Raw genomic sequence first — 72,089 nt, 5'->3', positions numbered from 1 at the left:
AGCGTGCGCGCAGAGCCGGGAACCTGCCAGCGGGGCGAGGCGCCGGGAAGCCGCGCAGAGCCGTGAAGCTGCCGCGGGGCGAGGTGCCGAGAAGCAGCCTCGGGGCGAGCGCCACCGGGAAGCCGCAGGGATAAGAGAAACAGAAGTTTAGAAGTAAAATGAGAGAAATAGGAATGTTGGCAGACAGAAGTAAAATGGGAGAAATAGGGATGCCCGGAGATAGAGAAATAGAGAAATAGAAAGGCCTCCCCACAATACTGCAATGAGAAGGCTTGGATTCGGTCTGCCTGATTAGTGAGGCGATGAGCACCTGCGGGCGGCTAGCAGCTTATGCGCCGCAGGTCACCGAAGACAGGCACGTTATCAACACCAATAAGTCACCCCACAACATGGCAATGAGAGAGCTTGGATTCGGTCTGCCTGATTAGGGCGGTAAGCACCAACAGGCGGCTCGACCAGAGTATGAGCTGCAGGTCACCGAAGATAGGCACGAATCAACACCAATAAGCCTCCCCACAATATGGCGCTGAGAAGGCTTGGATTCGGTTTGCCTGATAGGTTTTGTAAGCACCTGCAGGCAGTTCTAGCAGAGTAGAGCAGGCGCTGCAGGGCACCGAACACAGGCATGCATCAGTGCCTAAAAACCTCCTCATAACATGGCGAAGAGAGGACCCAGATTCGGTTTGCCTGATTGATAGGACTTGTAAGAACCTGTGGCAACTCTAGCAAGTAGAGCAGAGTGTGTGCCGCGGGACACCGAAGACAGGCGCGTATCAACGCCAAAAAATAAAAAGAAAGGGGGATCTGTGGGGAGCAACCCGGACTAGACTGAGTTACTGGAATTAAGACTTATTCTATGCATCTGCTCTCCCACAATATGGCGCTGGGAGAGGAGAAAACAGCTTCTACACAGCTGCCTCCAGTTCAACCAATAAACTGTAGGACCTACTCCTGATTGGAGGAGAGCAGCATACTTGGCGTGTGGGCAGCCGAGTTGGGATTGGCAGAGGAGGACTATAAAGGAGGAGAGAGACGGCATGCACCAGGAACATCTAAGGGGAACACCTGTGCAGCCCCCGAGAGAGCCGGCCGGCGGTGTGCCGCTCCCCTGCGGAAGTGGGGAATGTGGCCAGGGGGAACCGCCCTTCCACGGAGGTGGAAGGGACAGTAGCCAACCCGGGAAGAACCAGCAGCAAACCCGGGGAGGGCCGAGCAGACGAAAGAACAGCGCAGGGTCCAGTGTCGTTCCTCCACGAAGAGGGGGAGCGACACAGTACCAATAATGATCTTGCTGAAAAGGAATGAAATAAATCCAATTTACAATAGCTTAAAAATTAGATATCTAGAAATACAATTAGCCAAAGAAATGAAAGATGTTTATCATGAAAATCATTAAATGCTGATAAAATAAATCATCAAAGACACACAAAAAGACAAGATGTTCCTTGTCCATGGATTGGAATAATTAATACCTTTTAAATGTCCATATTATTTAAAGCAATCTACAGTTTCAATGTAATCCATATCAAAATATCAATGAAATCTCTACATAAAAGCATCCTAAAATTCACATGGAACACAGAAGAGCCAGAATAGCCAAATAATTCGGGGGGGGGTGGGGCAGAGACCAAGCTGGAGGCATCACAGTACCTGATCTCAATGCATATTCCAAGCTACACTCATTAAACATCAGGTCAGGGGCATAAAAGCCATCACATAGAGAACCTAGACATGAATGCACGTACATATGGCTAATCAACAAAGTTGCCAAGGACATACATTGGAGAAAAAATAGACTTTTCAATAAATGGTACTGGAAAAACTGGATGTGTGTGTGTGTGTGTGTGTGTGTGTCTATGTGTTTATCCATATATATATGCAGAAGAATTAAATAAGAACCTTACCTCACCATATACAACTCATGATGATCAAAACCTAAATTTAAGACCTGTAACTCTAAAGTTTCTAGAATAAAACATATTGAGAAACCCTTCAACACATTGGTATAGGCATGTTGGAGGGTGAGGAGTGAGTTAGGATTGCCAAAAAATGCAGACAATTAGAGAAAAGCTACACAAATGGGATTATATCAAACTCAGAAGCTTCTGCCCAGCAAAGGAATCAAGAGTGAAGAGACATCGAAAAAGAGGGAGAAATAGTAGCAAGCTACTTATCTGACAAAGGGTTAAATTGCAGAAGATATCAGGAACAAAAAAGTCAGCAACAGCAAAACAGAGCAACCTATCCAGCTAAGAAATGGACAGTTTTCAAAATCAGAAATACAAATGGACACAGAAATACAAACGATTATTGGAAGCTATTATGGAAAACTATACACCAACAAATTGTAAAACTTAAAGTAGACAAATTTTGGAAATATATAACTTCTCAAAATTGAACAATGGAGCAGACCAGTAATGGGTAATTAGGTTGGGTCAGTACAGAACAGTCTCCCAACAAAGAAAAGCACAATGCCAGATGGCTTCATTGCTGACCTCTGCAATTGTTTAAGGAAGAACCAACCTCAGTTCTTCTCAGACTATTCCATTATAGTGGATGGGGTGGAACCCTACCAAACTCACTTTTGATTCTGAAACCAGACAAGGACACAACAGCAAGAACAACAAAAGGAAACTACAGACCAATATGCTAATGAGCACAGAGGCAGAAACCCAACAGAACACTAGCAAATCAAACTCAACAACACGTCAGAAAGTTCACGCACAGGACAGTTGTGAGCAGTGCTCTCCCCAGGTTGTAATTATGCAGGAGGAAATCAAGGACAATGAAGAGATGGGTGACATGTTCCACCGGGGACTCCGTGTTCTGAGATCCCCAGTGGGATCTGTCACCACCGTAGATGCTAATGTGACAGCCTGCAGAGGGATGAGCTCAGACATCCTTTCTTTAAAAGACTGCAGGTTCTTCTCAGGCGCACAGAATCCCTACACACGTCTGAGTGGGTAAGTGGTTTTTTGCCCCATAATTTGGGATCGGGGGCAGATGGGGCTTCTGTGCAGGGGACTGTGGGGGGAAACTGGGCCATGCTGAGGAGTGTGGAAGCTTCGGAGGAGACATCAGCCCCACCTGCCCTGCTCTGAGCAGAGGAGATCCCTCTGTAATGCAATAGGGAAGTTTGCTTCTTATTTAGTCCTTTAATTAAGAGTCCAAATTCATCAAAATTTTCAAAGAAAGTGATATTAGATTTTAACTTTGTTCTCATCAAAATGACTTTCATTAACTTGCTGTCGATACTCAAGTTGTATATTATTATGTTATCTACAGATTGTAATCTAAAATATTAGTTATTCATACAACTACTCATTGCCAGGGAACAGATGTTTTAAGTTTAGCTTATTAGTACAAATACTTCACATTGCCTCTCTCTTCTCATAAGTTGAATGGAACTATTACTGACTTATGTAACTTGTATAGGAAGTTAAACTCCTATAGTAGTTAAAATATAATTTCATATTCTTAAGAAAAATGTATTTGTTCAAAATATCATTTTTGGGGTGGGATCTCGCATTACCGAGTTATCTACCAGCAGTTCCCCTGAAAGCCTTTGTATTCTCAGGTTGAGTTCTAGAAACTACAAAGGAATAGTGCCAGCTTGTAAGAAAGTGCTGTGTCAGCCTGCAGTTCTCCAATGAGAGGACAAGCACAGAAAGCTGCAATGACGTTGCTATTAAAAAAATAAGGGGAGAGGCTGACAGTTTCCCCTCCAAAGCTCCAGAAACCGAGCTGTCTAAATTCCAACAGGTGCAGTGAGAGATTATTTCTGCTTATTCATCTTTTCTCTATGTACTAGTAATTTAAAATTAACTTATTTTTTAAAATGCCTCTTTTCCCACATCCTTAGCAGTCAGAGACTGAACTTACTCTGTGAGGGGGAACATGCACGTGAGTTGAACCTCACCCTGCCCGCGTCTGGCTGAAGTTCCAAATGTTTGCCAAGTGACATCTCTTCCTGCATGTGAACCTGTGTCTTCCACTTGTCACTCAGACAAGGAGAGTATGGTGATGAAGGAAAGACGATGCCGTTCAGCCAGAAACCCGCACGTGACCTCGTTGCATCTCGGGTGGCCCAGGGAGCAGGGTCTCCCACAGGAATCTCCTTTCCAGGTAAGGACAGCACAGCGTCTGAGAGGAAGCTCCATGGGGGTCCTGTCCCTCTACCTTAATGCAGGTCCCTTTTCCTGACTTCTCTCAAGACAGGTTTTAAAATGTGGATATTGTGAACATTCTATCCACCAGAGTGACCACTGAGCTGTGCTTCACAATCTGTTCAATTCTGAAACAATGGCCGGTTCCCACCCCTACAGTTCTCAGAGTTAGCTGCCATTCATTTGCTCAAAGGTTCTCCACCTGTTCCATCCTCACATCCTTGGTGCTGTATTTCACAGCATCTCTGCACACAGTCCTGACGTCTGAGTGGGGATGATGTCGCCTTCCTGGATGTGCCAGCCACTTCCATCCCACCCCAAGCTCTTCAGCTTCCCAGCTGGAGCTGTGCCACAAGTCAGCTGCTGCTGTTTAACCTCAGCCCCACATCCATGTGCATGAAGCCTGCTCACTCTCACCTACCAGCCAGTTCCCTCTCGTCCATCTATTCAGTAACATAAGGAAGGTGATGAGAGTGAGGCTTGGGATCTCATGATGGCCAGGTTGAGTTCTTGGATGACAAGCCAAAGTATGCCCTTTCATGGACGTTCAGCTGCACAGGTACTGCTTAGCACTGGGCATAAATCATGTAATTTGCACATCGTCTCAACCCTGTGAACGCTGACACACAGGCTGCAGATAGCAGAGGCATCCTCCCTACCTTCCATCACCCTGTTCCCACACATCCACAAGGCCACAGGCACCTGGGCCTGCCCTGGGGTCTGCTGAGGGGCTTCCTCCTCCAGTTGCACCATCCACTTCTCTACTGACCCCCAGGTGGTGTGCATTGACCTGGACATTGGTCCCTGCTTTGGGGCCCATTGTATGTTCTCACATTTCACAAGGCAGCCCATGATGTAGGTGATCAAAGACTACAGAAGTTCTGGAGTGATTGCTTTTGGGAACACAAGAGTCTTAACTGCATCCTCTTCCTTCCAAGACCACCCACCCCTGACTTTCAGCTCTCGGGAGTGAATATTCCATTTCTTTGAAAATCCTTTTGCCCTGTGTCTTTCTTTTTCTCATCTGTCACATGGACTTACGTTTCCCTTCCCCAAGGTGGCTTCTGCAGACAGCCTGTTTCAGAAGTCTTTGTGGGACGTTCGTCATAGGTACAAAATGCCAAGTCCCTTGAAGGCACCTAACTCTCCACAGTGCATTATGTGACTTTGGTGTGTGGCACTGTAGGACACCCAAGGACCTTCTCAGGCTCAGCACACCTGGGAACCTTATTTGAGGAGGGTCTCCTTGCTCACCCTGCTGATGGATGAGAGCCCTGCCCTGTCCTCTGATCTCCTAGACTGCACTGTGCTGGTCAGGTGTGCGTGTGACAAGGAGCAGCTGGGAGAGGACCTGCTAAGAGCATTGTTTCAGTTCATTTGTTTAAAGGGTCCATGTTCAGCAGAGTGGTCTCTAGTAGAAATGATCTATTAGCACAGAAAGAGTGATATACCCTTACAATGCTCACACACTGGATGCTGTTTTAGTAGAATTAAGCAACGTGTATCTGAGGGGTTTCTCTGGTGCTGTCTTGTGTGATCCAATCTTTGGACACAGAAGACTGGAGAACTATTTTGTGTCTCTCTTGTCAATACCTGGAGGAAAGTTAAGTTGCTCTTTGTGATTAACAAAATTGTCACTATCCTTAATCCATATTCTGGAAATCAAGATAATTTTTCCCTGCTTCTACTGTGGCATTTCACCACTAAAAAAATAAGTTTCCAGTGTTTTCAAAGTAATATTTCACCCAAGCAAAGATTTCCTGAATATTATTACAAATTCATGTCACTGGTACACTGCAGCTTTACCTAAACCACTTACATCTGCAGCAGTAGCTTCCTAAGTGACACTGAACATAATACAAGCAGCCTTGATTCACAGAGATTAAAACACACTACTTGGAGGGTTTTACCACGCTGTGTGTTTGCCAGGTTCAGGCTTCAAGAATCAGTTAAACTTAACACACACAAGGTCTCTATTTCACAAAAATTAAATGACTTAAGGTAATTTTAGAACTATCCTGAATATTAGTTATTAAATGATAATGTGAATCTATTTCAAGTAATTACTTTTAAAACAAGTGTTTAAGTTTTTATCAGTTTGAAAGGCAGAGAGCAGACACAGAGAGCAATCTTCCATCTACTGGTTCATTGCCCAAATGCCCACAATGGAGGAGGCTGGGCCAAGCCAAAGCCAGGAGCTCAGAACTCACCATATGGGTTTTCCATGAGGGTGGCAGGGATCCAACTGCTTAAGCCTTCACCTGCTGCCTCCCAGGGTGTGCATTGGCAGGGGTCTAGAATCAGAAGCAGGGCTGGAACTCAAACCCAGGCCCTCTGACCTGGGATGTGGGCATTCCAAGTGGTCTCTTACAAATTGCATCAAATGCCTCTCTCTGACTTTAAAAACAATACTGACAGACGACGTGTTGGAGAGGAAGTGAAAAGCTCACATGGTGCTGGTGGAAATGTGAAGTTGTATAGCCACTCTGGCAAACAGCATGGCACTTTCGTTTAAAGATTAGCATGATATTTTTTCACCTTGCATAAAACATACACACAAAAATGGCAGTACACAGACATAACAGAATATCAGCACGGCAACTGCCAGAGATCCATGAAGCTTGAAGGCGGTGGGCCCTGGATTAATAATTTACCATCAGTCTTCCTGAAGGACCATGGAGGCAATCTGAAACGAGCTCAACAAATCCTGCTACCCACCTGATCATTACTTTGGAAAAATGTTAACTTTTTCTCATGCTGTTCATTTTCACCTTAAAAAAATCCACACTTGTCAGACTTTAACAAAGTAGGCACCTGAGTTCTGAAGAGTTTTGTGGCATCTCATGTTCAGGAAATCAGCATTCTGCCTCTCTTTCGTGCCTTACATGATGGAACCACATGGTCCAAGGAGCCATGACATAATTGTGCCACATACCTCTACTGTCAAATGATAATTCTTTTTAAATATATCTTTGGAAATATTTTGCAGTGTTACAGAACTTCTTTTTATGGGGTTCAATAAAATCTCATACACATATTCCAGAGGAAACTGTCACCAGTATGTCATCATCTCATTTTCTAGTGTAATTTTTACTCCTGGAAATCTTGAGTCTAGAAAACATCTTTGCTTATTTGAAGGGGAGATGAAACCTTGGGATCTCATGGAGACCTATCTTAAAGGGTTTTTTTTTTATATTCAGACACAAGTCCTTCAATTAAAACCTTAAATTGGAATGAGATTGAATTGATTTTAATTGTGGTTCTACTTACCACCCTGACTCCACATTATTAGAAAAAGACATTGGAATGTGTTCCTGCTACCTGTAACATGTTGCAGTTTTTAATGCACAGGAAAGTGTGTGCTTCTGTGGGAGCTGGCCACGGTACCCATGACCCAGCCATAGCTGGGATGTGGAGGGATGAAGGAGATGGTAGGGGTGGCTCCAGGAAGGTCTGAGGTGGACTTGACTAATGAAGGGAGAACAGGAAGTACTGGGATTGATGCATAGGTTTCAATAATGACAGCAGTGTTAGTTGAGATTCGTGAAGGTACTAATATTTGTGACAAATAATATTTCTTGCTGTTTTCCTCAGAAATTTACTGTATTATTCTTTTCCCTACCAGATGAATAAAAACAAAAAGGACCACGCCAGTGACATAAGATACACCCTTTTCTCTGAAGTTGGCATTGGGGTCTCCGCCAACACCATGCTTCTTCTCTTCCACATCCTCACGTTTTTTCTCCAGCACAGACCCAAGCCCTTGGACCTGACCATTGGCCTCTTGGCCCTCATCCACCTAGTGATGCTGCTAATCATGGGCTTCCTCATCACAGACATTTTTGGGTCTCGGGGTTTCTGGAATGACGTCATGTGTAAATCAGTTTTCTACTTGTACCGAATCCTGCGGGGTCTCTCCCTGTGCACCACCTGCCTGCTGAGTGTCCTCCAGGCCATCACGCTCAGCCCCAGGAGCTCCTGTCTGGCAAAGTTCAAGCAGATGCCCTCGCATCACAGCCTGTGTTCTCTCCTCTTCCTGTGGGTTGTCTATGTCTTCATTAGCAGTCCCCTCATAATCACCACCATTGCCACTCCCAACCTGACCTCAGACAGTCTAATCTATGCCACTGAATTCTGCTCCATTAGGCCCATGAGTTATTTATTTAGGCATATGTTTTCTATGCTGGCGACCTTCTGAGAAGTCTTCGTGACAGGGCTCATGGCCGTCTCAAGTGGGTACATGGTGACTCTCCTATGCAGGCACAAGAGGCAGTCCCAACACCTTCACAGCACTAGGATTTCTGCAAGAGCCACCCCAGAGCAAAGGGCCACCTGTACCATTCTCCTGCTCCTGTGCTTCTTCATATTCATGTCTATTTTGGACTACATTGTCTACTCCTCAAGAGCGATATGGAACAATGACCCAACTCTCCATTGTGTCCACATGCTGGTAATCAACGGCTATGCTACAGTCAGCCCACTGGTGCTCATCAGCACTGAAAAACGAATAATCACCTTTCTGAAATCTGTGCGTGGTTATTGTGTGATTATTCAGTGGTGGATAAATTCTCTCAGGATGCACCAACACATTGGTTTCAAAATCGTTAATCGGAGGATACAGCGTGTGCTTTCTGGATTCAATGACATTAGGAAGCTAACCTTTTCTCATTAAGCCCACTTACTTTGATAGATGTGCATGGCCAATGAGTAATAGGTAATTGTGCCACGTGCCTCTCTGACATACCTAATATTTCTGAGTATCTCCTAAAGAGAGACTGATGAAGTGGATCTCACGTGTCATGGCTTGGGGTAGCTCACAGACTTACAGGTACATGGACATTTGCAGCACTTTTAATAACTCAATATTCTTGGTGATCTGTGTTTCACCTAACCAGCTATATAACTGTTTATTACTCTAAATTACTATATATTGCAGCAATTCTAATCCTATGTATATTCTTAAAAGTACTGAATGTAGGGACTCAGTTATCTGTATACCAAAACCCATGGAAACCTGATTTATAACAGTCAAAAGAGGTGGACACCACAGAGCAGCAGGTTAAACTGCCCACAGCCCATATCAGAGGCCCTTGTGTGTGCTTCCAATCCAGCTTCCTGCTCACAACTCAGAAGGCAGTGGATGATGACCCAGGTGCTTGGTTTCCTGTCACCCATGTGGGAATCTGATTGAGCTCCTGGCTCCTGGCTTTGGCCTGGCCCAGCCGTGGCTGTTAGGCCATTTGAAGAGTGTTTCAACAGTTGGAAGATTCTCATTCTCTCTCTCTCATATTCTCTCTCTCATATTCTCTCTCCTTCCCCCTCTCCCTCCCTCCCTCCCTCGCTCTCTCCTTCCCTTCCCCCCTCCTTCTTTCTCCCCCCATCTCTCTGATACCTCCTCTCTGTGTAATTCTGTCATTCAAATAAATAAAAAATGAACTTTTTTTACAGTGGTAACAAGCCCACGTCCATAACCATATGACTATCAGAACAAAATGAGGTGCAGTGCATACAATGGAGTACTGTTCAGCTCTATCCAGGGAAGAAACTCTGCTACATGGTGCTATTAGATGAATTTCCCTAAGATTATGCTAAGTGAAATAAGTCCATAACAAAAGAACAAATATTCTATGAGTCTACTTATACAGGGAGGAATTTCGAGTAACCTGATTTACAGAGACAGAACCTACAGAGGATGAGGGAAGAGGGGATGGTTTAGTGGATACAGGAGGAACAAGTCCCAGAGATGGTGCAGGTGAAGCTCCTTGGAAGAGGGAATGAACTTAATGCCACTCAACTGTACATTTAAAAACAGTTAAAATGGGCCAGCGCCGTGGCTCAATGGACTAATCCTCTGCCTTGCGGCACCGGCACACTGGGTTCTAGTCCCGGTCAGGGTGCCAGATTCTGTCCCGGTTGCCCCTCTTCCAGGCCAGCTCTCTGCTGTGGCCAGGGAAGGCAGTGGAGGATGGCCCAAGTTCTTGGTCCCTGCACCCTACGGGAGACCAGGAGAAGCACCTGGCTCCTGCCTTCGGATCAGCGCCGTGCACCGGCCGGAGCGCGCCAGCCACGGCCACCATTGGAGGGCGAACCAACGGCAAAAGGAAGACCTTTCTCTCTGTCTTTCTCTCTCACTGTCCACTCTGCCTGTCAAAAAAAATGTTTAAAATGGTCAAATTTTGTTGTGCATATTTATAATAAAACATTTCCAAGTACCTTCTTGCCAACCATAAAATTATTCTTCTTTTTGAATTTATAGAGAAGAGTACTGTCAAGGGTGTAGAAGTGTGAACATGTAATTTTCAAGGAGTTCTAGAATGTTACCACACATATGTGCAGAACAGTGATTTGAAGATTATTTTCTAAGGGGTAGGATTTTATTCTCAATTTCCTCAATGAAAGAAGAGGAGCTGTTGGGGCATACACTGACAGTGAGTTTGACAAGAGTGCCCAGAACACACGGTATGGGAATAAGCCCCTTCACCAAATCTGCTGGAGAAGAGAATATTTACACAAACAGAATAAACTGCACCCTTATCTTATCCACAACAGCAACTGGGGCTAGGCATCTGGTGTAGTGGTTAGTGTTCCAGCGCTCTGTACCTCAGTGCCTGGTTTGATGTCTTTCTCTGCTCCTGATTCCAACATCTGGCTAAATTACACCCTCAGGTATGGTAGGTAAGGGTTCCAGTAACTGGGTCTCTGCCATCCAAGTTGGATACCTGGAAGTAGTTCCTAACTGTTGGATTTGACCTTGTCTAGCAGTGGCTTTTGCAGGCATTGAGACAGTGAGCCAGCGAATAGAAGATTCATTCTCTCTCACTCTTGCTCTCTCTATTTCATATGCTCACATATAAATTTATGTATGATATTAATAAATAATGGTATTATTTTAAAAATAAAATAATAGGCTGACACCACGGTTCACTAGGCTAATCCTTTGTCTGCAGTGCCAGCACCCCAGGTTCTAGTCCCAGTCAGGGCACCGGATTCTGTGCCAGTTGCTGCTCTTCCAGTCCAGCTCTCTGCTGTGGCCCAGGAAGGCAGTGTAGGATGGCACAAGTGCTTAGGCATTGCACCTGCATGGGAGACCAGGAGAAGCACCTAACTTCTGGCTTTGAACCAGCGCAGTGCAATGGCTAAAACAGCCATTTGGGGGAGTGAACCAATGGAAGGAAGAACTTTCTCTCTCTTTCTCTTTCACTGTCTAACTCTGCTTGTCAAAAAATAATAATAATAATAAAATAAAATATTAAAATAATAAAATAAAATATATGTATTTGTGTGTGTATGTGTATTGCTATTCAATATACTTCCTGACGTTTTAGCCAGAGACATCAGGCAAAAAAAGAAATTAAAGGGATACAAATCGGGAAGGAAGAACTCAAACTATTCCTCTTTGCAGACACATGATTCTTTATTTAGGAGATCCAAAGAACTCTACTAAGAGACTACTGGAACTCATAGAAGAGTTTGGCACAGTAGCAGGATATAAAATCAATGCAGAAAAATCAACAGCCTTTGTCAGGAAAGGGAAGAGGCAACCGACAGAATGGGAAAAAATATCTGCAAACTATGCAACAGATAAAGGGTTAATTGTGGGGAGCAACTCGGACTAGACTAAGTTACTGGAATTAAGACTTATTCTATGCATCTGCTCTCCCACAATATGGCGCTGGGAGAGGAGGAAACAACTTCTACGCAGCTGCCTCTCGCCAATTTGATTGACTGAGCTGCAGGAGCTGATCTTGCTCCTGATTGGAGGAGAGCAGCATACTCGGCATGTGGGTAGCAAAGTTGGGATTGGTGGAAGAGGACTATAAAGGAGGAGAGAGACAACATGCACCAGGAACACCTGAGGAACATCTGAGCAGCCCCCGAGAGAGCCAGCCGGCTGTGTGCCACTCCCCCGCGGAAGTGGGGAAAGTGGCTAGGGGGAACCGCCCTTCCACGGAGGTGGAAGGGTTGGTAGCCAACCCGGGAAGAACCAGCAGCAAACCCGGGAAGGGCCGAGCAGACAAAAGAACAATGCAGGGTCCTGTGTTGTTCCTCCACGAAGACGGGGAGCGACAGTTAATAACCAGAATCTACAAAGAGATCAAGAAACTCCACAACAACAAAACAAAAAAACCAATTAAGAGATGGGCCAAGGACATCAACAGACATTTTTCACAAGAGGAAATCCAAATGGCCAACAGGCACATGAAAAAATGTTCAAGATCACTAACCATCAGGGAAATGCAAATCAAAACCACAATGAGGTTTCACCTCACCCCAGTTAGAAAGGCTCACATTCAGAAATCTACCAACAAGAGATTCTGGCGAGGATGTGGGGAAAAAGGGACACTAAGTGAAGTGAAATGGACACTATGAGAAACGGTGACTTGATCAGCATAGCCCTGACTGTTAATGAACAACTTAATAAATTATCCCTCTTAGTAGTTTTTTTGTCTGTTCTACTTAATATGACTGGTTTAATTCTGTAATTATCACACAGTTATTCTTAAGTGTTGAAATTTAACTGAAATGTGATCCCTGTTAAACATAAGAGTGGGAATAAGAGAAGGAAGAGATGTATAATTTGGGACATGCACAAGCTAACTTGCCCCAATTGGTAGAGTTAGAAACATACCAGGGTGTCCCGTCCCGCGGGACAGCAACTGGGGCCGAGCACCTAGAAGGAGAAATGAAAGGGACAGGAGACACAAGGATGGCAGCAAGACAGGTGCCGATCAAGCTGCGACTTTATTTTTCAACCACACACTTATATATCATCGAGGCAGGGTATCGGGAGGGGGAAGGAGGGTGGGCTTATCTTGTAGCTGCAATGCTAGTGCAAGTAGGGGAAAGGTTACAAGGCCTTAAGGCACAAGGTCACACAAGGTTGCGTTATCAGTACTATCAGGTCTGGCCTGTCCAGTCCTGTCTCTCAACTAAGAGGTCACATGCTGCGTGGTCCCCGACATATCCCCCTTTCTTATCAATTAAACAGAAATGGCTACCGGTTAGGCCAAGCATGATGAGCGAGCAGTGCCTGTCTTAGGAATCGACCCGGGGCTCCATCACCTCTTACCCGTCATTGGATATCCTTGCCAGTCCCCAAGGACTCCTGTCTTAGGTGGGTGAGGTTCCGGGAAGGTGCCCGTCATTGGCTTACTGCTCATTTTATTGATAGGCCTGGGGCCCTTCCTGGGCTCCCTACTGGGGCAGCAGTAGACCGAAGGGGAGAGTCAGTTGTTGGAGGGACTGTGACCTCACTGGCCAGACTTCACCGGCCAGAGAGAGAGATAACGTTTTCCATGGGATCTTCCATGGCCAGACTTTGGTAATGTATTTGAATTGGTCTGGCTGCTAAATTATCTACTTGTTGTCTGATAAAGGTCATCAGCCTATTGAGGAGACAAGGACCTATAGATAGCACAACAAGCAACCCAACAATGGGGCCTAAAAGCGGTAGCAAATAGGGAAGCAGTCCATTCCATCCAGTCCAAAAGGGATTTTCAGCCATGGCACGTCGACGACGCTCCAGATCTTCTTGAAGTGTCTTGATTTTATCACGAACAATGCCGGACTTGTTAGCATAAAAACAGCATTTTTCCTGTAAAGCCAAGCAAATACCTCCCCATTCAGCAGTAAGCAAGTCTAAGCCTCTACGATTTTGTAGAACCACTTCCGCTAGGGAATCAATTTGATCTTGAAGGTCCTGAATGGTGGTGGATAGGGTCTGCACATCATTAATAAGTTGTTGGGACAATTCTCTATATTTGTGGACCGCAATTCCTAGTCCTGTGGATCCTGTAACCATAGCTGAGGAAATTCCCAATGTGGCTAATAAAGGAATAAATTGAATAGCTCGTTTTTGTCTCCCTGCAATATAATCAAGGGAGAGGATAGGAACAGGGGTATCTCCATTGATAATCTCTATATCAGGAAAAAGTATAGCATGCATGCAATTACCGGTCCAATTTGTTGGTAAAATGGTATAAGCTAAATTATCCCTACATACAAAAACGGTGGAATTAGGGGCATAAAGAGGGTAGTTTACTGTTACATTACTTGTACAGAAAGGAGCAAGGCCTACATCGATATCGAAGGGATTGTTGTTGGGAGGTTTATAAAGGCAAGTGATATTTTCCGTTGGGACAGGAAGAACAGGAAAGGGCTGCATAGGGGGGTGGCCCAAGAAGCTATTGAACTCAAGGGTATTATTAAGCGGTAGAAAAATGGCAAGAGGAAGGGGGGGTCCCTGGCGTAAACAGAGCCAGCAGTCTCTTGCAAGGTTTGGGGCAGAGAGATTAAGCAGTTTATGGGTGTTGGTAAGGATATCGATGGTATTGACATCCAAGTCTTTATTTCCTCTGGAATGAACTTTAGCCAGGGGGTGGTATTGGAGGGAAGGGTAAAGGTTTTCAAATACAGTTTCGAGTACCTTTTGTGTTTTTAATTTAGTAAGGGTATCCTGAGGGCCTCCACCGTCAGACACTCCCACAGGGGCTATAGGGTACCAGCAGGCTACTTGTCCCTTAGTGGGGCAGGAGGGGGAGCTGAAGCGTGAAGAGGACAACTCTCCTCCGAACGTTCCCTCATAATCTCCTGATATAACGGCAAACAATAAACGCTGATTTCCCTTATTACAGGTTTGATACTGTGTATAACAGGAGGAGTGCACGGAGTAATGGATAGTTTTATTGCACTCTGATGGGCACTGATCCCCAGTGCGGTAAGAGTCTAGCTTAGGTTTGGGAACACAGAACCATCGGGAACCCGGGACGGTCAGATAAGCAGTTTTATCTCCGCAGTCTTGTGTAAAATGCGGCTTTTGAGCACGGCCACGGCCACGGGTTCGTGGGAAGGATACTATTATGCCCCCTGAGCAGGTACAAGGGTGATGCTGTTGAAGGTATTTTTGAATGCCCTGAGGGTTGTCAAGCCCTGCAAAGACTTGTGGAGCCCAATGGATGGTGTAGATTGCCATCATCAGGAGAGCAAGGCTGAGGGCCATTGTATTAGGGCCCTTTGGAGGGGTTAATCAGTGAGCCCTCAGGAAATGTAGCAGGGGAGGAGAGAATAGAGAGAAGATAAGATACACAAATAGCAACAATGGCAACAATTCCAGCAATAATAAGGAGTCCTGTAATGAGTCCCAGTAGCGTCCAGCCGGGTCTTTTCATTCCTGTGGGTATAAAGAAAAGGCGTTCTCAGGGCCAAGTACAGGCTCTGGAACAACATCATTATTTGTAGGAATTGGCGGATTAACTTGTTTAATTAATCTTTCAGGTAGCCATCTTGGTGCCGATTGTTTTTGGTCCAGGATGCAGGCTGAGCCACGTCCCCAAATGAGTACTGGATCTGGGCCGTGCCAGCTACTGGTGAGGGGGTCTCGCCACATTACCATAGGCGGAGCCGTATCAGGGGAAGGGTGCCAATGACGGTCCGCAGCTGAATGATTATTATTATCCAAGGTCAGGAAGTTTAGCACAAAGAGCGCATGATTCAATCGGTCGCGGGGAGAGGCAAAAGACAAGGAAGTGGCTTCAAGCCGAGTGAGCCAAGTTTTTAGTGTTTGATGGGCTCTTTCAACAATTCCCTGTCCCTGTGGATTGTAGGGAATTCCTGTAATGTGGTTAATATGGAGCGCCTCACAAAATTGTTTAAACTTAGTGCTGACATAAGCAGGACCATTGTCTGTCTTAATCTTAACAGGTTTTCCCAGTACAGAAAGAGCTGTGATAAGGTGCGAGATAACATCCTTAGCAGCTTCTCCTGTGTGGGGGGAGGCAAAGACAAAGCCACTATAGGTGTCTATAGAGACATGGAGATACTTTAGTTTGCCAAATTTTGGGAAGTGTGTGACATCCATTTGCCACAGTTGATTAGGGAGAAGACCACGCGGATTGACTCCCAAATGCGGTACAGGTTGGCTTGTAACACATGAGGGGCATTTTTTGACTATTTCACGAGCCTGTTCTCGTGAAATTTTACAAAACAAACGGAGAGATTGAGCATTTAAGTGATGTAACCTATGCAAGTTTTGAGCTTCCTGTACTGATCCCACAATTATGGGGAAGGTAAGCCTTGTAGCAGCATCTGTCTGGGCATTACCTTCTGAGTTCTGAGCTTTCTGCACTGATCCCACAGTTGTGGGGAAGGTAAGCCTTGTAGCAGCATCTCTCTGGGCATTACCTTCTGAGTTCTGAGCTTCCTGCACTGATCCCACAGTTGTGGGGAAGGTAAGCCTTGTAGCAGCATCTGCCTGGGCATTACCTTCTGAGAGTGACCCTGGTAGGCTTGTGTGTGCCCTAATATGTCCCAAATAGAAGGGCTGTTGTCTTTCTCGTATTAGCTTTTGAATTTGTATAAACAAGGGCATAGCGTTGGAAGTTGTTTTAAGAAAAGGAGAAGTCTCAAGCAACGGAATGGAGTGAGCTACATATGCACTATCGGTATAAATATTTACAGCCTGACTGGAAAACTGTGTAAAGACTTGAAGTATGGCATACAGCTCAACCAACTGAGCCGACTGATAAGATGTTTTAAATACGTGGGAACGGTTATCTGCCACGAAGGCAGCCATTCCATTGGAGGACCCATCTGTAAACACCGTAACAGCCTTTGGAATGGGGTTACTTTTTGTATTTTTTGGGAAAATAAAGGAATAGGATTGGGCAAACTGTAACACAGGGTCATCAGGGAGGTGATTGTCAATGACTCCCATAAATCCTGACATGGCTATTCCCCAGTCATCAGAAGTTTGAAGAAGGAACTGGGTCTGTTCTCGGGTATATGGCACTACTACAACATCGGGGTCTTTTCCAAAATATTGGCGGGAAAGGAAACGAGCCTTGATGATTATTGAAGCAACCTGAGACAAATATACTGCAATTACCTTAGATGAGGAAATGGGGAGATGAACCCAGAAAAGAGGTTGACCCTTTTTTTTGGGCATGAGGGATTTTTGCCAAAAAACTCCAGTGGGCGTATGTGGTGTGGCTAAAACTACAAAAAGCAGGGGGAGAGTATAAGAAATCTGTGAAACAAACTGTTGGCTGATGGCTTGCGCTACTTGGTTTAATGCGTCTCCCGCAGCAGGGGTGAGCTCGCGGGGGGAAGAGGGATCTGGGTCTCCTCGCAGAATGTCATTGAGGGGCAAAAGGACATTATTAGATATTTTTAAATAGGGCCTGAGCCATTGAATATCTCCTAGAAGTTTTTGAAAATCATTAAGGGTATGGAGGCAATCCAAGCGGAACTGGATGCGGGGCACAAAAACCAAATCCTGTTGTAATTTTAAACCTAAATAGGTAAAGGGGTCTTGTAACTGGACCTTATCAGGAGCAATTTGTAAACCAAGGGCAAGAAAGGCTTTAGAAAGTGCTGTAAAGCAATCTTGTAGGTCTGACTTGTTTTGAGCCGCCAGTAAAATGTCATCCATATAATGTAGAATATAAATGTGCGGCCAGTGTAAACGAACCGGGTCCACTGCCTGTGCTACAAACTTTTGACAAAGGGTGGGGCTATTGGCCATTCCCTGGGGCAAGACTTTCCAATGAAATCTTTGCATCGGTCCCTGGAAATTAACACGGGGGAGGCTAAAGGCAAAATAAGGACGATCATCAGGGTGTAGAGGAATAGTGAAAAAACAGTCTTTGAGATCTATAATTATTTTGTAATAACCATTTGGGATGGCCACGGGGGTTGGGATGCCAGGTTGGAGGGCACCCATGGGTGCCATGACCTTATTAACGGCGCGCAAATCCTGTAAAAGGCGCCATTTACCAGATTTTTTCTTTATGACAAAAATGGGCGTATTCCAGGGAGAATTGGAAGGCTCTAGGTGTCCAGCCGCGAGCTGCTCCTGTACAAGCGCTGTAGCGGCATTTAGCTTTTCTTGAGTAAGCGGCCACTGATCCACCCAAACAGGAGTTTGAGTATTCCATGTGATTTTATCTGCATGGGGTACAGGAAGGCCAGTGGCCGTTACTAAAAATCCGAATATCCGAGCCCATGTCTATCTGTTTTAGAGGGGGCTGTAATAGGTTGAGTTATGCCCTGTCTCATTTTTCCAAGTCCTGTGCCAGGCACATAATCCATGCGCAGCATTTGTTGTGTGACCACAGCATTAGGGCTGCACAGGATAACTTCCATTTGGGAGAGAATGTCACGTCCCCACAGGTTAACAGGAAGGCCTGGTAATACAAAAGGAGTCACAGTGCCCTGATTGCCTTCCTTATCTTTCCAGCGTAATACCCTTGAGCTGACTTGGGGGTTATTGGACTGGCCTATACCTCGCAAATCGGTGAGAGATGCGGTCAGTGGCCAATGGGCGGGCCAATGATCTTGAGATATGACCGTGGCATCTGCCCCTGTGTCCAAAATGCCCTTGAAATCCTTTCCTTCAATAGTAAGGGTTAACACAGGCCTATTTTTTGTAATTGGCTGGACCCAATAAGCATCCGAGGAGCCCAAAGGGGTAATGCCTCGGGGCCTGGAAGAAATTGAGGATGTACTTCCAGTAATTAAAGGCAGAAGAACCAGTTGTGCTAGACGGGTGCCCTGTGGAACGGCAGCTACTCCATTGATAGCGGCTGCTAGGATTTTTATTTCCCCGGTAAAGTCACCGTCAATAATACCGGGAAAAACTTGAATGCCTTTAAGGGTGGCTGATGCTCGGCCAGGAATAAAAGCACAGGTACCCGAAGGCAAGGGGCCCCACACCCCTGTAGGGATAATTTGTGGGCCCTGGGTGGAATCTAATATTGTATCGGAGGCGGCACAGAGGTCCAGTCCTGCGCTACCGGGGGTTGCTCGTTGGAGAGAAGCAATTGTTGAGGTATTTGCTGAGCCTGAGGCTGGGAAGGGACAAACCGTACTGCCCCAGGGTTTGTCCTTTGAGAAACTGGGGCCAGGGGCTGGCCCCTCTGGGAGTTTCCCGGCACACTAGGAGGGAGGGGTTGGCCTGAAGAATTAGTCTTTGACCTGCATTCATTTGCCCAGTGATAACCCCTATGACATCGGGGGCATGGGGTGGAGGGGAGCGGCCTACCTGGAGGAGATGGAGCCGCGCCTTGGGCCATGGGCCTGTTTGATAAGGCAGTTGGACATTCGCGGGCAAAATGTCCAGGCTGTTTACAGGCGTAGCAAGTGGAGGTCCCCTTGGAGGGATTTTGCGTCAGTTTGAGTGCGGCCCCAATTGCCAAGCCCATGGCATGGGCCGATCCCACACCAGCGCAGAGCCTCACATAGTCTGAAAGATCACCCTTATGTTTATGAGGCCGAAGAATATCTTTACAAGCTGGGTTGGCATTTTCAAAGGCGAGGTGCGTAACAAATGCACTTCCATTTTCTCCTGGGCCAACTAGTCTCTCAGCTGCAACATTAAGGCGCGAGACAAAATCACTATAAGGCTCGTCGGGCCCCTGCTGAATCTTAGCCAAAGAGGTAGTGACTGCTCCCCTTTGAGGGAGCTTTCTCCAAGCCCCTAGTCCGGCAGTTTTAATTTGCGCCAGAAGTCCATCAGGGAACTGGGCTTGTGAATTGTTGGAATTATACGGGGCATCTCCCAAAAGTTTTTTGAGGGTCCAATTTTTAGATGAAGCTTTAGCAAAATTTTGTTGGGCTATTTCTTTACAAATTTGAACATAATCAGCCCTCCACAGGACATAGTCACCTCCGCTGAGAGCAGCTCTGGCGAGGAAGTCCCAATCATTAGGTGTAAGCCACCGGGCACTCTGGCTTTCCAATAAGGCCTGAGTATACGGGGCAGTGGGACCATACTGGGTGCAAGCAGTTTTAAGTTTTTCAATAAATCTGAGACTAAGTTTTTTATAGGGTGGCGGCTGTCCATTACCAGGTCCTTGATTGGGGACCTGATCTTCCTCCTCCGACCCAGGTTCCTCACTATCTTCCTCAGAGTGGTGGGGCGAATTCTCCTCAGCCTCATTTTCCCCATCAGCAGCAGGCTCAGAATGACCTCCGGCTTGCCTCCTGGTTACAGGGAAAGCTAGAAGGGGTTGGGTTTTGGACCTGACTTTACCTTGTTTAGGTTTTGGAAGGGGCTGCTCTAAGGCAAGGTGGCGGAGCTCCTCGTCAAGGGATTTTATTTCCTTAAGGAGCTGGATGTGCTCTCGTCTCTGTTGAAGTGACTGTCGCAAGGCCGACAAGTCAGGCACAGGAGGGTTAAAGTCATAGAGAGCGGGGGCACAAATGGGAAGGTGCGGGTGAGTATTGTATGGCGGGGGATTTTTAACATTTTGGGGCCAATTGGAATTATGATAGTGCACGACCTCTTCCTCTGGGGCAGCTTCCTCATCTGAATCTAATTTGTCTCGGATGGCAGGATATAGTCGGCTCGCTTCGTTGGTAGGGGCTAAAGTGGACTCTTTAATTTTATTGTTGGGGTCATCATCAGTGGAGGGTATATCTAGAATGACAGATGGGCATTTAGATGCAGGTCGGGAGGATTGCTGTAACGTCTCCTCACCATCCCTTACTAGGGCATCAATAGTCTTATCTAGGTGACGGGTTTTTAGAATGTCATTAATCAGGTTCCAATATGAAAAAATCGTAATAGGCACTTTTGCAGGGCCAAAGATCTCATGAAAATCCTTTAAACAACTTCCAACTCTTTCCCACTTGATCTCGTCAATTGTTCCTTCCTTGGGGAACCAGGGACACAATCTTTCTACATACTCAAAAAATGCCTTTAGATCCTTATTTTTAACCCGAACTCCTCGTGTCTTGAGGGCCTCCCTGAGACCTGAAATGAACATTTCCCGTGACGATAATGCCTGTCCCATGGCTGTCACTTACCTTGCGCCGTCTTCACTCCGCAGCGTCGACCGATGCTAATGATCTCGGGTGGGCAGTTCCGAGCCGGTCGCACAATCACTTGGATCCAAGTTTTCCTCCTGGAAGGCGGCGTTCCTCCAATCTTACAGGCACTCGAACCCCAAGGGCCACACTCGAGCCCCACGTTGGGCGCCAGTTGTCCCGTCCCGCGGGACAGCAACTGGGGCCGAGCACCTAGAAGGAGAAATGAAAGGGACAGGAGACACAAGGATGGCAGCAAGACAGGTGCCGATCAAGCTGCGACTTTATTTTTCAACCACACACTTATATATCATCGAGGCAGGGTATCGGGAGGGGGAAGGAGGGTGGGCTTATCTTGTAGCTGCAATGCTAGTGCAAGTAGGGGAAAGGTTACAAGGCCTTAAGGCACAAGGTCACACAAGGTTGCGTTATCAGTACTATCAGGTCTGGCCTGTCCAGCCCTGTCTCTCAACTAAGAGGTCACATGCTGCGTGGTCCCCGACACCAGGGGATTCCAATTCAATCCCATCAAGGTGGCATGTACCAATGCCATCTCACTAGTCCAAGTGATCAATTTCAGTTCACAATTGATCATAATGAAAGGACTAAGAGTCAAAGGGAGCACATAAACAAGTCTAGTACCTGCTAACACTAACCGATAGAATAAATAAAGGGGAGAGTGATCCAACATGGGAAGCGAGATACTCAGCAGACTCATAGAATGGCAGATGTCCTAAATAGCACTCTGGCCTCAGAATCAGCCCTAAAGGCATTCAGATCTGGCTGCAAAGCCAATGAGAGTATTTCAGGCATGGAAAGCCAAGACACTCAGGCAAAAAAAAAAAAAAAAACCTAAATGAAAGATCTCTGTGAGATCCCAGTGGAAAGAACAGGTCTTCAAAGAAGGAGGTACCTTTCTCTGAAGGGAGGAGAGAACCTCCACTTTGACTATGACCTTGTCTAAACAAGATAAGAGTCAGAGAACTCAAGGGGCTTCCATAGCCTTGTCAACTCATGACTGGAGCATAGGGAGATTACTGAGGCCATAGACAGGAGTGTCAATTGGTAAAGTCAACAACAGGAGTCACTGTGCACTTACTCCTCATGTAGGATCTCTGTCCTTAATGTGCTGTACATTGAGATTTAATGCTATAACGAGTACTCAAACAATATATTTCACTTTGTGTTTCTATGGGGGTGCAAACGGTTGAAATCTTTACTTAATGCATACTAAACTGATCTTCTGTATAAAAAAAAAAAGAAAGAAATTATCAATTCCCAACTTGACTCTCACTGGGATTAAACATGACAACAGGTCTGATCTGATTTCATCATCATTTAAAAAAATCATCTATTATTTTTCACTTTATGTTTCTGTGTGGGAGCAAACTGTTGAAATCCTTACTTAATGTATACTAAGGTGATCTTCTGTATATTAAGATAATCGAAAATGAATCTTGTGTGAATGGAAGGGGAGAGGGAGTGGGAAAGGGGAGGGTTGTGGGTGGGAGGGACGGTATGGGGGTGAAGCCATTGTAATCCATAAGTCATACTTTGGAAATTTATATTCATTAAATAAAAGTTAAAAAAAAGAGTCAAAGGGATCACATAAGTAGGACCAGTGTCTGCTAATAATAAATGATAGAATTAAAAAGGAGAGAATGATCCAACATGGGAAGTGGGATACACAGCAAACTCATAGAATGGCAAAAGCCCTAAAGAGCACTCTGGGGGCACTGGATTCTGTCCCGGTTGCCCCTCTTCCAGGCCAGCTCTCTGCTATGGCCCAGGAATGCAGTGGAGGATGGCCCAAGTGCTTAGGCCTTGCACCTGCATGGGAGACCAGGAGAAGCCTTTAAGGCATTCATCTCTGTCTATAAAGCCCATGAGAATTTCTGAGGCATGGAAAGCCAGTAGAAAGAAGAGGCCATCAAAGAAGGCGGTACCTTTCTCTGATGGGATGAGAGAATTTCCACTTCGATTATGGCCTTGTCTAAATAAGGTCAGAGTTTGTGAACTCAAGAGGCTTCCTAGCTCTCTGCTGTGGCCAGGGAGTGCAGTGGAGGATGGCCCAACTGCTTGGGCCCTGCACCCCATGGGAGACCAGGAGAAGTACCTGGCTCCTGCCATCGGATCAGTATGGTGTACTTTTGAAATTTATATTTCTTAAATAAAATTTTCTAAAGACAAACAAAAGAAACCTACTCAGTGAAATAACAACTGTAAGCCTCATGCAACTGGAAACTGTTACACTTAGTGAAGTAAGACCTGACAAAAAAGAACAATATCATGTTTTACCTGATATTTGGTAGCTAATAAAGAATACAGATGTGTAAATTGAAACAGAACTTATGATTTGATTATTATTTTTAGTCCCAGTCTATACTCCTGCAGACAGTGGTCTTTTACTTTTTACTTGTTGAATATCATGGTTAGTGGTAGGTTCAGTCTGAGATGAAAATAAATTGAAAATAAGGCTTTGCAAAATTTAAAGAATAAAGGAGAAAGGAATTAAGAAAGGGGACTGCAGGAGGGAGAGGGGAAGGGAGTGAACTCTGGTTATGTTCTCAGACTTATATCTATGAATACATAAAATCTATTCTCTTTTTGATAGATTTGTTAAAAAATTAAAAACATTCTTGAAATTAAAATTAAAACACAACATACAAAGACTTATGGGATGTAGTTAGAGCAATGCTAAGGGGGAAACAAAATGGACTAAAAAAATGATTTCAAGGGGCCAGTGTGGTGGTGTAGCAGGTAAAGCAGCTGCCGATGATGCTGGCAACCCTATTGGCGCTGTTTTATGCCCCAGATGCTTCACTTCTGATTCAGCTCCGGGCAAACCCTGGAGAAGCAGCAGGAGATAGCCCGGATACATGGATCCATGCTGCCCACACGGAGGACCTGATGAAACTCCTGGGTCCTAGCTTCACCAGGGCTCAGCCCTGGATTATTAGCCATTTGAGAAACAAACCAGAGGATAGAAGAGCTCCCAGTATGTATGTGTATGTGGGTCTTTCTCTGTCTCTAGTTCTCTCTCTCTGTAACTTGCTCCAGTAAATTTTTCAAAAAGATTTCAAGCAAGCAATCTACAAAAGCATCTCAAAGAACCAAAAAGGCAAGAACAAAGCAATGAGGAGGCAGGAAGAAACAAAGATCAGAGAAGAAATTTTAAAAAAAGAGACTAAGAAAATAATACATAACATCAATCAAAATGAGCTGATTTTTTAAAAGACCAAAACAATATTGATAAACCTTCAGCTGGACTAATCAAGCAACAGAGAACTCAAACAAAACCACAGAAGGAAAAGGAGATGTTACAACTGAATGATACTTCAGTGATTAAAATAGTATGGACAGTTATGTATAACAACAAATCAAATACCTAGGAGAAATGTATAAATTTCTGAATATATTACCTACCAAAATGAATCATGAAGACAAATACCAATGGGTAATACCAATAATGAGTAATGAGATTGAATTAATGAAGTCTAACATGACTAACTGGATTCACTGCTGCATTGCTCCAGCTTTTAAAGAACAGCTAACATCAATTCTCCCCCAAACTACTGCCAAAAGTTACACGAAAGGAGATCAAAACTCATTACAAAGCCAGTGTAATCATGATGCCAATAGCAGACATGGAAATAAGCAAAAATTTATAGGCCAATATCCCTGATGAACACGGATGCAAAAAAAAAAAAACCCTCCCCATAATACTAGCAAACTGAACACAACGGCACATCCAAAAGGCTACCATTATGACCAAGTGGGATTTATCCTCTGGGTCCAAGAATGCTTCTACATACATGAACTATTGAATATAATATTAACATCAACAGAGTGAAGCATGAAGTCAGTTAATCATCTCAATTGATGCAGAAAATATTTCATAAAATTTACCTTCTACTCATCACCAAACTGTCAACAATGTAGGTATGGAAAGATTATATCACAACATAAAAGGGCTTCATATGTGAAACCTATATTATGCTGAGTGAGGAATAGCTGAAAGAATTTCCTCTGTGATCTAGAACTGGACAAGAATGTCCATCCTCACCACTCCTAGTTAATTTTTAATTGAAAGTCTTAGCCAATGCAATTAGGAAACTGAGAGGATTAAAGGATATGCAAATAAAGAAGTAGGGATGCAAATTACCCTTGTATAAGTGGTGTGGGCATATATACAACTCCAAGGATTCCATCAAGACTACTAGATGTGATAAACAAATTCAGTATAGTCATAAGATAGAACATCAACATGAAAAACCTATAGCATATAATGAACTTGATGAAAACAAAGGAAATGATAGATTTAAAAATAGTAAAACATCTAGGCGTTAATTTAGCCATCAATTTGAGATATCTCGACAGTAAAAATTATGGAACACTGATAAATGAATTGCAGACACAATAAAGAGGAGAGTTCTCCAATGTACACGAGTGGGAAGAATTTATACTAAAATGCCCATGCTACTCAAAACAGTTTACACATACAATGTATTCCCAATCAAGATAGCAGTATCATTCTTCACAGAACTATAAAGAACAAGTCTAAAATATCATTATATTTTTGGGGCAAAAGTCCCCCAAAAAACAAAGCAATCTTTAGCAAAAAGAACAAAGCTAGAGGCATCACAAAACATGACTTAAAGTAGACTACAGAGCTATAGTAACCAAGACAGAATGGTACTGGAATCAAAACAGAAACAGAACAGTGGAACAGAGCAGAACCCCAGGAATGAATCCATGCATCTACACAACTGATACTTGACAAAGACGCCATAATCACTATGAGGAAAGGACATCTTGTCAGTAGATGGGACTGAGACACCTGGATGCCCATATGAAGATGGCAGCTCAACAACAACCTCTCCTCCAATTCAAAAATCAACTCAAAGTTCATCAGTGTAACGATACAACTGAAGGGGCCAGAGCTGTTGCATAGCAGGTAAAGCCACCACCTGCAGTACCATTGTTCCATATGGGAACTGGTTTGAGTTGAGGCTGCTCCACTTATGACCCAGCTCTCTAGTATGACCTGGGAAAGCTGTAGAAGATGGCCCAAGAATTTGGGCCCCTGCACCGATGTAGGAATCCTGGAAGAAACTCCTGGCTCCTGGCTTCAGATTGGTGCAGCTCCAGCCTTTGCTGCCATCTGGGGAGTGATTCAGTGGATCGGAAGACTCACTCTCTTGCTCACTCGCTCTCTCTCTTCCTCTGCCTCTCTGTGTAAATCTATCAAATAAATATGTATTTTAAAAAAAGATACAACCTAAATCTTCTGTTGAAGAAAACAAGGAGGGTAGCAAATCTTTATAGTCAGGGAGCTCACACTGTTGGCTCACACCAGAACCTGGTTCAAATGCAGAAGGAAGGCAACGCAGCCCGAGAAATGCCTGTGACCAAGGAGCTCTATCTCTTTCTCTCTAAAGCCTGTTATATCACCGAATGACCCAAACTCTTATTCCAAAGACATGGAAGGAAAGGGAAATACAGCACAATCAATCATCTTAATTTTCCTTTCAGTCTTTGTTACCATCAATAAGCCAAGGGCAGGGTTGACTGGTGGTGTGCCTGTGTATCAAGGTGTAGTAGACAGTTGAATTCTTTTTATTTTTGTAGCACTTTCAATGTCCTGGCATGAATAAAATCCATGTGAATGTGAAGACCACAAACTATGCTTTGCGTAAATTTAGATTCCAGATGCACATTCCATGCTCTTACACTTTATTTAAAATTGACACAGTATAATAAAAGATACATGTGAAAATTCATGCTAATATTAATATTTTATTATCTAAAATAGTATTGAAGAGCAAATAAAAAGCACCATTGCAAGTCAGCATTTGCTGTTTTAAACACCAATTCCACTGTTCTCTGCTTGAATAAGGACTGCTGCTTTTCATTTTACTCAAGCACCACAAATAATGCAAACCCTGCTAATCACGATGGAAAAGAAACCTGACTTGTGGCAGAAATAGCAGACTCTAGGACTAACAAGGTAAACAAAACAGGAGCCTGGACATGTTACATTAGAAAGAAAGTGATCCCCAGGCAAAATATATGGATGCCTGACAAAGTCTCAGGAATGTAGGTGAAAGAACTCATGACAGCCAAGGCAGGAAACCATTGGAGCAATAAAGGTAATGACATGGAAAGGTGAATATATGAGCACATACAGATATAACAAGCAAAAGAAAAGTTGCACACAAATAAATTAAGGGAAGAAGACAAAATCATGCATGCAGACAGAGCCCCAGCAAGGAGGGGGCATTTAACACCCTCCCCCTTGAGTGTGAGCCAGACCTGGGTGTTACTACCAAAGCAGAGAGCAGAAAAGAAAAAAAAGAAGCTGCAGGTGATTGAAGCTTTCTGCTCGGTGTCCTGTCCTCTTACAGCCACCATCCCAAGTTTCAGATTTTGGACCTGATACAGTGTTCCGTTCTTGAACTGTAATTTGGTTCCCTTTGCATTGCCATTTCTTTATGAAAATAGCACACTCTGTAAATTGTATTAAATATATGTTCACAATTAGAGTCACAGTTTGAATTTTGAAGCTGAGAGCCTGTTATACTGGAATTACAGGCCCAGAAATGGCCAGGAGCCAGGTGCACAAGGTGAGGGTGGCCCTGGGGACAGGATGCCATCACACAATGGGTGGAGAGGACCTCGGTGGCACTGTGGCCTCACAGGAGGCCAGGGTGCTGCAGTGTGGAGGGGGTAGGCACTAAGCTGCTCTCAGGATCACAAGAGAGAACCTGATGTCATCTACAGGGTTGGTCCCTTCTGACCCTCACACTCCTGTGTCAGGGAATCAGAAGAAGTTCTGAGCTCAGCTCTCCCCATACTCCTCTTGTGCAGGAGGGAATAAAGGACATGAGGACACAGGTGATGTGTTCTTCTGGGGACTCCATGATCTGAGCTCCACAGTGGGATCTGTCACCTCTGGGCAGATGCAAAAATGACAGCCTGCAGAGAGATGAGCTCAGACGTCCTTCCCTTAAAACTGCAGGTTCCTCTCAGGTGCACAGAATCCCCTGCACACATCTGCCTGGTGAGTGGCTCTTTACTACACACGTGGGAACCAGGGGTGGTGGGGCCTCAGACGGGGACTGATGGGGGAACTGGGCAGTGGTGAGGGGTATTGGACTTCACTGGGGCCATCAGCTCTATTCAGCCTAGAGGAGGCCCCTGTGCGATGCACTTGGGATGTCTGATTCTCAGGTCATTCAGCCCTTGGATGTCCAGGTACCTACACATAAATGATTTTTCACAGAACCTGGTTAGTTTTAGGTATCTGTTCGTGTTTCTTACTACAATCGCTTTTTTACACTTGCTGTAGCAGTACTCACGCTACATATTATGCACCTTGTGAGCTTAAACTGAAGTGTAACTAAGGTTCATACACGTGACCTGGGAACTGGTGTTAACAACTGTTTTATTTAATGTAATGAGATGTGCCCTTCTCAATTTCATGAATCAAGTGGAACTCTTATGCCTAAGTGATTGCTGCAGTTTCTGATGATTAAAAAGCAAATTTTGCATCCTGAACAAGAAGTGAGTGTAACCTCACATCCCTGTGAGATATACACCAGTATCTTCTCAGGAAAGTTTCTTTGTGCAGTTGTAATTACAGATTGTATGACTACAGGATAACAACCTGCAGCCTGTGCTCTCCCAGTGCGAGGACAATGACGGACAAGGCATTGCAATTGCAATTCCAGAAAACATTAAAAACAAGGGAAAGTGATGGATGCTTCCACCTCTCAGCTCAAAACAGGAAATAGGGCAAATTCAAAGAGCTGCAGTGGATTTGGGATCCGCATCCATCAGTCTTTCTCTGCAGTCTGGTTTTGCAGACCCCTCCCAATTCTTTAGCAATGGAGGAGACTGATCTCGTTCCAAAAGCACAAACATGCTAGGGACTTGAACCTGATCCTGCCCAGGTCTTGGCTTAGGTTTCAGATTTCTCTCAAAGGACAGCTTTTCATGCACTTTCCATGTTCAGGAAAACCTGATGCCATGTCCTGCCCTTGTCACACAGACAGAGGGTGAGTGCAGATGAAGGAGAGCCACTGCCATCCAGCCAGAAAGGTGCTCAGGGCTCTCGTTCCAACTCAGGGGCAGCAGGCAGCAGTTGGCTGCAGGGCTCTGGTTCTGGTAAGGACAGCACAGCGTCTGTGCTGAACTCCTGAGTGTTTTCTCTGCACTTTCACATGATCCTTTCCTTTGCCTAACCTTTCTCAAGATAGATTAATAATATGGGCATTGTAAATATTCTGCCTATATGTGCCAACCTGAGCTGTGCTCCACAACCCTTTAAGCTACAAAAACAGTGGTTAATTCTCACCTCCATTTATGGTAAAATAGCTGCCTTTTCTTGTCCAAGTGTTCTCCATGTGTTTCTCCCTCACATCCCAGGGCTCCTGCATTTCCCAGCATCTCAGTACACAGCACCGAGGACTATGTGGGGATGAGGTCATCCTCATGGCTCTGCCCGCCACTCCCCCCAGGGCTCCTCAGAGTTTCCCAGCTGGAAATGCTCTGTGAGAGACAGTGGGCTGTGCTACCACCCAGTCCCACACCCACATGCATGGAGCATGGCCAGTGTCACCTCCCCATGCCCTCTCATCCAGTCTCACTGTCACACACAGAAGGTGACCGTAGCGAGGACCACCAGTCATGATGGTGGAGTGCAGCTCTGTGGGAAGCACACACTGAAGGCTGCCCCTTCATGCATGAGAGGCTGAGCGAGTACTGACACATGATGGACAGGCATCACACCATGCCCCAGCATCTGCACCCAGGTCCTGTCTCTGCACCAACATCCCTAGGAGCCATGTTGGGGGGTGCATCCTAGATTACCCTGCTGGTGGCAGAGAGCGCTGTCCTGTATCCTGATTCCATAGAGCCCACTGTGTTGTTCAGGTGTGCATGTGAAGAGGCAGAGCTGGGAGAGGACTCGCTCTGAGCATTCAACTTAGCTGTGTTTTGAAGGTTCCTGTTCACCAGAGTGATGCTTCAGTGATGATATTACTACAAACCACACATAACATTTACATACAGTGCAGCCATACATATTAGATGTGGGGTTCGCTGATAGAGGGTGTGTGGTCCATCATGTGGACACCTCTGGTGAGAAGTGCTTTCCACGTCTGTGCCGGCACTCCTGGAGGAAAGCACAGCTGTCGCCTGTGATGCCATCAACTGTGCCACTGTCCCTGCTCAACACCCTGGAGAAGGAGTTCCATTTCCTCTTGTCCTGCTGTGGACTTTCACCATCAGCAAAGAGCATCAGTGGTCTTAAACCAAGGACTCACGGAAGCTGTGTTTCTACCTATTCCTTCACACTGCTGGGCTGTGTACACTCCTGCTCCTCCTAAAACACTGGTGTCTGTGGCACTGCTCTGTCTTAAGCAACACTGGAATTAGAGTCAAACACTCTTGATTCCCAGATGTTTAGCGCAAGCACCCCAGTGAGATGAGCTCACTATGGGTGCAAGTCAAAGGTCTAATTAAACTGAATTGAACTAAAGCTATATTTCAAAGAAATGTAATCTCACAGCCATTTTTAATGTTTTTATGAACTGTTAATATTCATCTATTTAAAAGTATTATTTTAAAATGTTATTTGTTTATATTTTACTCATAGAAGATAAGTACAAAAAACTAGGCATATGCCATCTGTAATGTTAGAGAAAAATTCCATTTAGAGCAATTTGCTTGGAATCATATATGACCCATAAGGCTTGGGGACATATATCTGGGTTTATTGTTTTTCCACTTCACTTTCCTTGACATTATTATTGAAATATTTTAATCGCAAAAATTTATGAACAATTGTAATTACTTATGGGCTACAGATGACTTCTAAATGCACTGTGAAAGTGGAATCAGTTTGATTGATGGTTGCCCACGAAGTGACCTCAGGTCTGAAGGAACCATGGAACATCTCCTTCTATGTGCTCAAGACATACACAGCAGGGCACAGTGAGCTATGGTCAGCCGCATGTGCTGTGCGACACCAGGGTCTAATTCCTTCCTTCTTACTCTGGTTTGGCACCTGGTGTCCAAATTCTGCTCTTCCCCCAGGACTCCCAGCCTCTACTAACCACTGTTCTCTGTTGAGACTGAGCTGCTAGCTTTCACAAATGAGGGTGTTCATCATTTTTACAGGGCTTTATGTCACTTAACACGACGTCTTCCAGTTCCACGCATTTCTCTGACATTAACAGGATTTCATTGTTTTCTGTTGAAAATATATCACTGTGTGAGTATACTACACTTTCTTTATCCATTCATTTGATAACTCTCATCTTGAAAGATTCCATCTGTTGGAAATTATGACAGTGCTGCAACACACACGGGGGTGCAGGTAACTCTTGATAGAAGGTTTTCATGTCTCTTGGATATACCCCAGTTGCCAGAAAGCTGGAGCATATGGAAGTTATATTTCTAGTTTTAATGGACTCTCTTAAAATACAATGTCTCTGAAACTGCTCCACCCAGGGTCCCATTAAACACCCACATTCTACATGTGTGAGTAACGATGAGAAGATCTTCCTAAGTGTTGATAACTAGACTCTGCTCACAGCTTTGACAAGATGATAATAACTTGTTAAGAAGTGTCGCTATCTTGGGGATTCAGAGAAAAGACTTTAAATTGCATCAGAGTCCTCTAACCAATATTGTTAAAATATTCTGTTTTCTTGTATTTTGTCTTCTCTCTTCCAGGCAGAGACAGAGTTGATCATTCATTAAAGAACTGCAGGAAGCCCCTAGATCACATTTATGAGGACCTGCATAACAAGAAACATTTCCGAGATTAACATCTCTAGGATGTCATTGCGTTCCTGATCCACTTCCACGTTTGGTATGTGCACTTCATCTTTCTTCACACGAGGTAGCACAAAGATCCAGGGCACACCTCAGACTGAGCATACTCGGTGGAGGACCTGAGCAATCTCAGCCTCACAGATGGCTGAAGGTCACACTTGAGGGAAGGGCAGCCCAGGGACATAAACCCAGCAGGCAGACACCAGAGTGCACTCTGAACAACTTTGCTCCATGGATACATTAAATAGGAATACATGGTACGGCATAAATACACCAAAAAACAGCATGTAAATTAACGAATTCTTTGCATTCTAAGCTGGTGAGACTCTCTATGTATGTGTTATTTTTACACCGTCTTTTTCATTCCATTACAATCAATGTTGTAGATTCTACTTTGTTCCTGACTCTTTAAGATGATGCAGATCAAATCAGACATCACTTGTGCCCTTAAAAAGCTAAAAGTAAACCTATAATAAGGATGTTTACATGGCATGTGGCATTTTCTAAAAATGATTTTGTTTATATGAGAAACACAGTGATTCAGGTGGGAAGAGAACATATAGTCCCCCATTCAAATGTCCACAGAGGCCGGGAGCATGCAAGGTCATTTCAGCAATCAGGGACTCAATCTGGGTCTCTGACATGGGTGGAAGTGAGCCAGCCATGTGTGCCATCGCTTACCCCTCCTATAAAGCACTTTTCTAGGAAGGAGGAATACAGAGAGAGCTTAAACCTCAGCACTATGATACGGGGTGTAACTATCCCAAATATTGCCTTAACAGCCACTCCAAACACATGGCCCTATGGTAATATTTCATGAAAAGTAAAGCTTATACACTTTGGAACCAAGCGATGACAAACATGACCCAACCATGAGAAAGGAGAGGTGGCCTGGAGGCAGGGGTGTGGCTGTGAGGTAGACTTCAGTTTCAAAGAGTGGAAAGATGCATGGGGTTGATCTCCATATGTTGAGGATGACAAGAGTTTTGGCAGAAAGAGATTAATGTGCTAATAAATTTGATGAAAAATTATTCTTCTTTTTCTCCTCAGACTCATGCTATATACTTCTTCCACCTATAATATGAATAAAAATTATAAAATTTACAAAAGCAATGAGATGAGATTCATTTATTATACTGAAATTTCCATTGGGGTCTCAGCCAATGCCTTCCTTCTTCTCTTCCATGTCCTCAATTACTTTCTCCAGCACAGACCAAAGCCCATTGACTTGACTATTGGTCTCTTGGCCCTCATCCACTTAGTGATGCTGATGATTGTGGTGAGCCAGGCTTTGGACATGTTTGGATCTCAGGGTTCCTGGGATGACGTCACATGTAAAGCAGTCTTCTTCTCCTACCGGGTGCTGCGGGCCCTCTCCCTGTACACATCCTGCCTGCTCTGTGTCCTCCAGGCCATCACCCTCAGCCCCAGGAGCTCCTGGTTGGCCAAGTACAAGCAGGCATTTTCACAACGCATTCTATGCTCCTTTCTTGTCCTATGCGTGTTCTCTATGTCCATCAGCAGTCACCTCATAATCTCCATCACTGCCACTCCCAATGGGACCTCACAAAGTCTGATGTATGCCACTAAATCCTGCTCTGTTTTGCCCATGAGCTATTTCCTAATGCAAACATTTTCCACATTGGCAATCTTGAGAGAAGTCGTTCAAGTAGGGATCATGGCCCTCTCCAGTGGATACATGGTGATTCTGCTGTGCAGGCACAGGAGGAAGTCCCAGCACCTGCGTGACACCAGCCTTTCTCCAAGAGCCTCCCCTGAGCAAAGGGCCACCCAGACCATTCTGGTGCTCATGAGCTTTTTCATGGTCATATGCATTTTGGACTGCATTTTCTCTGCCTCAAGACTCATGTTCAATCATGACCCAATTCTTTGCTGTATGCATTTTATTGTGGCCAACAGCTATGCCACAGTCAGTCCCTGCGTGTTCCTCTGTACTGAAAAGCGTCTAATTACCTTCGTGAAATCCATCGTTGGGAGAACAATAGATGTTAAATTATTCAGTGAAAGGCAGTTCACTAAATGAGCTATTGCACTGGTTGCCACATTTTTATTATGGCAGCCAGTATTTGCTGTCTGGGTAAAGTATAATATGGAGTTATGCTTTATCCTGGCATTTATTTACTTTGATGCATATATGGCACAATCATAATACATAATGGGAAACTGTACTAGAATGAGCTGATACAAATCTGCTTTATGCGTGAGTGGCCCCTCAAGATGGAAGTGTGAGATTGATCCCATTTGCCACTGCCTCGTGTGATCCAGAAAGTAGATTCATGAGAGTTCAAAGCACTTCCAACAAATCAACAGTGATCTGTACTTTGCCCAACTATGAATGCAATCAGCCTTTACCATAAATAACCACATGGTCCAGATACTTTACTCCTACAAATGCCAAAAAGTATTGACTACAGGAACTCACACAGTGATTTGAACACCAAAACACAAAACAGCATTATTACAACAGTCAAAAATTAGAAGCAACCCAACAACCACAGGAGTGTATAAACAAAATGTGGGCTACACAAACGATGAAATAGATTTCCTTACCAAACAAGAAGGAAATTCTGTCATGAACCTTGAATACATTATGCTAAGTGAAATCATTCAGCCAAAAAGAACAGGTATTCTAAGAATCTCCTCTCAGAAGGTGGTCAGAGGCTGATGGAGGGGAGGAAAGTACAGTTCTTGTTTAATGGACACAGAATTCAGTGCAGGAAGAAGAAAACATTCTGGAAATGGGTGGTGGATGTGGTTGTACAACAGTGGGATATACTTAGTGCCACTGGATTGCGCAGTTAAATAAGGTTAAAGGGGAAATTTTTACATTATGAGTATTTTACCATCCTAAAGATGTCTCCAGTTATGTTCTAGCCAATGATGAAAATTTTTTCTCAGAAACATAAAGTGACAAGATTTTAAAACCATCAAATTGCCATTCTTTAACCATTACTGAATATTTTGGTAAACTTGTACAATGATAATTTGAAGACTGTATTCTACTGGTGTAAATCATTATTGCAGTCTCTGCAAAGATTGTGGAGACATTTGCAGTGTGGATCCATTTATGAACCATTCTAGGCTGCCATTGGAGACATTCAGCATTGCCTTGGACAGTTCCAATAAAACATTGAAAGGTATGTACATTTTGGTTCAAAGATATTCCAATACATGCATATGAGGAGTAGTCAAAAAGTGTAAAAAGTCACACTGTATACAACATGGATTTATACATGACTTGTTTCTTGAAGAAGAATGGCTTACAATTCTAAAACTGACTCTAGAGTTGAACAGACAGGGAGGTAGAAGGCAGCTGATGAGTGCCGGGCTGCTCACTTCTGGAAAGGGAAGATACAGACAGACAAGAAGGGGGGTCTTGGGTGAACCCTGTGGTGCTGCATTGTGGAAAGAGACCTCCAGAGGGATTCATACTTAGCTCCATAAACATACCAGTGAATCACTATAGAAACCCTTTCATATGACGTGGCTAAGCTCACAGGACAAGAGCAAAGGTAAACACACAAAGCAATAGTAGGCACTGCACTACTGCAAGGGTGGCACGCCAATCACTTTCAATCCTGTACGAAAGATAAATGACAATAACTACAAACATTTGTTAAAGACACAGAATACAAAAATTGTGACATCCATAACACAGGGTGGATGAGGGAGAACCCAAAGTGCAGACTTAGTGTGACTGAAGTTGCTACTGTCAGCTGAAGTAGACAGTTATAACCAGATTCTGCAGGCTGCATGACCATCACAAAGAAAATACTCATAGATAAAACATGAAGGAGAGACATGAGTGAATCAAAGCACATGATGGCAAAGATACATCAGAAAGAAATACTCTAATAGAGGGAAATGGGGCTAAAAATTATAAAACAGAAAGCAGTGGCCGTTTTAACTCTTCTTCTATAACTAAGTAAATCATGAATGGATATAACTACCTAACCAAACAATCCAAGGAGATACAATGGTTAAAAGGCTGCCTACAAGAGTCTCATTTTAGACTTAAAGATGCACTTAAGAAAAAGGTGGGAGGATGGAAACACTGGATTGTATGCAAATGGACACCTGAAACGTGCAAGCATATGCATACGTATGGCAGGGAAAGAGAAGCAGACACAGACACCAATGGAAGAGAAAAGGAGAGCCAGGAAATCATCTCACACATACACTGACAGTGAGTTTGACAAGAATGCCCAGAACACACGGTATGGGAATAAGTCTCTTCTCCAAATTTTGCTGGAGAAGAGAATATTTACACAAACAGAATAAAATTGGACCCTTATGCTATCATCAAAAGCAACTGGGGGCAGGCATCTGGTGTAGTGGTTAGAGTTCCAACTGGGATGCCAGCACTCTATATCAGACTGCATGGTTAGATGGCTTGCTCTGCTCCTGGTTACAGCTTCCTGATAATGTGCACCCTCGGATACAGTAGGTAAGGGCTCAAGTAACTGAGACTGGGCTATCCATGTTGGATACCTGGAAACAGTTCCTGTATGTTGGTTGTGGCCCAGTCTAGCAGTAGCTGTTGCAGACAATTACAGAGTGAGCCAGAAGAGAGATTTACATTCTTTCATATTCTCTCTCTCTCTCTCTCTCTCTCTCACACACACACACACACACACATGTTAACTGACGATAGACAAATCTTGGGACAATGTATGAATTTGTTTTCTAAATAGGTACACCTTACTTATAATTCTCTGATGAACTTATTGATGTATTTGGTGTGGGAAAGTACAACTCTGTGCTACTCAAATTTTCACAGACTTTCTACACTGCCTTAGGGTAGCTCCAGGCTCATAATTTCCTGGATGAAGTGCTTTATATGAAAGGGAATATAGAATTAAAATCTGAATAATTTATGGAAAATTATCTAGCCTTGATAGTAACTCATACTCTGAAAGTTATGGAGACATAATATTCTTTTTATTAGAAAAACAAAAATGTAAAATTATAAGTGTGCTTTAACATATGCGTTAAAAATGGTATTTTTCAAAAGTTCATGGGAAATGCAATTCCAAGTTATTTTGGTGCCAACAATATTAAAACCCATGCATAGCTTTCTACATGAAAATTATGGAAGAGTATTTATAGAACCCCAAGTGTCCAGTTGCAGAGCAAAGAAAAATCAAAGGAGACGGGCACCTGACACACTTTGCAGCTCGCAGGAAGACTGGGAAAAGGCTGAGAATGCAAAGCATCCCCTCAGGGAGGGATGAGAGCAGAGGAGCCTGCCTTCAGCATTCTGCCCACAGGACAGCAGTCACACAACGAGGCAGGAGGACTGTCAGAGTCACCAACATCCTTCTACATGGCAATAGAAGTCCTTGCCATAGTAATTATATAAACAGTAAATGAAAGGCATAAAACTGTAAGCAGTAAGTGACATTATATATTTATGGATAAAATAATTATATAAGTAGATTAAGATGCCAAGAGGGGCTTTGCTGTGGCATAGCAGATAAGGCCACTGCCTGCAGTACTGGCATCCCATATGGGTCCAGTTCAAGACCTGGCAGCTCCACTTCCAATCCAGCTCTCTGCGATGGCTTGGAAAAGCAGTACAAGATGGCCCAAATCCTTGGGCCCCTGCACCCACATGGGAGACCCAGAAGAAGCTCCTGGCTCCTGGCTTCAGATCGGCACAGCTCCAGCCTTTGAGACCAACTGGGAAATGAAACAGAGGATGGAAGACCTCTCTCTGTCTCTCTATCTCCCCCTGCCTCTGTCTCCCTCTCATTACTCTCTGTGTAATACTGACTTTCAAATAAATATAAAGATATTTTTAAAAAATTGAGAAAGTCATGGTATACAAAAAAATACACAAAACAAACCTCCCTCATTTCTTTACACTAAAAACAAACTATGTGAAAAGTCAAGGAATAAAATAATCTCCCTTAAAATTGTAGTAAATTAAATGAAATCACTAGGAAGAAACTTAACCAGGGAAGGGAATGATGTATTCTCTAATAAGTATACTACACTAATGGAAGAAATTAACTCAGACACACAAAAATGAAATCCATTCCATGCTCATCGATTGGAAAATTTAATATTGCTAAAATGTGAATACTACCTAGGTGAATCAGATTCAATGCAATCCCTACAAAAATCTCAATCACAAATTCATACAGATAAAAAAAAATCCTAAAAGAGATATATAGAAACCTAGATCTTGAGAAGACAATACCATCTTGCCAAAAAAAAAAAAAAAAAACAATAAAAACATTAGAAGTAATTTTACTTACAAACTTCAAAATATGGTATAAGGAGCACACACTGGGGGCAGTAGTTAAGATGCCACAATGCCACCTTCCATACTGGACTATGGGATCAAGTCCCAACTCTGTTTCCCATTCCAGCTTCTTACTAATGCATACTCTGGAATGGCTCAGTTATTTGTGTTCCTGCAACCCATGTTGGAAATTTGGATTGAGTTCCAAGATCCTGTATTTTATCTGGTTAGCCCCAATTTACACATTCAAGGACTGAATCAGTCGATGGAACAGTGTTTTCTTTTTGTAATTTATTTTTTATTTAGTAAATATAAACTTTCAAAGTACAGTTAATGGATTACAATGGCTTCCCCCACTCACACCCCTCCCATCTCCCGCTCCCTCTCCCATTCCATTCACATCAAGATTCATTTTCAATTCTCTTTATATACAGAAGATCTATTCAGTATATATTAAGTAAAGATTTCATCAGTTTGCACCCACACAGAAACACAAAGTGTAAAATACTCTTTCAGTACTAGTTATAGCATTACTTCACTTTGGACAACACACTAAGGACAGATCCCACATGAGAAGTAAGTACACAGTGACTCCTGTTGTTGATTTAACAATTTGACACTCTAGTCATGAGTTGCCAAGGCTATGGAAGCCTTTTGAGTTCACCGACTTCGATCTTATTCAGACAGGGTCATAGTCAAAGTGGAAGGTCTCTCCTCCCTTCAGAGAAAGGTACCTCCTTCTTTGATGGCCCATTCTTTCCACTGGGATCTCCCTCGGTGAGATCTTTCATTTAGGTTTTTTTTTTTTTTTTTTTGCCTGAGTGTCTTGGCTTTCCATGCCTAAAATACTCTCATGGGCTCTTCAGCCAGATCCGAATGCCTTAAGGGCTGATTCTGAGGCCAGAGTGCTATTTAGGACATCTGCCATTCTATGGGTCTGTTGTGTATCTCACTTCCCATGTTGGATCACTCTCTACCTTTTTGATTCTATCAGGTAGTATTAGCAGATACTAGACTTGTTTGTGTGATCCCTTTGACTCTTAGGCCTATCAGTGTTATCAATTGTGAACAGAAATTGATCACTTGGACTAGTGAGATGGCATTGGTACATGCCACCTTGATGGGATTGTATTGGGATCCCCTGGCATGATTCTAACTCCACCACTTGGGGCAAGTCTGATTGAGCATGTCTCAAATTGTACATCACCTCCCTCTCTTATTCACACTCTTATATTTAACAGGGATCACTTTTCAGTTAAAATTTAAACACCTAAGAATAATTGTGTGTTAATTACAGGTTCAACCAATAGTACTAGAACAAAACAAAGAGAAAAAACTAAAATGGATAAAGTATTACATTGTACATAAACACAACAGTGACTTGATCAGCCCTTGCCCTGACTGTTGATGAACAACTTAATATGTTATCCCTCTTAGTATTTTTTTTGTTTGTTCTACTTAATACTTTTGGATGAATACTGTAATCAATACACAATTATTCTTAAGTGCTCAAATTTAACTGAAAAGTGATTGCTGTTAAATATAAGAGTGGGAATAAGAGAGGGAAGAGATGTGCAATTCGGGACATGCTCAGGCTGACTTGCCCCAAATGGTAGAGTTAGAAACATACCAGGGGATTCCAATTCAATCCCATCAAGGTGGCATGTACCAATGCCATCTCACTAGTCCCAGTGATCAATTTCTGTTCACAATTGATCATAATGATAGGACTAAGAACCAAAGGGATCCCATAAACAAGAATAGTGTCTGCAAATACTAGCTGATAGAATAAAAAAGGGAGAGAACAATCCAACATGGGAAGTGAGATACACAGCAGACCCATAGAATGGTAGATGTCTTAAGCAGCACTCTGGCCTCAGAATCAGCCCTTAAGGCTTGCGGATCTGGCTGAAAAGCCCATGAGAGTATTTTAGCCACAGAACACCAAGACACTCTGGCAAAAAAAATGACCTAAATGAAAGATCTCTGTGAGTGAGATCCCAGTGGAAAGAACAGGTCTTCAAAGAAGGAGGTACCTTTCTCTGAAGGGAGGAGAGAACTTCCACTTTGACCATGGCCTTGTCTAAATATGATCAGAGTCGGTGAACTCAAAAGGCTTCCATAGCCTTGGCAACTCATGACAAGAGCCTAGGGTGATTACTGATGCCATAAACAAGAGTGTCAATTGGTTAAGTCAACAACAGGAGTCACTGTGCACTTACCCCTCATGTAGGATCTTTGTCCTTAGTGTGCTATACATTGAGATTTAATGCTATAACTAGCACTCAAACAGTATTTTTCACTTTATGTTTCTGTGTGGGAGCAAACTGTTGAAATCTTTACTTAATGTATGCTAAACTGATCTTCTGTACATAAAGAGAATCAAAAATGTATCTTGATGTGAATGGAAGGGGAGAGGGAGTGGGAAAGGGGAGGCTTGCAGGTTGGAGGGATGTTATGGGCCGGGGAAGCCATTGTAATCCATAAGCTGTACTTTGAAAATTTATATTCATTAAATAAATGTTAAAAATAAAAAAAGAAATGAAATGGACACTATGAGAAAGAGTGACTTGATTGGATCCTTGTCCTGACTGTTGATGTACATCTTCATAGTTTATGCCTTTTAGATTTTTTTTGTTGTTGTTGTTCTACTTAATACTATTGGTTGAACTCTGTAATTAACACACAATTATTCTTAGGTGTTTAAATTTAACTGAAAAGTGATCTCTGTTAAATATATAAGTGGGAATAAGAGGGGGAAGAGATGTACAATTTGGGACATGCTCAAGCTGATTTGCCCCAAATGTGCCAGGGGATTCTAATTCAATCCCATCAAGATGGAATGTACCAATGACATCTCACTAGTCAAAGTGATCAGTTTCAGTTCACAATTGATAACACTGATAGGCCTAAGAGTCAAAGGGATCACATAAACAATAATAATGTCTGCTAATACTAACTGATAGAATAAAAAAGGGAGAGAAGGATTCAACATGGGAAGTGGGATACACAGCAGACTCATAGAATGGCAGATGTTCTAAATATTACTCTGGCCTCAGAATCAGCCCTTAAGGCATTCGGATCTGGCTGAAGAGCCCATGAGAGTATTTTAGCCACAGAACACGAAGACACTCTGGCAAAAAAAAAAAAGAGGACCCAAATGAAAGGTCTCTGCAAGTAAGATCCCAGTGGAAAGAATGGGCCATCAAAGAAGGATGTACATGTCTCTGAAGGGAGCAGTGAACCTCCACTTTGACTATGACATTGTCTAAATAATATCAAAGTTGGAGAACTCAAAAGGCTTCTGTAGCCTTGGCCACTCATGACAAGAGCCTAGGGAGATTCCTGATGCCATAAACAATAGTGTAAATTTGTTAAATCAACAACAGGAGTCACTGTGCACTTACTCCTCATGTAGGATCTCTGTCCTTAATATGTTGTACAATGTGAATTAATGCTATAACTAGTACTGAAACAGTATTTTACACTTTGTGTTTCAGTGTGGGTGCAAACTTTTGAAAGCTTTACTTAATATATACTAAATTGATCTTCTATATATAAAGATAATTGAAAATGAATCTCTATCTGAATGGAATGGGAGAGGGAGTGGGAGATGGGATGGCTGGGGGTGGGAGGTAATTTATGGGGTGGGGGGAAGCCATTGTAATCCATAAGCTGTACTTTGGAAATTTATATTTGCTAAATAAAAGTTAATAAATTAAAAAAGAAAAAAACAGGACAAGAGCTGATCAAGTCACTGTTTCTCATAGTGTACATTTCACTACAACAGGTTTCCCCTTTGATACTCAGTTAGTTGTCGGCGATCAGGGAGAACATATATTTGTTCCATTGGGACTGGCTTAATTCACTCAGCATAATGTTATACGGATTCCTCCATCTTGTTGCAAATGACTGGATTTCGTTGTTTTTGATTGCTGTATAGTATTCTATAGAGTACATGTCCCATAATTTCTTTATCCAGTCTACTGTTGATGGGCATTTGGGTTGGTTCCAGGTCTTAGCTCTTGTGAATTGAGCTGCAATAAACATTAATGTGTACACAGCTTGTTTGTTTTCCAATTTAATTTCCTTTGGGTAAATTCCAAGGAGTGGGATGTCTGGGTTGTAGGGTAGGGTTATATTCAGGTTTCTGAGGAATCGCCAGACTGACTTCCATAGTGGCTTAACCAATTTGCATTCCCACCAACAGTGGGTTAGTGTCCTTTTTTCCCCACATCCTCGCCAGAATCTATTGTTGGTAGATTTCTGAATGTGAGCCATTCTAACTGGGGTGAGGTGGAACCTCATTGTGGTTTTGATTTGCATTTCCCTGATTGCTAGTGATCTTGAACATTTTTTCATGTGTCTGTTGGCCATTTGGATTTCCTCTTTTGAAAAATGTCTATTGAGGTCCTTGGCCCATATCTTAAGTGGGTTGTTTGTTTTGTTGTTGTGGAGTTTCCTGATTTCTTTGTAGATTCTGCTTATCAACCTTTTATCTGTTGCATAGTTTGCAAATATTTTTCCCATTCTCTCGGTTGCCTCTTCACTCTCCTGACTGTTTCTTTTGCAGTACAGAAAGTTCTCAATTTGATGCAATCCAAAATGTTAATTTTGGTTTTGACTGCCTGTGCTTCTGGGGTATTTTCCAAGAAGTCTTTGCCGGTACCTATATCTTGCAGGGTTTCCCCAATGCTAATAATTTGATGGTGTCGGATCATAGATTTAAGTATTTAATCCATGTTGAGTGAATTTTTGTTTCAGGTGAAAGGTGGGGGCCTTGCTTCATGGTTCTGCACGTGGAAATCCAATTTTCCCAGCACCATTTATTGAATAGACTGTGCTTACTCCAGGGATTGGTTTTGTATCTTTGATCAAATATAAGTTGGCTGTAGATGTTTGATTTGATTTCTGGTGTTTCTATTCTGTTCCATTGGTCTATCCATCTGTTTCTTTACCAGTACCAAGCTGTTTTGTTAACAACTGCCCTGTAGTATGTTCTGAAATCTGGTATGTGATGCCTCCGGCTTTGTTTTTGTGGTACAAGATTGCTTTAGCTATTCGAGGTCTATTCTGTCTCCATGTGAATTTCAGCATCATTTTTTCCAGGTCTGAGAAGAATGTCTTCGGTATTATGGTTGGTATTGCATTGAATCTGTAAATTGCTTTTGGGAGAATGGACATTTTGATATTGATTCTTCCAATCCATGAGCATGGAAGATTTTTCCATTTTCTGGTATCGTCTTCTATTTCTTTCTTTAAGGTTTTGTAATTTTCATCGTAGAGATCCTTAACGTCCTTGGTTAAGTTTATTCCAAGGTATTTGATTTTTTTTGTAGCTATTGTGAATGGGATTGATCTTAGAAGTTCTTCCTCAGCCGTGGCATTGCCTGTGTATACAAAGACCGTTGATTTTTGTGCATTGATTTTATATCCTGCTACTTTGCCAAACTCTTCTTTGAGTTCCAACAGTCTCTTAGTAGAGGTCTTTGGATACCCTAAATAAAGAATCATGTCATCTGCAAAGAGGGATAGTTTGAGTTCTTCCTTCCCAATTTGTATCCCTTTAATTTCTTTTTCTTGCCTAATAGCTCTGGCTAAAACTTCCAGAACTATATTGAATAGCACTGGTGAGACTGGGCATCCCAGCTCTGGTACCAGATCTCAGTGGAAATGCTTCCAAGTTTTCCCCATTCAATAGGATGTTGGCCGTGGGTTTTTCATAATTTGCTTTGATTGCATTGAGGAATGTTCCTTCTATACCCAAGTTCCTTAGAGTTTTCATCATGAAAATGTGTTGTATTTTATCAAATGCTTTCTCTACATCTATTGAGATAATCATATGTTTTTTTTTTCTGCAGTCTGTTAACGTGGTGTATCTCTTTGATTGTTTTGCGCACATTGAACCATCCCTGCATACCAGGGATAAATCCCACTTGGTCTGGGTGGATGATCTTTCTGTTGTGTTGTTGCATTCTATTGGCCAGAATTTTATTGAGGATTTTTGTATCTATGTTCATCAGGGATATTGGTCTATAATTCTCTTTCAATGCTGCATCTTTTTCTGGCTTAGGGATTAAGGTGATGCTGGCTTCATAGAAAGAATTTGGGAGGATTCCCTCTTCTTCGATTGTTCTGAATAGTTTGAGAAGAATTGGAGTTAGTTCTTCTTTCAATGTCTGGTAGAATTCAGCAGTGAATCCATCTGGTCCTGGGCTTTTCTTTGTTGGGAGGGCCTTTATTACTGTTTCAATTTCTGTCTCAGTTATGGGTCTGTTTAGGTTTTCGATGTCTTCCTGGTTCAATTTAGGTAGGTTGCATGTGTCCAGGAATCTATCCGTTTCTTATAGGTTTCCTGTTTGCTGGCTTACAGGTCCTTGTAGTAATTTCTGATGATTCTTTTTATTTCTGTGGTGTCTGTTGTTATGTTTCCTTTTTCATCTCTGATTTTATTGATTTGGGTCTTTTCTCTTCTTTTTTTAGTTAGTTGGGCCAATGGGGTGTCAATTTTGTTTATTTTTTCAAAAAACCAGCTCCTCGTTTGGCTGAATTTTTGTAATTTTTTTTGGAATCAATCCTGTTAATTTCTTCTCTGATTTTAATTATTTCTCTTCTCCTCCTAGATTTGGGTCTGGTTTGCTGCAGATTTTCTAGATCCTTGAGATGCATTGGAAGCTCATTTATTTGGTGCCTTTCCAATTTCTTGATGTAGGCACCTATTGATATAAACTTTCCTCTTAACACTGCTTTTGCTGTATCCCATAAGTTCTGATATGTTGTGCTTTACTCTTGTTTACTTCCAGAAAAATTTTAATTTCTCTTTTAATTTCTTCTATGACCCATTGTTCATTCAGGAGCATGTTGTTCAATCTCCATGTGTTTGTGTATGCACTAGGGCTTCTTGAGTTTCTAATTTCCAACTTCATTCCACTGTTGTCTGAGAAGCTGCATGGTATGATTCTAATTCTTTTGAATTTGCTGAGACTTGCTTTATGGCCTAGTATGTGGTCAGTCCTAGAGTAGGTTCCATGTACTGCTGAGAAAAATTTAAATGCTTTATACGTAGGATGAAATGTTCTGTAGATATCTGTTAGATCCATTCGGACTATAGTGTCATTTAAATCTACTGTCTCCTTGTTGATCTCCTGTCCTGTTGATCTATTTCTGAGAGTTGAGTATTGAAGTCCCCCAGTAATTTTTACTGGACAGTCAGGCCATTAAATTTCAATGTGACTATTGATAAGTGATAACTTTGCCCTGCCATTTGCCAAATATATTTTCTAATATATGCTTTGAATTCCCTGTGATCTTTTGCTGTGAGGTTTCCTTCCTTTACCTTCTTTCATACTGATGACCGTGTTTCTGTGTTTCTGTGTGCAACACATCTTTAAGCATCTTTTGCAGGGCTGGACAAGTGGCGACAAAGTCTTTCAATTTCTGTTTGCTATGAAAGGTCTTTATTTCACCTTCATTCACAAATGAGAGCTTAGCAGGATATAATATTCTGGGCTGGAATTTTTTCTCTCTTAGTACCTGGTCTATGTCTCGCCATTCCCTTCTTTTTTTTTTTTTTTATCTTTTATTTAATTTCCAAAGTACGACTCATGGGTTACAATGGCTTCCCCCCCCATACCGTCCCTCCCACCAACAACCCTCCCCTTTCCCACTCCCTCTCCCCTTCCATTCACATCAAGATTCATTTTCGATTATCTTAATATACAGAAGATCAGCTTAGTATACCTTAAGTAAGTATTTCAACAGTTTGCTCCCACACAGAAACATAAAGTGAAAAATAATAGATGATTTTTTTAAAATGATGATGAAATCAGATCAGACCTATTGTCATGTTTAATCCCAGTGAGAGTCAAGTTGGGAATTGAAAATTTCTTTCTTTCTTTTTTTTTTTTTTTTTTTTACAGAAGATCAGTTTAGTGTACATTAAGTAAAGATTTCAACCGTTTGCACCCCCATAGAAACACAAAGTGAAATATACTGTTTGAGTACTCGTTATAGCATTAAGCCTCAGTGTACAGCACGTTAAGGACCGAGATCCTACATGAGGAGTAAGTGCACAGTGACTCCTGTTGTTGACTTTACCAATTGACACTCCTGTTTATGGCATCAGTAATCTCCCTATGCACCAGTTATGAGTTTCCAAGGCTATGGAAGCCCCTTGAGTTCTCCGACTCTTATCTTGTTTAGACACGGTCATAGTCAAAGTGGAGGTTCTCTCCTCCCTTCAGAGAAAGGCACCTCCCTCTTTGAAGACCTGTTCTTTCCACTGGGATCTCACTCACAGAGATCTTTTTGCCAGAGTGTCTTGGCTTTCCATGCCTGAAATACTCTCATGTCGCCATTCCCTTCTAACTTATAGGGTTTCTGATGAGAAGTCTGCTGTGAGTCTAATTGGAGATCCTCTGAGAGTAATCTGACATTTCTCTCTTGCACATTTTAGGATCTTTTCTTTCTGTTTCACTGTGGTGAGTTTAATTACAACGTGTCATGGTGAGGATCTCTTTTGGTCATGTTTACTAGGGGTTCTGTGAGCTTCCTGTACTAGGATGTCTCTGTCCTTCTCCAAACCTTGGAAATTTCTGCTATTATCTCACTAAAAAGGCTTTCTATTCCTTTCTCCCTCTCCATGCCTTCAGGAACTCCTAGAACCCGAATGTTGGTTTTTTTAATAGTATCCTGTAGATTCCCCATAATATTTTTTAGATCTCTAATTTCCTCTTCTTTTCTTTGGTTTGACTGTATCTTTTCCTGTTCTCTGTCTTCTATGTCCGATAGTCTCTCTTCTGCTTTACCCATTCTGCTTTTAAGGCTCTCTATTGTGTTTGTCATTTGATCTATTGACTTCTTCATTTCATTGTGATTTCTCGTCACTATCACAGTTTCATGTTCTACTAGTTGTTTCATTTCATTTTGATTCCTCCTTAATATTTCATTTTTGCGAGAAAGATTTTCTATCTTGTCCATTAAGGATTTCTGTAGTTCAAGAATTTGTTTTTGAGAACTTCTTAATGTTCTTATCAATTTTTTGAGATCCGCTTCTTGCATTTCTTCTATCTCATCATCTTCAAAATCTTGAATTGGGGTGTCTTTTTCATTTGAGGGCGTCATAGTGTCTTCCTTGTTCTTATTACCTCGGTTTTTGCATTTGTTGTTTGGCATATTGGAGATATTCTTTGGTTTCTTCACTGTGGTGTTTTTTCTTGTTATACTATGACTCTAGATTAAGTGGACTGTTTGTTTTTGATGGAGCCTTAGAGGCTTGAGATGTGTGTGGCCTGAGAACTCTGTTTGGTTCCTCAGGGTTAATGGTGTGCCAAAGGTGACACTCCCAGGTTAGGCGTGGTAGATCTCTCTCTCTTTCTTTCTTTCTTTTTTTTTGATTCAACAGGGAAGTAATTCTGCACCGCTGAAAGGAATTGGAGGTAGTTAGCAGGCAAATGATATACCCACAGGAGCCAGAGATCAGAAGCTCTTTCCCAAGGACCACACAGGGAATCTGTCCTGCCCTCAGTGTGGGCTCAAATTCTCCTGCAGTCTCCCACTGGGTTGCCAAGGTTACTGAATTGTAGCATCTCTGGAGAGTACTCACATGAATTCCATGAGTTCTCTCCCCCACCGTCTCTTTTTTCACAGTCTCATTTCAGTGGCACCACACATTCACTAAGTCCTAATCTCCTGTTAATTCACCCCCCACCCAGAGTTAGGTTTTTATGCTAGGCTCAGGGCCGGTGCAGACCTGAGGTCACCCTGCTTATGACGTATGTCCAAGATGGTGCCTGCTCTTTGTCTTGCTCGCCTTTGAGTGGTGAGTGGAGAGAGAGAAACTCGTGTCCATATTGATCACTTTTTTTCTCTCTCTCTCTTTTCTAGTTAGGCTGGTGAACTTTTCCCCATAGGGTCATTCCCTCTAGTCTCCTCTCTCCACTTGCCTGCCATTGTCTCGGGCTATTGAGGTTCGGCTCATGTCGCGTTCCAGCGCTGGTGTGTTGAGTCTGCCACTGGTGTCCCGAACTGTGGGCTCCCACACTCTCCACGCAGGTCCACTGTGAATCACTAGTTCCGGAAGAGTTTCCTCTGCTGTCTCTTCCCCTACTCTTCCTTGAACTTGCAGTACCTCCACTTTTATTAAACTGTTTCTCTCCGGACTACCAGTGTGCTCCCTTCCTATTCCGCCATCTTGCCACCCACAGATCCAAGGAGCAGCACAGGGCAGGTGACAGGATGCCCAGCAGGAGCTGCAGAGGAGGTCAGGGACTGCTTGCCCAACGGGGCTGCAAGTGGGAGAAGGCAGCGCTGGTTCCTCGGCCCGGCCCACGCTGCTCAGACTGAGCAGCTGTGCCTGGACGTCGTGCCACTGCCTCCGTGTGTGGCTCTCGCTGGAGGTGCCGGCGGCTGCGGGTTGGAAGGACCGTGCCAGTGCCGGCTGTGCCTTCCCCTGTCTTTCTTTCTCTTCATTCCTCTCTCCCTTCCTCTCTCCCTCCCTCTCTCTTTTCCTCTCTCCCTCCCTCCTCTCTCTCCTTCTCTCACTCTCTCCCTCCTTCCCCATCCCCATATCTCCTCATCTCCCTCCTCATCCCCCTCTCCTTCCAGCTCACTCTCCATTTAAAATAAAATTTTAAATGAAATTCATGTTTTGTTTTGAAAAACCCTTCCAACAAGGAATTGATATTCAAAATATAACAGTAACTTAAAGACTCAACAACAAAATAATCCAATCCAGTTCAGAAATGGGAAAGGACCCAAACAGACAGTTCTCAAAAAAAAATATACAAATGGCCAACAAATATATGAAAAAATGCTCAACATCATGGGACATCAGTGAAATGTGAATCAAAACCACAATGAGCTATCACCTCACCCATGTCAGAATGGCTAAAATTCAAAACACAAAGAATAACAAATGATGGCAAGGATGTGGAAAAGGGGAGAACACTTATACTTATACACTGTTGGTGGGAATATAAATTTGCCATCATGAAAAAAGATTGAGATATTGCTTAGAAAACTAGAAATGGACTTCTCTTATGATACAGCAATCCCACTTCTGGGTATATACCTGAGAGACCTAAACAGACTTACCAAGAGATTGCTGCACCACCATGTTAATAACAGCACTGGGTCACAATAGCCAAAATATGGAATGAACAAAGATGTCCATAATGAGATGAATGGTTAAAGAAAATCTGGAGGGTCTGGCACTGTGGCACAGTGGGTAAGCCACCTCCTGCTGCGTCAGCATCAAATGGATGCCTGTTTGAGTCCTGGCTGCTCCATTTCTCATCCAGCTCTCTGCTATGGGCTGGGAGAGCAGTAGAAGATGGCCCAAGTGCTGGGGCCCCTGCACCTACAGGAGAGACCCTGAAGAAGCTCCTGGTTTTGGAACAGCTTTACTGCAGTTCAATTCACAATAGCTGAGATATGGACTCAACACAGATGCCCATCAACTGATGACTGGATAAAGAAAATATGGTATATACACACTAAGGAATACTACTCAGCCATAAAAATTGACATACTCTCTTTGCAACAAAATGAATGTAACTGGAAAGCATCATGCTTCATGAAACAGCCCAGTCCTGAAAAGACATACAAATGAAACAGATATCTTATGATTTGATTATTGGTATTAGCTTGGTCTATCCTCCTATGGACAGTGGTTTTTCTACTTTTTACTTATTGAATATTATGATCAGTGGTGTACTGAATCTATGTTTATAAATAAACTGAAATTAAGGTTTTGAAATGTAAAGAAATAAAGAAGGAAAGAAGGAGATTGAAGAAGAGAGGGGGAAATGAGTGAAGTACAGTAATCTTCTTAACTGATATCTATGAAATATATAAAATCTATACTGTTTATATTATCAAAAATTCTTTTTTAAAAGGAAAAAAATCTCTCTTGAAAAGAAAAACACAGGGCCTGTAGTGCAGAGGGTTAAATCCCCAATGCAAATTTCTGAAAGAAAGAAAAACAGTTGAAAGCATTACACTTCGCTTACTTCAAAATATGTTATAAGGAGCAAGCACTAGGGGCAGTGACTGAGATGCCACAAAATGCCACATTCCATACTTGACTATTTGGGTTCACATCCCAACTCTGCTTCCACTGCCAGCTTCCTACTAATGCATACTCTGGAAGGCAGCAGGTAATGGCTCATTCTCTCCCTCTCTCTCTCTCCCCTACCTACATTCCAGCCTCCATCTATCACTCACACACTCCCTTCTCCCTCTCTCCTTTCCTGCCTCCCACTCTCTTCTTTGCTTCTCCCTTTAAAACTTAAAATAAAAATAAACTATTTTTGAAAAATCTATCTGACAAAAGATTAATATTCAGAATATATTGGCCGGCGCCGCGGCTCACTAGGCTAATCCTCCGCCTTGCGGCGCCGGCACACCAGGTTCTAGTCCCGGTTGCCCCTCTTCCAGGCCAGCTCTCTGCTGTGGCCCGGGAGTGCAGTGGAGGATGGCCCAAGTGCTTGGGCCCTGCACCCCATGGGAGACCAGGAGAAGCACCTGGCTCCTGCCATCGGTTCAGCGCAGTGCACCAGCCGCAGCGCGCCAGCCGCAGCAGCCATTGGAGGGTGAACCAATGGCAAAGGAAGACCTTTCTCTCTGTCTGTCTCTCTCACTGTCCACTCTGCCTGTCAAAAAAAAGAATATATCAGCAACTTTAGAAACTCAGCAACAAAAATCTAATCCTGTTAAATAATGGGCTAAGGATCTATACAGCTTCTAAAAAGAAATACAAATGGCCAACTGCTATATGAAAAAACTCAACTTCACTCACCATGAGGGAAATGCAAATCAAAACCACAATGAAATATAACATGACTCCTGTGAGAATGGCCAAAATCAAAAACACAGAGAGCAACAAATGCCAGCGAGAATGTGGAGAAGGTGGACGCTTATATACCCTTGGTGGTAATCTAAATTAGCCACCATGGAAAACAGTATGGAGATTTCTTAGAAAACTGGAAACAGATTTACCATATGATCCACCAATCCCACTTCTGGGTATGCACCTAAAAGACATGAGCACATTTTACCAAAAAGATACCTGCACCACCATGTGTATAGCAGCAATGGTCACAATAGCCAAAATATGGCAGGAACCAAGGTGTCCATCATCAGATGAATGGATAGAGAAAATGTGGTATTGAAACACAATGGAGTATTACTCAGTTATTAAAAAGAATGAAATCTTGCCATTTTCAACAAAACGCATACAAAGGAAGGACATCATGTTCAGTGAAATAAGCCAGACAAATAAAGACAAATATGACATTTCTCCCTTGTTAGTGAAGGCAAAATTTTTTTAAAAAATGAAAAAAGGAAGAAATGCCAGATTGTGTTAGCATTGTTGCAAACATAGTTTTGTCAATCTTTGTAGTATACCTCTGAGAAACCAATGGCTAATAATGGTACATTACTATAGCTTTAATTATCTATGATCATAAACTTTGTCTGAAATGGTCATCTTTGCAGTCAATTATTATAGAGCCCTTGCCTATATTCCCACTACACTAGGCTCTTTCTGCTTTTCTTCTTACACTTTCTACTAGTGGAGTACTAAGACCTTGAGTATACTGTAAATTTGAAACATGTTATCTCAAAAACTAGAGGAAAAAAGAGAGGAAGAGGATGGTAGGGTGGGAAGGAATGTCATATTCTGAGAACTGTATCTAAGAACCGTATTGAATGTATTAAAAGTAAAAAGAACTAAAATAAAGCTTTCACTATAACATAATGAATTGTAAAATGTTACAAAGCTATAGTAATTAAAACACTACATTCCTAGCATAATAGCAAATGTGAGCATTTTTGGAACAAAGCTGGACCCCAGCTATAAACCAACACATAGCAGGACAACAGATCTTTGACAAGGTATCAGAAATATACAACAAACTGGAAAGGATAGGATCAGAAACAAGGGTGCTGGGAATTGGATATTTGCAAGCAAAATAATGAAATTAGGCCCTTATAATTGACCATACATAAAAATCAACTCAGAATGAATTGGAGGGACCAGCCCCATGGCACAGGTTAATCCCCCGCCTTTGGCACCGGCATCCCATATGGGAGCCAGTGAACTCCCAATAGTTCCTCTCCCAAACCAGCCCTCTGCCGTGGCCTGGAAAAGCAATGGAAAATGCCCAAGCTCTTCGATTCCTGCACCTGCGAGGGAGCCCCAGCAGAAGCTCATGTCTCCTGCCTTCAAATCAGGATAAGCTCCAGCATTTGCAGCCATTTGGAGAGTGAACCAGAAGATGGAAGACCTTTCTGTCTGTCTTACTCTTTCACTGTCTGTAATTCTACCTCTTAAATAAATAAATAAAATCTTAAAAAAATAGATTAGAGATTTAAACCTCAGTTCTGAGTATATTAAATTCCTAAAAGAAAACAAAGGAAAATCTTCATGACATTGCTCATAATGGCCATTAGTTTCTTAGCTATTATACCAAAATAACAGGTCACAAAGCAAAAATACACAAATGGTACCGATTACATCAAAGTAAAAACCTTAGTACGGCAAATAACCCATCTACAGAGTGAAGAAATAACCTATGGACAGGAAAAAATATATCTCTTACTTTCTTAAAGATCTTATTTCTTTATTTGAAAGGAAGTTTATAGATAATCAGACTCAGAGAGGGAGAAGGAATCTTCCATCCACTGGTTCATTCCCCCAAATGGCCACTAAGACCAGAGCTGTGCAGATGCAAAGCCAGGAGCCAGCAGCCTCTTTCAAGTCCCCCACATGGGTGAAATGGCCCAAGCCCTCGGGCCATCTTCTACTGCATTTTCAGGACATAGCAGAGATCTGGATCAGAAGTGGAGCAGCTGGGATTCAAACCAGCACCCATATGGGATGACGGCACTGCAGGCCAGCTGGCCCTGGGAGAAAATGTTTCTAATCCAACACTGGGCTAATGTCCAAATACATATAACACACCTTGACATCAGCAGCATCAAATAACCTAGCTACAAAGGGTCACAGAGATGAGAAGAATCGTGTTTCCTGCAGAAGACATCTAGAGCCAAGAGCACACGACAAGATGCTCCACAGCACTACTCCTTCATGAAAGGCAAATCCAAACCATAATGACACACCACTTCACACCATGTGCATGGCTTTGATCAAGAAGACAAATCCAAAAGATACCCATTCTCAGTAAGATGTGGAAAAATCACAATCCTTACACACTGTTGGTGGAAGTATAAAATGGTGCCTTTTACATAATGTGGAAGCTAGTACGGAGGTTACTTAAAAATCAAATATCTATTCTATGTTGCAGAAATTTCCATTCTAAGCATAGATTTCAAGGAATTTCCATAATGACCTCTAGGGGAAGTTACCACTCCCTTACTCATTAGACCATTAGTCACATCAGCCGCAACATGGAAATACCTAACTTGTTAACCTAACAGGTGAATGCTATCATTCTACTGCCTTTATTCATGACAAAATGGAACTGCATGGAAGCAATGGAATGTAGAAAATGCAAGGTGCAGATATGCATGCAATGAAACAGGTCCAGGGCTGCATTTTCCAATACAGCACCCAGGACCTTTGAGCCATATGCCAGCATACATGGCTATTTAAATATCACCTAATTAAAATTAAGTAAGTTTAAAGTACATAACCTCTCTCTTACCAGATGAAAGGTTAAAGAAGATATGGCTTATTATTGATTGCTCAAAAAAAGGAAATTGTGCTGTATGTGAAAACAAGGATCAATCTGGAGGAAATGATACTAAGCGGAACCAGGCAGGCATAAAAGAACCAACTCTGCAGGATCCCTGCTACAGGAGGGAACTGAAATAGTCAAAGTCAGGGAAACAGAGTAGCCTGTTGGGTGTCAGCAGCTTGTGTTGGGGGAGCTGAGGGCTTAGCTGTTCAACTGGGAGGACACATCAGCTATACAAGATGTAAGAGTTCTAGATTTTCTGTAATACACCATGCCTACATATTACAATGCTGCATTGTGCACATAAAAACTCTTAAATAAGAGACGGTCAAACAGAGGAGACTAGTATGTGCCTCTTCCTTCACAGAAATCCAAAAGAACAAGAAAGGCTGGCACCATGGGTCAATAGGCTAATCCTCCACCTGCAGCACCAGCACACCGGGTTCTAGTTCTGGTTGTGGCGCCATATTCTGTCCCAGTTGCTTCTCTTCCAGGTCAGCTCTCTGCTGTGGCCCGGGAGTGCAGTGGAGGATGGCCCAAGTGCTTGGGCCCTGTACCTGCATGGGAGACCAGGAGAAGCACCTGGCTCCTGGCTTCAGATCAGCGAGGTGAGCCGGCCACAATGTGCTGGCTGCAGCGGCCGTTGTGGGGTGAACCAACAGAAAAGAAAAACTTTTCTCTCTCTCTCTCTCACTATCCACTCTGCTTGTCAAAAAAAAAAAAAGAACAAGAAAGCCTCCCTTCAGGGTGAAATCCTGAGGTCAAAAATGAGAACTCAGCCAGGGCCCTGTAGGAACCCTGTCACACAGAAAGACTTGGGATAGCAGCATAAAGGCAGGAACAAAGTCACCTGAAAGACATTGTTCTTGGTCTGGAGGATCCACAGTGCAGGGGAAACTGTGAACAGGAGGCTCAGCAGAGCTCATCTACATGGATGCTTCCACTGGCAATCCCAGCCACAGAAGAATTCAGGGACATCTCAAACAGCATCCCAGAGGCAGCTGGAGAAGTCATGGTAGGTCCCCCTAAGTGGAGTGCCTCAATGACTCTCACAACTCCCAGAACACAGGTTGTGGCAAGGTGCCACCATACTGACAAAGGGGTCACTGTCAGAATGATGCTGCCCCAGGAGGCAGAATCCCTGCACCCTACCATCCCTGCGTCCACACAGGCGTTTCACCACACTAACAAAAAAAACTGTAGCATGAGGAATCCGACTACACCAAGCAGGGCAACAACCCCAGCATGCCAACCCACGCAGCTTTGGTGCTGCAAGAAAGGAGTGAAGAACAGCCTAGGAATCTTGACTCCAGCACCCGAAAAGTATGGGACTTTCCCCTTCAGAGTCGGGGACCCTCCCTCTACCACCCAAGATACTACCAGGACCCAGGCACACTGGACTCCTGGCCAGGGCACTCATACTTTGGCCCAGGCTGCTTCCCATTACATCATCAACTGCCACCATTACTCTTGTGACTTCAGTCTCCCAGAGAGAAGCTGGCAGACTGTGCAGCATCTGAGCTACTCTGGATCCCAGGAGTCCCCCATATTCCTGCCTCTGCAAATATCAATTACAGTGAGAAAAGGGATCAGGACACTATTGCATCCAATGTGAACTAAGCCAAAGCAGCCAACAAGTGGACACCTATGATACCTCTTCCAAAAACACTTTCACCATGAAAGCCACACTTCACAAGTGATAGACGACTGATCCATTGATTGATCAGTCACCAGATGCATAAATACAATCACAGTGACACAAAGGTGTGAAAAAAGCAAGACCAAGTGAGAAATACAAAAGGACACAAGAATCCATAGCAAGGGACTCCAGTGACACAAGAATGCTTTAACAAAGTTTGCAGTGTAAATGAGATGAAGAATCATATGATAAGGAATTTATGACCATGATGGAAGGATACTCAGAGACAAGAGAACACAGGTTAATGAAATTGGGGAAACAATGCATGACATGAAGGAGCTATTCAGCAAAAGACTTTGACAAAGAACCAAAGAAAAATTATGGAACTGAGAACCTCTTTAGTTCAAATTTAAAAAAAAATACCGTTGAAAACTTCAACAGCAGACTGGATCAAGAGAAGATCAAGCTTGAAGATAGGTCTTTTCAAAATTTTACAAATTTTGGACCAAAAATGAAAAATAAAGAATTGAGAAAAATATCCAAATACTTCTAGAACTCCTGAAATGAAAAAAACAACTAGAATTTTGGAAATTCCTAAAGGGAGAAAGGAATAAATGCACAGAAAACCTATTCAGTGAAGTAACAACTGAAAACCTCTCTAATCTGGTAATGACTGCTATTGAATATAGTCCTGAAGTTTTAGCCAGAGATATTAGGCAAGAAAAAGAAACCAAAGGGATTCAAATCAGGAAACTGGAAGTCAGACTGTCCCTAGTTGCAGATGACACGATTCTATATTTAGAAGATCCAAGAGACTATTGCAACTCATAGAATATGAGTTTGGTAAAGAAGCAGGATATAAAATCAATACACAAAAATCAACAGCCTTTGTTTACACAGACAATGCCATGGTTGAGAACAAACTTGTAAGACCAATCCCATTCATAATAGCTACCAAAAAAAATCAAATAACTTGGAATAAATTTAACCAAGGAGGTCAAAGATCTCTACAATGAGAATTATAAAACATTAAATAAGGAATCAGAAGAAGACACAAAGAAATGGAAAAAAAACCTCCATGTTTATGGATTGAAAGAATCAACATCACCAAAATGTCCATTCTTGCAAAAGCAATTTATAGATTCAATGCAATATCAATCAAAATACCAAAGACAGTCTTCCCAGAACTGGAAAAATGATGCTGAAACTCATTTGGAAACAAAGGAAACCTCGAATAGCTAAGGCAATTTAGACACAAAAGCAAAGCTGCAGGTATTGCAAAATCAGATTTCAAGACATACTACAAGGCAGATACAATTTTAAAAAAAGCCTGGTACTGGTACACAAACTGATGGATAGACCAATGGAACAGAATAGAAATGCCAGAAATCAATCCAAGCATTGAAAAACAACTTATATTCAACCAAGGAGGTAAAACCAATCCATGGAGCAAGGACAGTCTCTTCATCAAATGTTGCTGGGAAAACTGGATTTCCACATGCAGAAGTATGAAGCAAGACCCACACCTTACACATTGCACAAAAAATTTAAAATGGATAATAGACCTAAAGCTATAACCTGATAATATCAAATTATTAGAGAGCATTGGGGAAACACTGCAATACACTGGCACAGGCAAAGCATTCCTGGAAAAGACCCCAAAGGCATAGGCAATCAAAGCCAATATTAACAAATGAACTCAGGAAGCCCATGAGGCATGACAGCATTTCAGGCATGGGAAGCCAAGATACTGTGGCTAAAAAAAATGTCCTAAGTGAAAGATCAGAGAGTGAGATCCCAGTGGAAAAAGGGGGCCATAAAAGAAGGAGGGAATGGCAAGACATAGCCCAGGTGCTAAGAGAGAAAAACTGCCAACCCAGAATATTATATCCTGCAAAGCTCACATTTGTGAATGAAGTGAAATAAAGACATTTCATAGCAAACAGAAATTGGAAGAATTTGTTGCCACTCATCCAGCCCTGCAAAAGATGCTTAAAGATGTGTTACACACAGAAACACAGAAACACGGTCATCAGTATGGAAGAAGGTAAAGGAAGAAAAACTCCCAGTAAAAGATCACACGAAGTTCAAGGCATATATTAGAAAATATCTTTGGGAAAATGGCAGGGCAAAGTTACTAATTATCAATAGTCACATTGAACGTTAATGGTCTCAGCTATCCAGTGAAAAGACACAGATTGGCTGATTGGGATAAGGAAAAAACCCATCTATTTGCTGCTTACAAGAAACACATCTTTCCAACAAAGACACATGCAGACTGAAAATGAAAGGCTGGAAAAAGATATTTCATGCCAACAGAAATGAAAAAAGAGCAGGCATAGCCATCTTAATATCAGACAAAAAACTTTAACACAAAAACTGTTAGGAGAGACAAAGAGGGGCACTATATAATGATTAACAGTTCAACGCAACAGGAAGATGTGACTACTATAAATGTATATGCACTTAATTACAGGGCACCAGTTTATTTAAAAGATTTGTTAAGGGACTAAAAGGGAGACTTAGACTCCAATACAATAGTACTGGGGGACTTCAATACTCCACTCTCAGAAATAGACAGCTCAACTGGACAGAAGATCAACAAGGAAACAGCAGATGTAAATGACACTGTAGTCCAAATGGATCTAACAGAGATCTACAGAACTTTTCTTCCTGCATATAAAGCATTTACATTCTTCTCAGCAGTATATGGAACCTACTCTAAGATTGACCACATACTAGGCCATAAAGCAAGTCTCAGCAAATTCAAAAGAATTAGAATCATACCATGCAGCTTCTCAGACAACAGTGGAATGAAGTTGGAAATTAGAAACTCAGGAATCCCTAGAGTGTATACAAACACATGGAGATTGAACAACATGCTCCTGAATGAACAATGGGTCATAGAAGAAATCAAAAGAGAAACAGACCCATAACTGAGACAGAAATCGAAACAGTAATAAAGGCCCTCCCAACAAAGAAAAGCCCAGGACCAGATGGATTCACTGCTGAATTCTACCAGACATTGAAAGAGGAACTAACTCCAATACTTCTCAAACTATTCAGAACAATCAAAAAAGAGGGAATCCTCCCAAATTCTTTATGAATCCAGCATCACCTTAATCTCTAAGCCAGAAAAAGATGCAGCATTGAAAGAGAATTATAGACCAATATCCCTGATGAACATAGACGCAAAAATCCTCAATAAAATTCTGGCCAATAGAATGCAACAACACAACAGAAAGATCATCCACCCAGACCAAGTGGGATTTATCCCTGGTATGCAAGAATGGTTCAATGTTCGAAAATCAAACAAAGTGATACACCACATTAACAAACTGCAGAAGAAAAACCATATGATGATCTTAATAGATGCATTCGATAAAATACAAAGCATTCGATACCAAGCATTTGATAAAATACAACACCCTTTCATGATGAAAACTCTAAGGAACTTGGGTGTAGAAGGAACATTCCTCAATACAATCAAAGCAATTTATGAAAAACCCACAGCCAGCATCCTATTAAATGGGTTAAAGTTGGAAGCATTTCCACTGAGATCTGGTACCACAACTGGGATGCCCAGTCTCACCAGTGCTATTCAATATAGTACTGGAAGTTTTAGCCATAGCCATTAGGCAAGAAAAAGAAATTAAAAGGATACAAATTGAGAAGGAAGAACTCAAACTATCCTTCTTTGCAGATGATATGATTCTTTATTTAGAGTATCCAAAGTCCTCTACTAAGAGACTATTGGAACTCAACCGATAGAATAAATAAAGGGGAGAGTGATCCAACATGGGAAGCGAGATACTCAGCAGACTCATAGAATGGCAGATGTCCTAAATAGCACTCTGGCCTCAGAATCAGCCCTAAAGGCATTCCCATCTGGCTGAAAAGCCCATGAGAGTATTTCAGGCATGGAAAGCCAAGACACTCTGGCAAAAAGATCTCTGTGAGTGAGATCCCAGTGGAAAGAACAGGTCTTCAAAGAAGGAGGTACCTTTCTCTGAAGGGAGGAGAGAACCTCCACTTTGACTATGACCTTGTCTAAACAAGATAAGAGTCGGAGAACTCAAGGGGCTTCCATAGCCTTGGAAACTCATGACTGGTGCATAGGGAGATTACTGATGCCATAAACAGGAGTGTCAATTGGTAAAGTCAACAACAGGAGTCACGGTGCACTTACTCCTCATGTAGGATCTCTGTCCTTAATGTGCTGTACATTGAGGCTTAATGCTATAACGAGTACTCAAACAGTATATTTCACTTTGTGTTTCTATGGGGGTGCAAACGGTTGAAATCTTTACTTAATGTATACTAAACTGATCTTCTGTAAAAAAGAAAAAAAAGAAATTATCAATTCTCAACTTGACTCTCACTGGGATTAAACATGACAATAGGTCTGATCTGATTTCATCATCATTTAAAAAAATCATCCATTATTTTTCACTTTATGTTTCTGTGTGGGAGCAAACTGTTGAAATCCTTACTTAATGTATACTAAGCTGATCTTCTGTATATTAAGATAATCGAAAATGAATCTTGATGTGAATGGAAGGGGAGAGGGAGTGGGAAAGGGGAGGGTTGTGGGTGGGAGGGACAGTATGGGGGGGAAGCCATTGTAATCCATAAGTCATACTTTGGAAATTTATATTCATTAAATAAAAGATTAAAAAAAAAGAAAATCAATCAATGTGATACACCGCATTAACAAAATGCAGAAGAAAAACCATATGATTATCTTAATAGATGCATTCGATAAAATACAAAGCATTCGATACCAAGCATTCGATAAAATACAACACCTTCTCATGATGAAAACTCTAAGCAACTTCGGTATAGATGGAACATTCCTCAATACAATCAAAGCAAGTTATGAAAAACCCACGGCCAGCATCCTATTGAATGTGTTAAAGTTGGAAGCATTTCCACTGAGATCTGGTACCACGACTGGGATGCCCAGTCTCACCAGTGCTATTCAATATAGTACTGGAAGTTTTAGCCATAGCCATTAGGCAAGAAAAAGAAATTAAAAGGATACAAATTGAGAAGGAAGAACTCAAACTATCCTTCTTTGCAGATGATATGATTCTTTATTTAGGGTATCCAAAGACCTCTACTAAGAGACTATTGGAACTCAAAGAAGAGTTTGGCAAAGTAGCAGGATATAAAATCAATGCACAAAAATCAACAGCCTTTGTATACACAGGCAATTCCATGGCTGAGGAAGAACTTCAAAGATCAATCCCATTCACAATAGCTACAAAACAATCAAATACCTTGGAATAAACTTAACCAAGGACGTTAAGGATCTCTACGATGAAAATTACAAAGCCTTAAAGAAAGAAGTAGAATAGGATACCAAGAAATGGAAAAATCTTCCATGCTCATGTATTGGAATAATCAATATCATCAAAATGTCCATTCTCCCTAAACACTTTATAGAGTCAATGTGATACCAATCAAAATACCAAAGACATTCTGCTCAGATCCGTAAAAAATGATGCTGAAATTCATATGGAGACACAGGAGACCTTGAATAGCTAAAGCAATCTTGTACAACAGAAACAAAGCTGGAGGCATCACAATACCAGATTTCAGGACATACTATATGGCAATTGTATTCAAAACAGCTTGGTACTGTTAAAGAAACAGATGGATAGACCAATGGAACAGAACAGAAACACCAGAAATCAATCCAAACATCTACAGCCAACTTATATTTGTTCAAGGATCCAAAACCAATCCCTGGAGTAAGCACAGTCTATTCAATAAATGCTACTGGTAAAACTGGATTTCCATGTGTAGAAGCATGAAGCAAGACCCTACTGTTCACCTTACACAAAAATCCACTCAACATGGAATAAAGACCTAAATCTATGATCCGACACCATCAAACTATTAGAGAACATTGGAGAAACCCTTCAAGATATAGGTACCTGAAAAGACTTCCTAGAAAAGACCCCAGAAGCACAGGCAGTCAAAGCCAAAATTAACATTTGGGATTGCATCAAATTGAGAAGTTTATGTATAGCAAAACAAACGGTCAGGAATGTGAAGAGGCAACCAACAGAATGGGAAAAAATATTTGCAAACTATGCAACAGATAAAGGGTTGATAACCAGAATATACAAAGAAATCAAGAAACTCCACAACATCAAAACAAACAACCCACTTAGATGGGCCAAGGACTTCAATAGACATTTTTCAAAAGAGGAAATACAAATGGCCAACAGACACATGAAAAAATGTTCCAGATCACTAGCAATCAGGGAAATGCAAATCAAAACCACAATGAGGTTTCACCTCACCCCAGTTAGAATGGCTCACATACAGAAAACTACCAACAACAGATGCTGGCAAGGATGCAATGAAAATGGGACTCTAACCCACTGTTGGTGGGAATGCAAACTGGTCAAGCCACTATGGAAGTCAGTCTGGAGATTCCTCAGAAACCTGAATATAACCCACTCCTTGGAATTTACCCAAAGGAAATTAAATTGGCAAACAAAAAAGCTGTCTGCACCTTAATGTTTATTGCAGCTCAATTCACAATAGCTAAGACCTGGAATCAACACAAATGCCCATCAACAGTAGATTGGATAAAGAAATTATGGGACATGTACTCTATAGAATACTATACAACAGTGAAAAAGAATGAAATTTGGTCATTTGCAATAAGATGGAGGAATCTGGAAACCATCATGTGGAGTGAAATAAGCCAGTCCCAATGGGACAAATATCATATTTTCTCCTTCACTTGTGACAACTAACGAAGCACAAAAAAGGAAACCTGTTGAAGTGAAATGGACACTATGAGAAACAGTGACTTGATTGGCCCTTGTTCTCACTGTTTATGTACAATTTAATACTTCATCCCTTTTAGTATTTTTTTGTTCTACTTAATACTATTGGTTGAACTCTTTAATTAACACACAATTATTCTTAGGTGTTTAATTTAACTTAAAAGTGATCCCTGTTAAATATAAGAGTATCAATAAGAGAGGGAGGAGATGTACAATTTGGGACATGCTCAATCAGACTTGCCGCAAATGGTAGAGTCAGAAATGTGCCAGGGGATTCCAATTCAATCCCATCAAGGTGGCATGTACCAATGCCATCTCACTAGTCCACGTGATCAATTTCAGTTCACAATTGATCAACTGATAGGTCTAAGAGTCAAAGGGATCACACAAGCAAGACTAGTGTCTGCTAATACTAACTGATAGAATTAAAAAGGGAGAGAACGATCCAACATGGGAAGTGGGATACACAGCAGACTCATAGCGTGGCAGATGTCCTAAATAGCACTCTGGCCTCAGAATCAGCCCTTAAGGCATTCGGATATGGCTGAAGAGCCCATGAGAGTATTTTAGGCATGGAAAGCCAAGACACTCTGGGGGAAAAAACTAAATGAAAGATCTCTGGGAGTGAGATCCCAGTAGAAAGAATGGGCCATCAAAGAAGGAGGTACCTTTTTCTGAAGGGAGGAGAGAACTTCCACTTTGACGATGACCTTGTCTAAATAAGATCAGAGTCCGCTAACTCAAAAGGCTTCCATCACCTCGGCAACTCATGACAAGAGCCTAGGGAGATTACTGACACCATAAACAAGAATGTCAATTTGTTAACTCAACAACATGAGTCACTGTGCATTTAATCCCCATGTAGGATCTCTGTCCTTAATATGTTATTCAGTGTGAATTAATGCTATAACTATTACTCAAACAGTATTTTAACTTTATGTTCTGTGGGTGCAAACTATTGAAATCTTTACTTAATATATACTAAATTTATCTTCTATATATAAAGATAATTGAAAATTATCTTGATGTGAATGGAATGGGAGAGGGAGCAGGATATGGGAAGGTTGCAGGTTGGATGAAGTTGGTGGGGGGGAGAAAGCCACTGTAATCCATAAGCCATATTTAGGAAATTTATATTTACTCTAAAAAAGTTTAAAAAAATTTTAATGGTTAATTGGACTTTCAAATGGTAGAAGGATGAGGAGGTAAGGTGGAAGTGGTGGTGCAGGGGCAGATATGGTGGGAAGAATTTCTATATTTTTAAAGTTGTACTTATGACATTTTTACTCATTAAATAAAAGGTTTCCTTGGAAAAAAAGTAAAGATAGACTTCAGAGCTATAGAAACCAAAAAAAGAATGGCACTGGCATAAAAATAGACATAGAACAATGGAACAAAATAGCTCCTCAGAAATGAATCCATGTTTCTTTTTCTTTTTTTTTTTACAGGCAGAGTTAGACAGTGAGAGAGAGAGAGAGACAGACAGAGAGGTCTACCTTATGTTGGTTCACCCCACAAATGGCCGCTACCACTGACACACTGTGCCAATCCGAAGCCAAGAGCCGGGTGCTTCCTCCTGGTCTCCCATGCAGGTGCAGGGACCCAAGCACTTCGGCCATCCTCCACAGCACTCCCAGGCCACAGCAGAGAGCTGGACTGGAAGAGGAGCAACTGGGACAGAACCCGGGGTGCCAGCGCTGCAGGCAGAGGATTAGCCTAGTGAGCAGATGTGCCAGCCCATGAATCCATGTTTCCACAGCAACTGGTTCTTGACAATGATACCACAAGCACTATAAAAAGGACATGTTGTCAGTAGATGGGACTAAGACAACTCAGACAAATTCTTTCACACATCAAAGCCAGGCCCAAGTGGGTAGAGCTTAGTGCACCAGGGCTCTCCTATCTGCCCCATCACCATCCAGAAGCCAGCAGGACTTTCAGGGGTGGGGCTATTTCCAATGGCAAAGCATAGACACATAGCAGCTCATAGCAGTGGGAAATCCCGCCACAAGCACCAAGATACATATTAAAGATAAAAGGAATTGGAAATGCTGAAAAACAATGGGAATATTTTTAATAAGGCCAAGGAAGATAGTATTAGCCCCAGAATGGAACATTACATCAGCTCTTCAATAATGGAAGCAGAAGAACAAGGGATTGAAGCTATGCCAGAAACAGAATTCAGAAAATTAATCATCAGATTACTTAGAAGCAATTGGGAACACATTCATGATCTAAATGAAAGGTTCCCAAGAAATTGAGATATTGAAGAGAAATCAGAACGAAATTCTAGATATGAAGAATTCAATACATCAAATAGAAAATACAATGGATAGTCTAAAAAATATAAGAAATGAGACAGAAGAAGAATATCAGACCTAGAAGACAAATTTCTGGAAAAAACACAGTCAGAACAAACACAATAAGAAGAAATCAGGAAATTGAAAAACATGGTTGGAGATCTGAAAGATCCTATCAAACGATACAGCATATTGATCCTAGGAATTCCAGAAGGCATCAAAACAGAAAAGGATTAGAATGCCTTCTTAATGAAATAAGAGCAAGAATTCCCCCATCTGGAGAAACCAATACAAGTTCATTAATTATGCAGTATTCCCAATAGACAGGACCAGAAATTATCCTCACCTAGACACACAGTGGCAAAACTCTCCTCAGTAACACATAAAGAAAAGATCCTAAAATGTGCACAAGAGAAACGCCAAATCACATGCAGAGAAAACTCGATTAAACTCATCCAAGACGTCACATCACAAACCCTACAGGCAAGGAGAGAATGGAGAGACATACTCTAAATCCTAAGAGATAAAAACCATCTACCCAGATTACTGTACCCTGCAAAACTCTCATTTAAGAATGAAGGAGAAATAAGCATCTTCCACAGCAAAGAAAAATTGAAAGAATTTGTAAAAACTCACCCAGCCCTAGCTAACATGTTCAAACATGTGATATACACAAACACAGAGACAGGAATATCATTGGAAAAGTAGATAATCACCCAGCAGAAGAACAAATGAAATCCAATGTACATAAACAGGACTATTTACAGAAACATGGCAGGGCAAAGGTTGTAATTAACAGTACTAACACTGAATGTAAATGGTCTTGACTCCCCAGTTAAAAGACACAGACTTGATCAGCCCTTGTCCTGCTGATGTACAATGTAATACTTTATCCCTTTTAGTATTTTTTGTTCTAGTACAATTGGTTGAACTTTGTAATTAACACACAATTATTCTTAGGTGTTTAAATTTTAACTGAAAAGTGATCCCTGTTAAATATAAGAGTGGCAATAAGAGAGGGAGGAGATGTACAGTTTGGAACATGCTCAATCAGACTTGCCCCAAATGGTGGAGTTACAAATGTGCCAGGGGATTCCAATTCAATCCCATCAAGGTGGCATGTACCAATGCCATCTCAGTATTCCAAGTGGTCAATTTCTGTTCACAATTGATCACAATGATAGGTCTAAGAGTCAAAGGGATCACACAAACAAGACTAGTGTCTGCTAATACTAACTGATAGAATTAAAAAGGGAGAGAACGATCCAACATGGGAAGTGGGATACACAGCAGACTCAGAGTGGCAGATGTCCTAAATAGCACTCTGGCCTCAGAATCAGCCCTTAAGGCATTCGGATATGGCTGAAGAGCCCATGAGAGTATTTTAGGCATGGAAAGCCAAGACACTCTGGCAAAAAAAAAAAAAAAAGAAGAAGAAGACCTAAATGAAAGATCTCACCGAGGGAGATCCCAGTGGAAAGAATGGGCCATCAAAGAAGGAGGTACCTTTCTCTGAAGGGAGGAGAGACCTTCCACTTTGACTATGACCCTGTCTGAATAAGATCAAAGTCGGCGAACTCAAAAGGCTTCCATCGCCTCGGCAACACATGACTAGAGCCTAGGGAGATTACTGACGCCATAAACAAGAGTGTCAAATTGTTAAATCAACAACAGGAGTCACTGTGTACTTACTTCTCATGTGGGATCTGTCCTTAGTGTGATGTCCAATGTGAAGTAATGCTATAACTAGTACTGAAAGAGTATTTTACACTTTGTGTTTCTGTGTGGGTGCAAACTGATGAAATCTTTACTTAATATATACTGAATAGATCTTCTGTATATAAAGAGAATTGAAAATGAATCTTGATGTGAATGGAATGGGAGAGGGAGCGGGAGATGGGAGGGGTGCAAGTGGAAGGGAAATTATGAGGGGGGAAGCCATTGTAATCCATAAACTGTACTTTGGAAATATATTTACTAAATAAAAAATTAAATTAAAAAAAAAGACACAGACTGAATGATTAAAAAAGAAAATCCATCTATTTGCAGCCACAAGAAACACATCTTGCCAAAAAAATATACTCACAGATGCAATGTGAAAGGATGGAAAAAGAAAATCCATGCCAACAGATACCAAAAAAGAGCTGGTGTGGCCATCCTACAATCATACACAATAGACTAACTCAAAAACCATCAAGAGAGGCCGGCACTGTGGCTCACTAGGCTAATCATCCCCCTGCGTAACCGGCACTCCATGTTCCTGTCCCTGTCGGGGGGCCAGTTCTGCCCGGTTGCTCCTCTTCCAGTGCAGCTCTCTGCTGTGGTCCAGGAGTGCAGTGGAGGATGGCCCAAGTGCTTGAACCCTGCACCGACATGGGAGACCATGAGAAGCACCTGGCTCCTGGCTTCGGATCAGCCCAGCGCATCAGGTGCAATGCACTGGCCATAGCAGCCACTTGGGGGATGAACCAACAGAAAAAGGAAGACCTTTCTCTCTGTCTCTCTCTCTCTCACTGTCTAACTCCACCTGTCGAAAAAAAAATACCAGACTTCAAGACATGCTACAAAAAGATATAATCAAAACATCCTTGTACTGGTACAAAAACAGACAGATAGACCAATGGAACATAATAGAAACACCAGGAATCAGACTAATGAACTACAGCCAACTTATATTCGACCAAGGAGCTAAAACAATTCCCTGGAGCAAGGACAGTCTCTTCAGCAAATCGTGCTGGGAAAACTGGATTTCCACATGCAGAAATATGAAGTAAGACCCCTACCTTACACCATACACAAAAATCCATTCAACATGGATTAAAGATCTAAATCTACAACCGAATTCCATCAAGTTACTAGAAAGCCTTGGGTAAACCCTGCAAGACATCAGCCTAGGCACAGAGTTCCTGGAAAAGACCCCTCAGACACAGGCAATAAAAACCAAGATGAACAAGTGGGATTACATCCAATTGAGAAGTTTCTGTACAGCAAAAGAAAGAGTCAGGAAAGTAAAGAGGCAACCAACAGAATGGAGAAATCACTTGCAAACCATGTAACTGATAAAGAATTAAAAACCAGAATATATAAAGTGATTAAAAAAAAAACTCTACAATACCAAACAACCCAGTCAAGAAGTGGGCAAAGGACTTAAATAGACATTTCTCAAAAACAGAAATCCAAATGGCCTACAGACACATGAAAAAAAAGCTCAGGATCACTAGTCATCAGGGAGATGCAAATCAAAACCACAATGAGGTTTCAGCTCACCCCCAGTTAGAATGGCTTTCATACAGAAATCAACAAACAACAGATGTTGGTGAGGATGTGGGGAAATGGCACCCTAATCCACTGTTGGTGAGAATGCAAACTAATAAAGCTACTATGTAAGACGGTTTGGAGATACCTCAGAAATCTGAATATAGCCCTACCATCAGAGCCAGCCATCCCACTCCTCAGAATTTACCCAAAGGAAATGAAATTAGCAAATAAAAGTGTCATCTGCACCTCCATGTTTATTGCAGCTCAATTCACAATAGCCAAGACATGGACTCAACCTAAATGCCCATCAACAGATGACTGGCAAAAGAAACTATAGGATATGTACTCTATGGAATACTACACAGCAGTTTAAAAAACTAAATGCGATCATTTACAGCTAAATGGATGAATCTGGACAATATCATACTTAGTGAAATAAGCCAGTCCCAAAGGGACAAATACCATATGTTCTCCCTGATCTGCAACAAGTAACAGAGCACCTAAAAGGAAACCTGTAGAAGTGAAACTGACACTATGAGAAGCAACTACTTGAATAGTTCTTGTGTTGACTATGAGGAACAGTTTATTATTTCATTTTATTTAATGTTTTATTCTTTTTTTCTCTACTTAATATCATTGGTTTAACTCCTTATTTAACATAGAATTGATATAGATGTATTAAGTCAACTGAAAATAGATGCCAGTTACAAATAAGAGTGGGTATCAGAGAGGGAGGAGCTGTACAGATCAGCACACATTCCTAGACTTCCCAGAAGAGTGAAGCTAAAAACTATCCATGGGACCTCAAATCCTAATAGCGTGTGGCACTAATCCCATCTTGTGTGATAAAGTGATCATATTAAGTATGGAATTAATCATATAGCTAGACCAAAAAGTCAAAGGGATCACATAAATAAGAACAAGTGCCTGGTAATAACAATAGAATTACAAAGGAAAGAAAGTTCTAACATGGGAAGCAGTCCACACAGTAGACTCACAGAATGAGAAACTCCCTGAACAGCACTCTGACCTCAGAATCATCCCCTAAGGCCTGACTGAAAAAAAAAAATGAGAGCATTTCAAGCAGGGAAAGCCAAGATATAGTGGCAAAATTGGTTCTGCATAAAGGATCTCCGTGAGGGAGACCCCAGTGGAAAGAAGGGGTCATCAAAGAAGGATGTACTTTTCTCTGAAGGGAAGAGAGAACTCCCACATTGTATATGGCCCAGACTAAAAACCAACAGAGTCTGTGAAATCAAAAGGCTCCCATAGCCATGGCAACTCATGTGAAGAGCATCGGGTTATCACTGACATCATAAATAAGAGTGTCAGTTGTTAAATCATCAATAGGAGTCACTGTGCACTTGCTCCCCTTGTAGGACCTCTGTCCTTAATGAGTTGTACTATGAGAATTAACTGTAAAACTTGTTTTCAAACAGTACTTTATACTTTGTGTGTCTGTGTGGGTGCAAAGAGTTGAAATTTCTTCTTAGTGTAGAGTAGGTATTCTGTATATAAAGTCAATTAAAATCAATCTTAATGGAAAATGCAATGGGAGTGGGAGGTGGGAGGTGGGAGATGGGATGGGAATGGGGATGGGAGAGAGGGAATGGGGGGGAATAAACACTATATCCCTAGAAGCTGTACTTATGAAAACTTGTATTCATTCACTAAAAACTTAAAAAAAAAAAAAACAAATAAAAAGCACCACTGTAACTCAGTATCTTATGTTTTAGAACAACAATGGCACTTGTTCTCTGCTTGAATAAGGACTTGCAGCTTTTCATTTTGCTCAAGCACCACAAATGATGTAATCCCTGCTAATACTATGGAAAAGAAACCTGCTTGTTGGAGAAATAGCTGACTCAGACTAACAAGGTAAACAAAACAGGAGCCTGGACATCTTACATTAGAAAGAAAGAGATATCAAGACAAAAAATACAGATGTGTGACAGTGGCCCAGGAACTCAGCTGAAAGACTTCACGACAGCCAAAGCTGGAACTATGGAAACATAAAGGTGAATGGTGTAGTAAGGTGAATATATGATGCCGGTGCCGCAGTTCACTAGGCTAATCCTCCACCTTGCGGCGCCGGCACACCGGGTTCTAGTCCTGGTTGGGGCGCCGGATTCTGTCCCTGTTGCCCCTCTTCCAGGCCAGCTCTCTGCTGTGGCCAGGGAGTGCAGTGGAGGATGGCCCAAGTCCTTGGGCCTGCACCCCATGGGAGACCAGGATAAGTACCTGGCTCCTGCCATCAGATCAGCGCAGTACGCAGGCGGCATTGGAGTCTGAACCAACAGCAAAGGAAGACCTTTCTCTCTGTCTCTAGCTCTCTGTCCACTCTGCCTGTCAAACAAAAGGTGAATATATGAGCACAAACTGATGTTACAAGAAAAAAAATAAAGACTACACACAAATAAGTTAGGGAGAAGGAAAAGTCAAACAGAAGGATTCAAAATAATGAGTGCAGACAGAGCCCCCGACAGAGGGGGTGCATAACACGCTCCCCCTTGAGGGTGGGCTCTGCCGGGGTCTTGCTCCCAAAGGAGAGAACACAAGGGAGAAGGAGGAACTGCATTCCTAGAAGCTTTCTGCTCTGGTATCCTGAACCCTGCAGGCCACCATGTCCAAATTTCAGACACTGAACCTGTGACGTCTTTAGTTCTTGTACTTTCATTTGGTTCCCAAGGTATTCACATTTTAATGAAAATAATCTATTTTACCTTTATTAAATATGCATTTAAATTAGAGCCATAGATTGAACTTTGAGCATAGAGCATGAGATACTGGAATTACAGGGCCAGTAACAGCCAGGATCGAGGTGCTCTGTGTGAGGGCGGCCCTGGGGGAGAAGAAGCCCATCACACACTGTGGGCAAGGGACCTCAATGCAGTGGGCAGACACTAAGCTGCTATCAGGATCACAAGGAGAGAATTCGATGTCATCTACAGGGTGGGTCCCATTTGACCCTCACATTGCTGTGTCAGGGACTCAGAAGAAGTTCTGAGCTCAGCTCTCCCCAGACTCCTCTTGTGCAGCAGGGAATAAAGGACAGTGAGCACACAGGTGATGTGTTCCACTGGGGACTCCATGCTCTGAGCTCCCCACCTGGATCTGTCACCTCTGGGCAGACACTAAAATGACAGCCTGCAGAGAGATGAGCTCAGATGCCCTTCCCTTAAAACTGCAGGTTCCTCTCAGGTGCAGAGTCCCCTGCACACATCTGCCTGGTGAGCGGCTCTTTACTACATGTGTGGGAGCCAGGGGTGGTGGGGCCTTCATACAGCAACTGGCGGGGAATGGGCCATGGTGAGGGGTGTAGGAGCTTCAGAGGGGCCATCAGCACCATCCGCCTACTCGGCTAGAGGAGGGTCCCTGTGTTTCTCAGTATATTCAGTTCTTTAAAGCGAGGAACCTAAAGTTAGATAATTCACAGAAAATAATTAGCTTTAGATTTCTATTTATTTTTGTTACTAAGAGGACTTTTTTGGGCTTGCTGTACCACAATTCAACTACATATTATGTTGTATTATGAGTTTAAACAGAAGTGTTACTTAGGCAGCAACTCATGAGCAGGAAACAAGAAAGTGTCAATGACTGTTTCATTTAGTATAACCCATTGTGCCTTTCTCAGCTCATAAATCAAGCAGGACTGTTACTAATAGGTGTTTGCTGTAGTTTTTGATGATTAAAAAAGAATGTGTGCATGCTGAGGAGGAAATGGTTTAACCTCACATCCTTGCAGAAATACATCAGTATTTGTCAGGAACATTTTTCCAGTGGTAACTTCAGGATTCTTGTGTGGAGAATGACACCCTGAGCCTGCGCTTTCTCAGTGTGAGGACAGTGACGATGCATCACAATTCCAGAAAATAGTAAAAGCAGGGGAAGGTGATGGACGCTTCCGCCTCTCAGCTCTGAACACTGAGGAATGCAGTATCATAGAGCTGCAGAGGGAGGGGTCTGCGTCCATCAGTCCCTCTCTGCAGTCTCCTTTCTCAGTGCCCCCTCCCAACTCTCAGCCATGGACGAGACAAACTCAGATGCACAGCGAGTGAAGATGAAGGAGAGCCACTGCTTTCCAGGCAGAGCCCTCAGGGCTCCCATTCTGTCCTGAGTGCTGCAGGGAGCAGGGTGGCCCCAGGACTGGGGATCTGGTAAGGACCGGGCAGCGCCTGGGCTGAGCTCTCGGGGTCCTGTCTCTCTACCTTCAAACCCTTTCCCTTCTGATTTCTCTCAAGATTGACTGAAAAATATGGATGCTGTAAATATTCTCCCTGCACCTGTCAGTGTT

The 72,089-nt window shown here is 42.4% G+C and overlaps 3 protein-coding genes across 3 annotated transcripts; 2 read left to right on the top strand and 1 right to left on the bottom strand.

The window, feature by feature from the left end:
- The first annotated feature begins 7,791 nt into the window (after window positions 1-7,791).
- On the top strand, window positions 7,792-8,838 carry ORYCUNV1R1572 (vomeronasal 1 receptor oryCunV1R1572). The gene is given in 1 exon segment (NM_001167259.1): window positions 7,792-8,838. A coding segment is annotated over 1 exon segment (1,047 nt).
- Window positions 8,839-12,889: 4,051 nt separating this feature from the next.
- On the bottom strand, window positions 12,890-21,469 carry LOC149124425 (syncytin-1-like). The gene is made up of 2 exons (XM_089306581.1): window positions 20,973-21,469; window positions 12,890-15,336 (listed from the first exon to the last, which is right to left on the bottom strand). The coding sequence occupies exon 2, from the start codon at window positions 15,163-15,165 to the stop codon at window positions 13,432-13,434; it is 1,734 nt and encodes a 577-aa protein (XP_089162707.1). The 5' UTR covers window positions 15,166-15,336; window positions 20,973-21,469; the 3' UTR covers window positions 12,890-13,431.
- An 11,411-nt stretch (window positions 21,470-32,880) lies between these two features.
- LOC149124424 (vomeronasal type-1 receptor 48-like) lies at window positions 32,881-33,861 on the top strand. The gene has a single exon (XM_089306762.1). It carries the CDS (start codon window positions 32,899-32,901, stop codon window positions 33,859-33,861), a length of 963 nt encoding a protein of 320 aa, XP_089162888.1. The 5' UTR covers window positions 32,881-32,898.
- The last annotated feature ends 38,228 nt before the right edge of the window (window positions 33,862-72,089 follow it).

Source organism: Oryctolagus cuniculus, chromosome 10, assembly GCF_051225735.1.
Source record: "Oryctolagus cuniculus isolate XC-2025 breed Fujian yellow rabbit chromosome 10, ASM5122573v1, whole genome shotgun sequence".
Taxonomy (NCBI): Eukaryota; Metazoa; Chordata; class Mammalia; order Lagomorpha; family Leporidae; genus Oryctolagus; species Oryctolagus cuniculus.
This window is presented reverse-complemented; position numbering and strand designations above follow the sequence as displayed.

Bases quoted from the DNA above. Each gene is read 5' to 3' on its own strand.
- LOC149124424 (XM_089306762.1), top strand. From the start codon at position 32,899: ATGAATAAAAATTATAAAATTTACAAAAGCAATGAGATGAGATTCATT.
- LOC149124425 (XM_089306581.1), bottom strand. From the start codon at position 15,165: ATGGCCCTCAGCCTTGCTCTCCTGATGATGGCAATCTACACCATCCAT.